Raw genomic sequence first — 72089 nt, forward strand, 5'->3', positions numbered from 1 at the left:
CTGGACGGAAATAACAATGACTGCTACTACTGGCTGGCAAGATCCCCGCTCTGTCAGAAACAGTCAAGATTCTGAGTTTAAGTTAGTGGACATATACTGCTGGCCCATGGGATGGTAAACACTTGCAGCTATATACGCAGAGAGGAAAATTGCTGGCTGGTGACATAAGAGAAAATACTTGCTGCCAGATCAGCTGTAAGGTCCTAGAGAAGGATGACTCCACTTTCGCACTGATTGTGGAGAGAAATCAGACCTCTGAGTCTTCAGGCAACGTCACCGCCACCGCCTTCTGCGTTCCCAGGGCGAGAGTGGCAAGATTGGGCCACCATTGCCATCGTCGATTTGGTAGGGATGTAGTGTCAGTTATCTCTCTCAGGAGCCAACTGCACAGTTTTACCTTCTCAAAGCCAGCTAGTTGCTTTCATTATGGACTTTGGCGAACTTAATGGTGTTCACATTATTTTTCTGTGTTCTTTCTTTAACCATTAACCGATCTTGCAGACGTTAGTCGTATCCGCGAATTATTCTAGCTCACCTAACTGTGTCAAGATTAGATTTTTACAGCTATAATCACTTGTCCAACTATTAAAAGTTCGTTCTGTTATATCAGTAAGTAATTCATAAGTCGATTTTTTATAACAATAAATCCTATTGTTGCATTAATAAACTGACGGAAAAAAAATCGCAGCACCAAAGAATAATTAATGTATTAGGCCTACAACTTTGCTACCGCCGTTTTGTAATAGACGGCAGTAGCAGCAAGTGGGGTTCGGGTGGTTGGTCATAGGTGTAATACAATAAGCTTAGGAATCTGTAAACATAATGCCATAAAAATATTAGTCGATTTGTGATTGTATCATAAGGTTATTCTAGATTAAGTATGTACGCATTTCTTGCCATTTTCGGGAAGTTTTAATTTTCTGCTTTAACATGAAGAAACCTGGGGCTGTGGCTCTTAAAATGCTGGGTAAGACCAATAGTGAGGGAACTATTAGTGGAACAACGAGCAGAGAATGTTTTCAACGCGTTAAGGAGAGTAATTTTGATTCCGAACACCGGCATGGCGGTGGAAGACATAACGTTTTCTTAGCTACTGAAACAGGCAAAGACAGTCATAGGATATCATTGTCGAAAGCAAATTATGCGGTCGAGCCCAGCACTGAAACACAAACGGCCACAATACAGCGATAGACACGTAAAGGTAATATTGCAGCAGGTCAGTGCTCGACCCCATGTCGCAAAACCCGTAAAATATACATGGAAACGCTGAAGTGAGAAGTCCTATCCCTCCCGCCATACTCTCTGTACGTTGCTCTCTGTGACCACCAATTTCTTCGATCAGTGGCATACAGTCTGGCTGATCAGCACTTCCGATCAGGTGAACAAGTGCAAAATTGAATCGATTCGTGGATCCCCACAGAAGGTGCCCAGTTCTTCAGCCACGGAATCCGTATGCTATCCGAAAGATGGGAGAATATAGTGGCCAGCGATGGCAATAAATGAATCATAATTTTTTTGTATGTTTTTCACAATAAATCCCCGAACTTCGAGAAAAAATGACGAAAGCAAAGTTGTAGACCTTGTATAATAATGAAATTTTGGGAATACATTTGTCTAGATGACGTATTTAAGTGATTAACATTGCAAGATCACAAGTTAAATGGAAGTGCGAGATAAGCCATTGCAAGTGTGGAATGCTGCTACATTAATAACCAGTGTCACCGCTAGAATGTTCAGTGCAAGCAAGCAGACATGTATGCATTATGTTGTGGAGGTGCCGGATGTCAGTTCGTGGGATGGAGTTCCACGCCTGTTGGACTTGGTCGGTCAGTACGGGGATGGTTAATGCTGGTTGTGGATGACGCTGGAGTTGTCATCCAATCATGTTCCATTGAGCTCGATTGGAGGTAGGTCTGGTGACAAAACACGCCAAAGCAACATGTCGACACTCTGTAGAGCATGTTGGTTTATAACAGCGGCGTGTGGGCGAGCGTTATCCTTCTGGAAAACATCTCTGGAGAGCTGTACATGAATGGCTGCACAACTGATCGAATCACCACATTGACGTAAAGATCTACAGTGAAGGGATATGTACGGGAGTGCTCCTGCTGTAATACGACGTCGCACTCCTGACCGTGAGTCCAGGTGTAGATCTACTGCGTTTGTCGCAGACCGTCAACTGGCCCCCTTCTAACAAATGCACAGCCGTCAGTGGCGTCTAAGCAGAATCAGCTTTCATCAGAAAACACAACAGATCTCAAACTTGCTCTCCAATGAGCTCTCACTTGACACCACTGCTGCCGAAAATGGCGGTGGTTTGGGGTCAGTGAAATGCACGCTATAGGGCATCTGATGGGTAGATCACATAACTGATGAGGAGGTATTGAATAGGATTGGGGAGAAGAGGAGTTTGTGGCACAACTTGACAAGAAGAAGGGACTGGTTGGTAGGACACGTTCTGAGTCATCAAGGGATCACCAATTTAGTATTGGAGGGCAGCGTGGAGGACAAAAATCGTAGAGGGAGACCAAGAGATGAATACACCAAGCAGATTCAGAAGGATGTAGGTTGCAGTAGGTACTGGGAGATGAAGAAGCTTGCACAGGATAGAGTAGCATGGAGAGCTGCATCAAACCAGTCTCAGGAGTGAAGACCACAACAACAACAGGGCATCTGGCTCGGAGCTGTCCCTGAAGTAACTGCTTTGTAACAGTTCGTTGTGTTACTGTGGTGCCAACTGCTGTTCAGATTGGTAACGCACATGCAGTTCGATGCGCCAGAGCCATACGCTGAACACGTCTTCGCTCTCTATAGTGCCACGTGGTCGTCCGGAGTCTGGTGTTGTTGCGACCGTATATTCTCATGACCACTGTTGCCAGCAGTCATGAACTGAGGCTACATTCCTGCCAAGTCTTTTTGCAGTATCGCAGAAGGAACATGCAGTTTCTAGTAGCTCTATTGCATGACCTCGTTCGAGCTCTGTGATGTTTGATAATGGCGTCTTTGTCGCCTTAAAGGCGTTGTTGACCAACATCAACTCACGATGTAACTAACCCTCGCAACATGCTGATCACATGCCCCACGATCATAGATCGCTTCTCATCCTACCTTGTATGTAGCAGTCGTCCAGTTCGAACAGGCTTAAGGTCAAATCCGTGAGTGGCTGTTTACGTTAACAGTCATTTGTTTCCCCGTATGTTTCTTCAGCTTTTCAACATTGTGTACCTGCTTCATTTTGAATATTTAGCAGCGCTGTACCCACTGGTGTTAAACTCGTTTTCAACCAATGATTCCCACAGCTACAGGAACACTACTTGTGATCCCTCCAGAAGTCAAGAATAGCTCCTCCAGAACTTATGCATTCCACAGTGCTGTGAGATAATGCATATGGCCAGATCTTCTGAGAGACAGACAGTTACAGATTTTCTTTTGCACTGCACGACGTTTTCAACTAACGGATAGCGCAATAGAGTGGCTCAAACGGAAAGGAACCCTTCCTCTTTAAATTTCTGCATCCTACACTGTTGGCAGTTCTGTGTAGATGGCAGTTACATGATTTTATTTCGGTGATTACAAAATAGGGTCGAATGTATGCACTGGGTAGCCGAGGCAGCTAGTTCATGGCGATTCGGTCAACCAAGTAAATGAATGTACTGAACATGCTGCAAACCACTGCAGGGAGCATGTGTGTCAGAATTCTCATCGAGTGTGCCGCATCGGTGTTATGAAAGAAAAATGAGTCATACATAAGACGAATTGGAGATCTATTGGATTGATGATAGGTTCCTATGATGATACTCTGGGTTCGATTCAAACTTCTGCACATGATTTTTAATAGGGAGAGACAGATTCTATTCTCTTCTGGCTACGCCAAGTGAAGAAGGTATAATGGCATTGTGGTCTGAAATTCACATTAAACATGATATTCCTTCCCAGAATGAGATTTTCACTCTCCAGCGGAGTGTGCGCTGATATGAAACTTCCTGGCAGATTAAAAATGTGTGCCCGACCGAGACTCGAACTCGGGACCTTTGCCTTCCGCGGGCAAGTGCTCTACCAACTGAGCTACCGAAGCACGACTCACGCCCGGTACTCACAGCTTTACTTCTGCCAGTACCTCGTCTCCTACCTTCCAAACTTTACAGAAGCTCTCCTGCGAACCTTGCAGAACTAGCACTCCCGAAAGAAAGGATATTGCGGAGACATGGCTTAGCCACAGCCTAGGGGATGTTTCCAGAATGAGATTTTCACTCTGCAGCGGAGTGTGCGCTGATATGAAACTTCCTGGCAGATTAAAACTGTGTGCCCGACCGAGACTCGAACTCGGGACCTTTGCCTTTCGCGGGCAAGTGCTCTGCCAACTGAGCTGCCGAAGCACGACTCACGCCCGGTACTCACAGCTTTACTTCTGCCAGTACCTCGTCTCCTACCTTCCAAACTGGCAGAAGTAAAGCTGTGAGTACCGGGCGTGAGTCGTGCTTCGGTAGCTCAGTTGGTAGAGCACTTGCCCGCGAAAGGCAAAGGTCCCGAGTTCGAGTCTCGGTCGGGCACACAGTTTTAATCTGCCAGGAAGTTTCATATCAGCGCACACTCCGCTGCAGAGTGAAAATCTCATTCTGGAAACATCCCCTAGGCTGTGGCTAAGCCATGTCTCCGCAATATCCTTTCTTTCGGGAGTGCTAGTTCTGCAAGGTTCGCAGGAGAGCTTCTGTAAAGTTTGGAAGGTAGGAGACGAGGTACTGGCAGAAGTAAAGCTGTGAGTACCGGGCGGGAGTCGTGCTTCGGTAGCTCAGTCGGTAGAGCACTTGCCCGCGAAAGGCAAAGGTCCCGAGTTCGAGTCTCGGTCGGGCACACAGTTTTAATCTGCCAGGAAGTTTCATATCAGCGCACACTCCGCTGCAGAGTGAAAATCTCATTCTGGAAACATCCCCTAGGCTGTGGCTAAGCCATGTCTCCGCAATATCCTTTCTTTCGGGAGTGCTAGTTCTGCAAGGTTCGCAGGAGAGCTTCTGTAAAGTTAGGAGACGAGGTACTGGCAGAAGTAAAGCTGTGAGTACCGGGCGTGAGTCGTGCTTCGGTAGCTCAGTTGGTAGAGCACTTGCCCGCGAAAGGCAAAGGTCCCGAGTTCGAGTCTCGGTCGGGCACACAGTTTTAATCTGCCAGGAAGTTTCATATCAGCGCACACTCCGCTGCAGAGTGAAAATCTCATTCTGGAAACATCCCCTAGGCTGTGGCTAAGCCATGTCTCCGCAATATCCTTTCTTTCGGGAGTGCTAGTTCTGCAAGGTTCGCAGGAGAGCTTCTGTAAAGTTTGGAAGGTAGGAGACGAGGTACTGGCAGAAGTAAAGCTGTGAGTACCGGGCGTGAGTCGTGCTTCGGTAGCTCAGTCGGTAGAGCACTTGCCCGCGAAAGGCAAAGGTCCCGAGTTCGAGTCTCGGTCGGGCACACAGTTTTAATCTGCCAGGAAGTTTCATATCAGCGCACACTCCGCTGCAGAGTGAAAATCTCATTCTGGAAACATCCCCTAGGCTGTGGCTAAGCCATGTCTCCGCAATATCCTTCCTTTCGGGAGTGCTAGTCTGCAAGGTTCGCAGGAGAGCTTCTGTAAAGTTTGGAAGGTAGGAGACGAGGTACTGGCAGAAGTAAAGCTGTGAGTACCGGGCGTGAGTCTCGGTCGGGCACACAGTTTTAATCTGCCAGGAAGTTTCATATCAGCGCACACTCCGCTGCAGAGTGAAAATCTCATTCTGGAAACATCCCCTAGGCTGTGGCTAAGCCATGTCTCCGCAATATCCTTTCTTTCGGGAGTGCTAGTTCTGCAAGGTTCGCAGGAGAGCTTCTGTAAAGTTTGGAAGGTAGGAGACGAGGTACTGGCAGAAGTAAAGCTGTGAGTACCGGGCGTGAGTCGTGCTTCGGTAGCTCAGTTGGTAGAGCACTTGCCCGCGAAAGGCAAAGGTCCCGAGTTCGAGTCTCGGTCGGGCACACAGTTTTAATCTGCCAGGAAGTTTCATATCAGCGCACACTCCGCTGCAGAGTGAAAATCTCATTCTGGAAACATCCCCTAGGCTGTGGCTAAGCCATGTCTCCGCAATATCCTTTCTTTCGGGAGTGCTAGTCTGCAAGGTTCGCAGGAGAGCTTCTGTAAAGTTTGGAAGGTAGGAGACGAGGTACTGGCAGAAGTAAAGCTGTGAGTACCGGGCGTGAGTCGTGCTTCGGTAACTCAGTTGGTAGAGCACTTGCCCGGGAAAGGCAAAGGTCCCGAGTTCGAGTCTCGGTCGGGCACACAGTTATAATCTGCCAGGAAGTTTCATATCAGCGCACACTCCGCTGCAGAGTGAAAATCTCATTCTGGAAACATCCCCTAAGCTGTGGCTAAGCCATGTCTCCGCAATATCCTTTCTTTCGGGAGTGCTAGTTCTGCAAGGTTCGCAGGAGAGCTTCTGTAAAGTTTGGAAGGTAGGAGACGAGGTACTGGCAGAAGTAAAGCTGTGAGTACCGGGCGTGAGTCGTGCTTCGGTAGCTCAGTTGGTAGAACACTTGCCCGCGAAAGGCAAAGGTCCCGAGTTCGAGCCTCGGTCGGGCACACGGTTTTAATCTGCCAGGAAGTTTTATATCAGCGCACACTCCGCTGCAGAGTGAAAATCTCATTCTGGAAACATCCCCTAGGCTGTGGCTAAGCCATGTCTCCGCAATATCCTTTCTTTCGGGAGTGCTAGTTCTGCAAGGTTCGCAGGAGAGCTTCTGTAAAGTTTGGAAGGTAGGAGACGAGGTACTGGCAGAAGTAAAGCTGTGAGTACCGGGCGTGAGTCGTGCTTCGGTAGCTCAGTTGGTAGAGCACTTGCCCGCGAAAGGCAAAGGTCCCGAGTTCGAGTCTCGGTCGGGCACACAGTTTTAATCTGCCAGGAAGTTTCATGATATTCCTTCTCTACCAAGTAGTCGTTAGGTTGCACCACAATAAAGTCAGGAGTGGCGAAATGTGGTAACTCTGTCACCAATAACCTTTCTTATACTAGTTATTTATTTATAGTGGCGAAACAAACGCTTATTCCATCTTTTATTTTGAGCTTCTGTATGTCGATAAATTGATTCTGAACTTGGAATGCAACTCAGACCGCCCTTAACGCGGAATTTGATCCCTTCGTGACAATACAGCTCGACTACAATATGTTGTTTGTTCAAAACTGCAGATTCCTCAACATCTCCACATATTGCGCGTGAATAGGTTCAAATGCTGGGCCGGCCGCGGTGGCCGCGCGGTTCTAGGCGCTTCAGTCCGGAACCCCGCGACTGCTACGGTCGCAGGTTCGAATCCTGCCTCGGGCGTGGATGTGTGTGATGTCCTTAGGTTAGTTAGGTTTAAGTAGTTCTAAGTTCTAGGGGACTGATGACCTCAGATGTTAAGTCCCATAGTGCTCAGAGCCATTTGAACCATTTTTTTCGAATGCTGGCCCGGCACTAAAGTTTTCATTATGTATTATCAAGCTTTAGCATGAGAACACCTATCTGCTGTTGTATAATAATTTTGATTTTTAATGCATTTTCATTCGTTCTCCTCACTAACGATATCTGACGTATTTGACTCCCAGTGAGACACAGAATTATTTGAGAGATTACTCTAAGTTCAAGGATGTTATTCCGTGCTGCTGGTGGAGAAAAATTCTGTAGCTGACGTCTCTTTGTGTGTAGTCAACAACGGTATGTGTGGGTTCGATTCCCAGTCAGCATTGAACTCTTTGTCATATTATTTCTAGTTCAAACATGCTCACATGTCGCTGCTGATGTAACAAACCCATATTTAACGTTCGTTTTCTCTCATATTTAACAGCGATAGGTTCCGTGTTGGAGTCCTGGGAAGGAAAAGATTAATGTTTCGTCTCGTCATTTCAGTTAATACATCTAGCTACTGCCGAGAAAATCCGATATGTCACTGTTGATTGTGCTTCGATAACAATCCGATTAGGTTCTGGGTTCGAATCCCTGTCCAACACAAAGCTTTACATCACGGCATTTCAAGTAAGTTACTTGTGAAGAAGCAATATTTAACATCTCTCGTAGTTCATTAACAGGGACAATAGATGCTGGGTAGGAATTCGCGTCCGTTAAAAATGTTTACGTTATGTAATTTAAAGTTATTTGCTAACTGATACTGTCTAAAATCGAGGTTTATCACTCTCTGTACGCCTAGTCAGGAATGACTGTTAGTTTCCGTCAGTTACGAAATCTTAGTCTTCATGACCTGGGTTTGAATCCATACGCAGAACGAGACGGTTCGTCGTGTCATTTGAAGTTCATACATATTCTCAACTAGCTGCTCGTGAATAACTTAAATTTTTAATGTCATTTTGTGTTAAATAACAAGTGCGGTATGTTACTTTGAAGAGGAAACCATGAATTCGACGAACTTACTACGTGCACTACCTAACTGACGTAATAATGAGAGTGGTAACATTTCAGGTATGTCATTTATTGCAATAAATGTGAGCTTACAAGCCTTAAGGACAGTCTTACCTGTGATAAGGTGTTCCCTGATATTTGTAGTATCGTGGTATTACTTTACATCTTGAATTATTGCGATACAGTGCAGTGTTTTCTAGTGGCGACTTGTTGGAGCCACTTTCAATAGTCAAACGACTGTACCTAGGAGCGATTAGAGAACCTGCTAGACAGCTGCGCTATGTGGGTTGCATGCGAATCAGGCGAAATGCAATTCAGGTCTTTTGGATACTTTTGAGCACAACTGTACATAAACCTATACCATTTTGTGATACATCAAAAGTTAGTTGGTTTCATGTTCCATATATCATCAATAAATCGTAACGTTATGTAAACATTTTATATTACCATCAACTTTTCTGTAAATATGCCTTCGTGTTGACCATTTATTAGTTCTTTTCTTTTTTAATTAAAGACTGGCAGATGTTATTAATTCCTACCCATCACCATTTATACCTTACAATAATAGATAGTCTTCTGCGGAATTGGAGAAGTTGTCAAAGAGAAACGTTTCCAGTTCAACTTCAAATTTTACTTTGCTGTCTGTCGGGTATTCCGTACCTCTGGGTAAGTGATCAAAACTTTTGGTTGCAACATAGTCAACCTCTGCATGTGCTACAGACAACCTTATCTGTGGCGCAATAAATGTATTTTTTTCTTGTGGTATTGTAATTATGTACATCATTGTTCCTGTTGAAGAGCAGTGGATTATTTACAACAATATTCACGAGCGAGTATCTACACTGCAAAGCGGGTAATTGCCATTCACATACCGAGCAACAGGCAGGCACGACGAAACAAGTGTCCACTATAGCTTTGGGCCAAAGCCTTCTTTAGAAAGGATGCAAAGCAACAGCTACGCACAACGAAACGACCGTTCCCCAGAAAGGAAGCAAACCACATACACAAAAACGCACACACACATGACCGCTGTCTCCGGCTGTTGTAGCCAGAAGTTTTGTTAAAGGGGTAAGAAATGTGAGCAATTGCTACATCCGTAAACAACGCAAGTTACAATTTTCGATAAAACAACTACACGGCAGGCGCTACTTGGGATAAAGCACAGGGGTCGATGGATATCTCCGCCAGTGTTGCCAATTTAGCGACTTTGTCGCTAGAAATGGCGACTTTTGCCTTCGTCTTAGCGACAAAAAAAACTTTTTAGCGACAAAAATTATTTAGCGACTTATCTGGCGACTTTTGGAGTACAGACGACTTTTGAAGCACAAATCAAAACTATTTTGGGCCAGTATTTTCATTAACAACACTAAGATTTTAACTATAGAATGGGTACTACACTGACTTTGTTCTAGATCACTAAGTTAAATTAAGTTCTTAGCAGATCATGTAGCATTGTTCAGCATTTAGTAAACCTGAATGTGGGAATTGCTTACAGAGTAAGAAAACCTTGACTATAGAACAATTCATTATTCATTACCCACTAGCCTGTTGTCGTCGATAGCGTATCGATCTATAATTCTTCAACTTTTGAACTCCCTTTATTTTTCGAATTGACTAAAAACATACGTAATATTAAGTATAATAAAATACATTTCTGTCCAGCAACCTCTAATTTTTCGAACTGTTAACTCGCAGTCAAATTATTACCACATGCACAGCGGTAACGCAAGAACAATTCCGTGGGGGTATCTCAAACATTAATACGTTTTAAACAATGAACAATAGGACTGATATCGAGTTATCAATTGAGTAGATTGTGTCATGACCTCTAGTTCGCCTGAGTTTTAATGTATTTTCAGGGATTATAAATTGGTGAAACTTATGTTGTGGTGGCTTACATAATGGATTTACTGCAGAAGAAGAAGCAGTACGATCAAAAATATTGGGATGCGTGGGAAGCAGAACCTGAATTCAATGGGTGGCTGAAACCAGACTTATCCAAGGCAAGATGTCAAGTATGTGCAACAGAGTTTTATGCTAAATTGTGTGATATTAGAAAGCATTCGAAAACTATTAAGCATAAACAAAAAATTGATTTAAAAAAACACAAACCACCTTACCTGAAAAAAATGTCAATGCTGAATGTTGAAGAAACACTAAAAGTGAATAAAAATAATGCTGTAGCGTGTGTAGCCAAAGAATTGGGTTTTAGTGGCGATTTCATAGACGGTGTGCTGCAAGAATGGCATAATATAAACTTCATTAGGTGGAATAACATTACTAACACTGTTCGATTTTGGAGTGAGGTTTTGCAGTATAAAAATGCCGCAGGGGAAAATCCTTTTTCTTTGATTTCACAGCTAGCAATGATTGTTCTATGCCTACCGCATTCAAATACAGATGTGGAAAGAATATTCAGTTCTATGAACATTATAAAAACTAAACAACGTAACAGATTATCGTTAAAGACAATTAATGCTTTGGTCATATTGAGAGACCAGCTGAAGAAACAAAATAAAGATTGTGCATCTTTTGACATACCGTCAGGCGTATTGGAGCTTTTTGGAACGAACAAAAGTTACTCTTTTGCGACAAAACCAGTCGAACTGCAACATCATCTTTCGAGCGTCGTTCAGCCCTCTACATCAACTACAGTTCTGTCAGAGCATGAAACAGAAGAGTATTTTATATGTATGTTGTTGCAAGCGATGCGCCATTTAATTAAGACACTATAGCAATTACGTATGAGACAATTTTTATTAATATTTTAGTAACCCCCCACTGGCTTATTGCACCATTCACAGCACGAAATTTTCAGTATACTACTAGTAAAATCAGTTCTAGCGACTTTCTAGCGACTTTGATATTGAATCTAGCGACTCGGGATTTTTAGAGTTGGCAACACTGATCTCTCATCGAAATTACATGCGTCACTGTTGCTCGGAATCAAGTAACTGCAGTGGTTGGGTTGCTGTGAGCTTCAGCGAGGCGATTCACTGTTGCGCGATCACCCCTTTCAAAAATTGTACGTATGGAGTCAGACGACTGACATTGTGTACCGTCATAAAACACGCTACTTGGTACATAATATTTCTTGCTACAAAGTATATTGGGTATGAAGTAAAGTTATCAGAAACAGTTGAAATAAATTGACGCTTTTTGAAATTTGTAAACAAACTACAGTAACAATTTCATTTGGGCAGTTTTGATATTCATAACTTCCAATATTTTCACGAAATACGTTTAATTGTAAAAATAAAGCAAATCGTTTTGTGTGCTGCTCACAAGCGGCGCGTTAAGTAACTAGCACACTCTTTCCAGTTTCGTTTCCACTTTCCAGTGTCGCCGAAAGATAGCAGTTCAATTTCCTGCTGTTAGCCGTAGAAAACGAAACGTTAGGACGTTGCCGTATCAGTTTGAGGTTGAAGGTAATGATTCATTACCTTAATGAATGTTCCATGATGCCTGGTGAAGGTACTTATTTTGGTTCTTGTATATAAACGCAGGAGATAGTGTTTTTCTTTTAATAGTTTTCCACAGAGTTAATTTCTGGTGTCGAAAACTTCAAAATGCAGTCTTGGGCTCTGCAGAATTGTAGCAGCAACTCTGTCAGAGATACCAGGCTATTCAGATTTCTTACGGGAACTAACCGGAGAATAAAAATGTGCACAAAACTTTGGGAATGATAGAAACCAAAGCCTGTATACATTTTAAGTTGTGCGTGGTACGTAATTTGATAACGTAAGTGCACATACGATACCGGTGTCTTATTTTTGTATAGGGTTGGTTTGAGATGACTCTGAGTTTCACAATTCGAGATGAATAAAGAGATAATCATTTATATATTTGAGTTTTCATGCATATGTGTTTAGAATAGAAAAGATAATCATTCAGAGTTGTGATGGTGTGTGTACCATATACTATTAACCGTTGCGTCGTATTATTAGTCACATCAGTAGTGTCAGGCATGCTTAGTCTGTGATGGCACCAAATTAACGATTACTGAGTCGAGCCCTGATTGAAATCTTGAATGCTCTATAATTTGTATACATTGTTTGTGTTTGAAAGTTCCAAATCTAATCTCTTGATTATCTCTGCTGGCTTTACAAACGCTGTCTGTCAACAACATAGCTAGCAGAGCTTTTTTACTGACTAATATTTTTTAATTGAGGCAATAGTATCTCTCAACCTTTACAATAATTAGGGTCCTTATTGTGATGTGAGTATGCCAATTATACTTATTGTATTGTGGAATGATGACAGCTACAACCTGTGTAGTAGCCAGACGATAAAATTGTCGTGTTAGGTTGAAACTGAGAGACGAATAGCTACATATATGTGCCAGGCAACACAATGTTTAAAACTACCACTGAAAAGCTACTTTATGCTCAACATCCATTTGAATTTTTTTTTAAATAAAATAGTATATTCCTTATGTATTTTCAGTCCCTGAAATGATGCTGATGAACCATGTGAACTGCAAAAGGATTCATGTAGCAGAACTGAAGAACCATGTGTAAAGTTGCAGTTTCTAAAAACTGAGAGAAGTAAGGATTTATACAAAAGCTACTTTTGGTTTTCAGACAATTTACAAGTTAGAAATGTTTTTAGTACACACACACACACACACACACACACACACACACACACACACACACACACGTGCGCGCTCTTGAATGGTGTGTAAGGCATTCGTACCTCTTCACAGATAAAAAAATTAAAACAGACGAGATTGCTGCCATGTAGACGAAGCTCAAAGCTCAGAACGTTTATGCATCCAGACCAGATAAAACACGTAGAAAACATCTCTGCATCATTTCCTCCACCACAAGGGATCTACTGAAACTAAAGATCTGCCCGTAAAGTGAAATATGTTGTTGGTACAAAGGGCTATGATTTGTTGAGACATACCAATTACCCAGTGCCATTTGCAAGAACACTGACATTGAAAATTGAACCCTGCAGGTTTACATCAGGCATTCAGTGTTAAATTATTGAGTACCGGTAGTTAAATGTGAAACTTTACTCTGAAGTTGTGCAACGAAAAATGTGTTTGCTTTCAGTAGATGAAATGACAATGAAGTCCTCTGTGGAATATGACAAAGATTTGAAGAAAGATATAGATTTTGTTAATGAAGAATTAGTAGGTCCTGGGAGCTGGAGCTTGCTAACCAAGCACTAGTTTTTGTGATGTGAGGTTTGATAGTGCATTGAAATAAAATTCTAGCATAAATTTTAACTAGTAACTCCACTAGCCCTACCCAGTTATGACAGCCCATCATGTGAAGGTAACTGAATGTTTATTCAGTCAGACTCTTGTAGTTAAGTACATATCAAGTTATGTAATTTTGTTGCTAGCAGTGTTAGTATGTGAAGAATTCTTGGAGTTATTCTATTCATCATTAGGTGAGTTGTATAACCGATTAGTCTTTTTTGCAGTGACAGAAATCCAATATGTCACCTGCTAATTTTTTTAAGAACAAATATTTTCATATTGGGACTAGTTGTCAAAGATTTTTTTAAGCTTAATTTTCTGCTCTTCCAAAAGACTGAGCACAGTTTTAAGTCCAAATAGGGGAGTTAGAAATATCAGTAGTTGAAACTACACCTTCTTCATTTTTCTGCCTAACTAGTCTTATTCTTTCTTGAATCTTCCTTCTTTTATCTTAAAGTTTTTGTTTTTACCCACTTTTTCCTTCACTGTCATTCTCCTAGCTTCCTCACACTCCTTTTCTTTTTCTGTTACCTCCACTTCAGTGGATCAAATTTCGACTTTTCCCAGTACTTTGCCATTTTGTTAGACTTACCAGATGTTGGAAGTTCCATTTTCGGAACATATGATGTAAAACACCTCGACAAAAATTGCATAATGAATAATTCTGTCATAAAAATTTCAATCAAAATGTAAACTACTTAAATTCTTATTTTCATGTAATTCATTGTAACACTTTTAGGTTATGCAATATTTCACCTGGAAAGCCATATAAACATTATAGTATAGCTCTCCTGCCCTCCGTCTAAACTGCAACACTTGACTGTCTGCCACTTCCACCATACTAACCCTCCCCGCCCCAGCCTCCTCCGTACCCCCACCCAGCCGCCACTCCCATCATGCACTGGTGCTGGCGGCCTTAATAGCCGAAAGCTATAATTGTGTGAATCTTTTTGTTGTGCCTATTGCGACTCTGCATTTCTACTATATGGTAAGTAGCAACTTTCCTTCTCTGGTATTGTTACATTCCATCCTGGATTTTCCATTGTTTGATTTTTATGGATTTGATGCAGATGCTGTTTTTACCATGTCGCACACTCAATATTGTCTGGTCCCTATCAACTGAATCTGTGCTGGTTCCCAGTTTGTCACCAGGGTAAATTAAGCTAGGTGCATTCGGAAGGAAATGAGTTTAAGCTGCTTGAGACAAATGCTTAAATGACTTGCAAATTGAGTGTGACAGGTAAGAAGCAGTGTAAGCCAATACAAACTTAGCTTCAGCAGTCAACAACTGCTCTAGTATTATTTGAGAAATTCTGTTCCACATTTTCACACATCGTGTCCTGCCGGGAGGCTTATGTAAGATTTAATCGTAGTTGGCACACAGTCAACTTTTAAGAGGTATTTCTAATTATGTAAACTATATAATGAAACAGTGACTGTGTCACATTTTCATATATCTTCAAAATTATATGATATGGATAATATGCCAAAAAGCATCAGAGACAAACTACTCCATATTGACCTCCTCTGACCCTTGAACAATCACATTTGTTACACACATTGTCATTAAAATGTTTACAGATTTAACATGAAATGAAATGTTTGCAGAGTTTTAAGTGTGTTTACAAATTCCACATAAACTAAGAAAACATTCTAAATAATCCTTTGTATTAGACATAAACTTTTTCTGTCACATATAAATTCATGAAAATTCCTGTATGAAAAGTGACTTTTGAAATATTCAAATTACAGGCAAAATATTTAAATATTTGAGTTGCCTTCATTTACAAGCATTCCAGTGATGAAACACCATTGACTCAGATATAGAGATGTCTTTAAAATAAAGTTGAAAGTTATGAATGTTCGAAATGTTTACATTTTGGATTATCAACCATCTTGAATGAAATTTTCACTCTGCAGCGGCGTCTGCGCTAATATGAAACTTCCTGGCAGATTAAAACTGTGTGCCGGATGGAGGCTCGAGCTCGAGACCATTGCCTTTCGTGGGCAAGTGCTCTACCATCTGAGCTACCCAAACATGACTCTCATCCCGGCAAGTACTGGCAGAAGTAAGCTGTGAGGCCGGGGTTGGAGTCGTGCTTGGGTAGCTCAGATGGTAGAGCACCTGCCCGCAAAAGGCAAAGGTCCTGAGTTCGAGTCTCGATTCAGCACACAGTTTTAATCTGCCAGGAAGTGTCATCAACAATCTTGTTTTACAGTGTTTCCTAAAAATTTCTCTAGCAGAAATAAACATATTTTATTCAAAATTGGGTTACATAAACAAATTTCTCTTCATGGATTTGAATATTTCAAAGCGACTCGACTAAAATGTGTAGACAGAAAGTTTTGATGGGTATAAATTCATTATTTAGCATGTGAAATGAGAGGATGAAGTTTGCCATCTACAAGTCATTAAATGATCTTAAACAATTATTAATATCTGTGTCAGTAAGAAACAATCACAAGAGTAGGTGACAATGATACACTGATTTTTTTTATCGGTTCCGACAGTTACCTCATATATCACGTAATTTATTTGAAAAGTGTATTGCCAACTCCTGTATGTGTCTGGTTTTGTGTATTTTATTGTGCAGCACTTCTGATACGGCAGTTGCATACAGGTGGGTATGATATTTCGAAACTATTTGCCTCCTATTTCTGTCATTGTAGATTCCCTCCCTCACCACAGGCTCCAATTCTGCCTTCTCCTTTCCTTTCAAGGTCTTCTTTCCATTGGTCCAGCCGTCTATTTCTTGGACATCCAACTGGTCTTTATTCTGGCACATTCCTTTCAAAGTGCTGATGTAGAATTCGATTAGGCTGTTTCGTTGTAGCCCACACCTCATAGACAGCAATGACAAAGATGAAACAAGGATGCAGATTACCAACAGAACAGCTTATTGTAGAGCAGACCTAACAAATTTTGTTTCTCAAGCTCATCATTCATTTACCTTTATTTTTGTTGCGACACGTGTCTTCAAACAATAGGACATGGTGGGCAGCTGGAAAGTTTTGAATGTGGTATGTTTAACTCTTAGGCAGACAAATCTGTTCAATATACTGAAGAATTTATAATGTTTGGCTACCCTGTCCAGAACCTCAAGATTAATAATGCCATTGCTTGCTATCAATGTGCAGCAACGCACTGCGTTCCATAGTTCCACTCATCTTATGGTGGATCTCTCTTTTTCAGATGCACACCTCCTTGAAGTTACTGAAATGCAGTTCTCAGCCAGAAAAAGCTGTAGAAAAAACAGCTGTATGCCTTGTAACCATCGGCTTAACTAAAAATTGTTTTGTCAGAAGGAGTAGGTAAATGAAAGTATTTGTGTGCGTAAAATTTCACTCTAATATGGTAAGCTTGCATACACCAGTTACTAACAAGCCTTACTCTCAGCTGTGCAAAGTCTGAAAAGTTCACACACATGCATAATTCAAAACCATAGCCAGTTTATGGTAATTATGAATTATCTGTCACACGAAGTTTGCTAGTGGATTGTTTCTTTTAGAATTCCTATGCTGTGATCAGTCTCACGTAACAAAATGTTCATATTTGCAAGTAAGTAATAAACCATGTGAAATTTAGTTATTTAAAATGTCACCAAAAGCTGTGAATTTCACATCGTGCATTAAATCAAACTCTCTTCTGCACTTAATGTCACTTCTCAAACTTTTTGGTATTAATAATTTTCAGTGGAGTACATGTTGTTGTTGTTGTTGTTGTTGTTGTGGTCTTCAGTCCTGAGACTGGTTTGATGCAGCTCTCCATGGAGTACATATTATTAAGTATTATCACTATCAGATCCAGGACCTGACACTCTTCTCTCCACACAAAAGAAGCTTCTAGTTCCCAAAACACACACAAATATGCTGATTTCTGATTCCCAGAGAAACATCACAGCCAATCAGAAAGTAGCATCAGATCTGCTAAATCCCGTGCATATACACTGAATCAATCAAAATTTGTCACTGCGTCAGATCAGTAAATTAACATAAATAAATTTTGAAAACCCACAAATATAAAGCTAACTCCCTCTTAACGAAACTACTTTCCCGAAATCATAATCTTATTTTCCCAGTACCATAAACTAACAAAATAGTTTATAACAAATTCCCCTGTACGAATAACTAGCACATACATCATTCTTGAACATTTTTCATGAGACCAGTTACTTCAATGTATGGTACAAAACCTTTATGTGAAACATTATTTCACATTTACACCTTCATTCACTCTCATAACGAAGTACAGTTGTAATAATAATTAATAAATGATTAGAAAAATTAAACAAACAGAACTGCAAATAAAAATGACACTATTTTGACTGCACTTCAGTGTCCATCAGCTAGTGATCTCTACCAGATCACATAGAATTTACGTACACACTGGCATCTGATGCCATTTGCGCATGACTCGTACTGCACATCTGTTCACAGCTATTGCAATTCCAGTAGGCACAATGTAAGGTGCTCTGTCTCACACTACATAGATCTGCTAAATTCATGCATTCTCATTGTTTTTCCTGTCCAAAAATGGTACTTGGAGTGGGTGTTATTTAATACAATATTCTGGCTGAAATTAACATTCTAGGGAATCTGTGATTTTTTTATTACAGTATTTAAGGGATAATGCTGAGCACATGAAAAGGGCGCTTTGTGTATGATGTTTGTGATGCAGATTATCATGTCAGTTACACTGAAAATTCATCATCATCATCATCATCATCATCATCATTTAAGACTGATTATGCCTTTCAGCGTTCAGTCTGGGGCATAGCCCCCCTTATACAGTTCCTCCATGATCCCCTATTCAGTGCTAACATTGGTGCCTCTTCTGATGTTAAACCTATTACTTCAAAATCATTCTTAACCGAATCCAGGTACCTTCTCCTCGGTCTGCCCCGACTCCTCCTACCCTCTACTGCTGAATTCATGAGTCTCTTGGGTAACCTTGCTTCTCCCATGCGTGTAACATGACCCCACCATCTAAGCCTGTTCACCCTGACTGCTACATTTATGGAGTTCATTCCCAGTTTTTCTTTGATTTCCTCATTGTGGACACCCTCCTGTCATTGTTCCCATCTACTAGTACCTGCAATCATCCTAGCTACTTTCATATCCGTAACCTCAACCTTGTTGATAAGGTAACCTGAATCCACCCAGCTTTCACTCCCATACAACAAAGTTGGTCGAAAGATTGAACGGTGCACAGATAACTTAGTCTTGGTACTGACTTCCTTCTTGCAGAAGAGAGTAGATCGTAGCTGAGCGCTCACTGCATTAGCTTTGCTACACCTCGGTTCCAGTTCTTTCACTATGTTGCCATCCTGTGAGAATATGCATCCTAAGTACTTGAAACCGTCCACCTGTTCTAACTTTGTTCCTCCTATTTGGCACTCAATCCGTTTATATTTCTTTCCCACTGACATTACTTTTATTTTGGAGATGCTAATCTTCCTACCATAGTCCTTACATTTCTGATCTAGCTCTGAAATAGTACTTTGCAAACTTTCAGTCGAATCTGCCATCACAACTAAGTCATCCGCATATGCAAGACTGCTTATTTTGTTTCCACATATCTTAATCTCACCCAGCCAGTCTATTGTTTTCAACATATGATCCATAAATAATATGAACAACAGTGGAGACAGGTTGCACCCTTGTCTTACCCCTGAAACTACTCTGAACCATGAACTCAATTTACCGTCAACTCTAACTGCTGCCTGAGTATCCATGTAAAGACCTTTAATTGCTTGCAAAAGTTTGCCTCCTATTCCATAATCTTGTAGAACAGACAATAACTTCCTCCTAGGAACCCGGTCATATGCCTTTTCTAGATCTATAAAGCATAGATACAATTCCCTGTTCCACTCATAACACTTCTCCATTATTTGCCGTAAGCTAAAGATCTGATCCTGACAACCTCTAAAGAGGCCTAAACCCACACTGATTTTCATCCAATTGGTCCTCAACGAATACTCGCACTTTCCTTTCAACAATACTTCAGAAGATTTTACCCACAACGCTGATTAAAGAGATACCTCTGTAGTTGTTACAAACTTTTCTGTTTCCATGTTTAAAGATTGGTGTGATTACTGCTTTTGTCCAGTCTGATGGAACCTGTCCTGACTCCCAGGCCATTTCAATTATCCTGTGTAGCCATTTAAGACCTGACATTCCACTGTATTTGATGAGTTCCGACTTAATTTCATCCATCCCAGCTGCTTTATTGCACTGCAATCTGTTGACCATTTTTTTTCCACTTCCTCAAATGTGATCCTATTTCCATCATCATTGCTATCCCATTCTACCTCGAAATCTGAAACATTACTGATCATATTTTCACCTACATTGAGCAACTCTTCAAAATATTCCCTCCATCTGCCCAAGGCATCCTCAGGATTCACCAGCAGTTTTCCTGACCTGTCCAAAATACTTGTCATTTCCTTCTTACCTCCCTTTTGAAGACTGCTAATTACACTCCAGAATGGTTTTCCATCAGCTTGACCCATAGTCTCCAACCTGTTTCCAAAGTCTTCCCACGATTTCTTCTTGGATGCTGCAATTATCTGTTTGGTTTCTTTCTTCAACATAACTTTCTCTGTCTACCTCGGTTCTGGTATGTAGCCATTTTTGATACGCCTTCTTTTTCCTTTTACAGGCTGCCTTGACTGTATCATGTCACCAAGCTGTTTGCTTCATCCTACTTTTACACACTACTGTTCCAAGACATTCTTTAGCAACTTCTAGTACTGTGTCCCTGTACCTTGTCCATTCCTTTTCCAATGACTGTAATTGACTACATTCAACTAACTGGTACCTTTCTGAGATCGCTGTTATGTACTTGTGCCTGATTTCCTTATCCTGAAGTTTCTCCACTCTTATCCTCCTACATATGGACCTGACCTAATGCACTTTCGGCCTCACAATCCCAATTTCACTGCAGATTAAATAATGATCAGTGTCATCAAAGAATCCCCTGAATACACGTGTGTCCCTCACAGCCTTCCTGAATTCCTGATCTGTTATTATATAGTCAGTGACAGATCTGGTTCCCCTGCCTTCCCAAGTATACCGGTGAATGTTCTTATGTTTAAAAAAGGAGTTTGTGATTACTAAGCCCATACTGGCACAGAATCCAAGAAGTTGTTTCCCGTTCCTGTTGGCCTCCATATCCTCTCCAAATTTACCCATAACCTTTTCATACCCTTCTGTTCGATTTCCAATCCTGGCGTTAAAATCACCCATGAGCAGAACACTGTCCTTGTCCTTTACTCTAACAACTACATCACTGAGTGCCTCATAAAAACTATCCATCTTATCTTGATCTGTCCCTTCACAATGCGAATATACTGACACAATCCTAATTTTCTTGCTAGACACTGTCAAATCTATCCACATCAGTCGTTCGTTTACATACCTTATTGCAACTACGCTGGGTTCCATTTCTTTCCTGATGTAAAGCCCTACACCCCGTTGTGCTATTCCTGCTTTGACTCCTGACAGGTAGACCTTGTATTCTCCCACTTCCTCTTCTTTCTCACCCGTTACCCGAATGTCACTAACAGCTAAAACGTCCAGCCCCATCTTACTTGCAGCCTCTGCCAGCTCTACCTTCTTCCCAGAGTAGCCCCCATTGACATTAATAGCTCCCCATCTCATTACCATTTGTTTGCCAAGTCGTATCTTAGGAGTCCCTGGTTTGTCAGTTAGAGGTGGGACTCTGTCTCCTCCAAAGGTCCGAGGAATTTTGCTCTGATTGTTGCCAGCATCATATTTAAAGTACCAGGGAAGCAGGTTGCTAGCCTTACTTGCCCCGAGTCCCATTGGGTTTTACCCCTAACGACTGAGGGACTAACCGGTGGATTTGATATGATGACACAAAATTCAGCATTTGATTCCATAGTTTCCATAAGTTCACCAAAATATAACATCAAGCCAAATATGAGAAATATTTACAGATTTTACATACTTTACCTCTTTTTACATGTTCGGATTTTTTTTAGCACTGTTCAGCTATCCATTTTGCTATGACAGAGTATGTTAGAAGCTCAGTGTTAGATTCACTCTAAAAGATTATATCATCTATAAATAAAAGAGCATTTCTGCGTTCTGTTTCCACTTCCTTGAGGTATTTCACTATGATTTCAATGCGTGTGATGAAGAATAATGGGGAAAGGGAAGCAATCTATGTTCTAAAGCACTTTCAGTTTCTGACTTCTTTTTGTACACTGCAACTGCAGAAATGGATAAAACTACCTTAGTGAGAATTGCATCAGTTACAGAAAGTATGAGATTATGACAAATAATATCCATTAAGTTACTAGTGCATAAAATCACATGGGTACTTGAGGCATGCCAAATATTGTGTCTGTGATGGTGACTCTCCTTCTAAAACAATATACTGTATTTTGCTTACAAAGAAATCTTCAGAACAAGTGTATACCTCTTTAGATATTCCATGCACACACATTAACTGGTAACAAATAAAAAGCTTTTCAAAAGTCCAGTAATACTGAATCCACCAAATTACCTCCATACATGACAGTTAAAATTATGCTTGTGAAGAGCACAGGCTGAGTTTCACGTGGCTGGTGCTTTTAGAATGCATGCTGGGTTCCATATAGAATGTCATTTTGTTTTGGGTAGAGTTAATGAATAAATACCCAATCCAGTTGCTGTCGAGAACTTTATTGAGACCACAACCTGTTTCAGCAAGGTTCATCTGGTTCTGAAACAGCCATAAATATGATTCGTTCTTCTTTCGTTTCACCCTACTTTGGGCTATGTTAAATAGATCAACTTTCAATGTTTTGTGGCCTTCTGTTAGCCAAGTATTGTTTCATTCTTTCTGATCTTGCTTTACTTCGCTCTTTAGAAGCTTGGATTGTCTGTTTAGTTTTTGTTTTGACTTGGAACCTCTCTTTCTTGTCCTTTTTTTCCCCCAAATCCTTCTCCATTCCAGTCAAACGTTTTTGGGGGTTCGTTCTGAGGACATGTCCATAAAAATCAATTCTTCTTTTCCTTATTGGTCTTAGAGCTTTTTTGTAATTTGGTAAAGGGTTACATTTTTTATATGAATTAGTTTGTTGTTGTGGACTTGGGGCCAAGGACTTTCCTAAATATCTGCCTTTCTTTCATCTCCAGCCTTTCAATTTAGCCATGGTTGAAGATGGACAATGTTTCAGCTTCATACAGGGATTCCGGTTTGATTACTTTATTGCAATGTCTTATTTTTGCATTCCATTCCATTTTGGTTGTGTGTTTCTGGTGAGTTGGAACACCAGTTCAGCTTTACTTCTTCTAGAGTCCATAGCCATTTTCTCAAGAGCATTCCAGCTGATCCTTTCTCCAAGATGTTTGAAGTCTTTGACAACCTCAGTTTTTTGTTCTCCCGTTTTAGAATGTTGTTGTGGTTTTTTTTTATGTTTGTCATTACTTTGGTCTTTTCAAAGGAGATTTTGAGACCGATGTTTTTCAACTTGTTTCTGTAGTTCTGTGGTCTGTTCCTTGGCTTCTTCCCAGTTCTCGGCTCATAGGGCCTTATCATCTGCAAAAGCTAGACAATTGACTTCAATGCCTTTGTTTTTTATTCCTCGTTGGAGTCCACTATGGATTTTCGTGTTCCATTCTCTAACTACTTTTTCTAGGGCACAGTTAAATAGCAGTGGAGGGTGTCCAGCTCCTTACCATCCCCCCTGCGGGTCCGGGGATTAGAATAGGCCCGAGGTATTCCTGCCTGTCGTAAGAGGCGACTAAAAGGAGTCCATCCCCCTCACGGGGGTAGTTAGCGCCTGTGTCCGGAGACGGACGGTTTCACGACCTATAATCATGGTATTTTTGGTTTTTCACTTCTCGTTTCTTCCTTCCTTTTGTTGGTCCCTTTCTTTGCTCTTCTCCACCTCACTGTCTTCCTTACTCTTTCCCTTGACTTCTCCTTGCCTTCTCATTGCCTTTTTCTCCTTGCCTTCTCATTGCCTTTTTCTCCTTGCCTTCTCATTGCCTTTTTCTCCTTGCCTTCTCATTGCCTTTTTCTCCTTGCCTTCTCATTGCCTTTTTCTCCTTGCCTTCTCATTGCCTTTTTCTCCTTGCCTTCTCATTGCCTTTTTCTCCTTGCCTTCTCATTGCCTTTTTCTCCTTGCCTTCTCATTGCCTTTTTCTCCTTGCCTTCTCATTGCCTTTTTCTCCTTGCCTTCTCATTGCCTTTTTCTCCTTGCCTTCTCATTGCCTTTTTCTCCTTGCCTTCTCATTGCCTTTTTCTCCTTGCCTTCTCATTGCCTTCTTCTCCTTGCCTTCTCTGGTCTCCGCCTCGGCGTTTGAGACAGTCTGTCCTCTTTCTCCCTCTCTCTCTTCTTTTTCCTCTTCTTCCTTCCTCCCTGTGCGTGTCTGAAGGCCGACCCACGCGTTCGCACGCGTAGCCGGTGACGGGGTAACGCGTAAGTCCCCGCCCTGGGTAGACATGTAAGGCACGCGCGTACCCCCTGGTAAAGGCCAGGCCCGGGGAGGGGTGATTGCCTGAGCTGATACCTTCTGTCCATGCCGATTGGTCCCTCCGTCTGTTTCTCGGGAGGTGTGACCTGAGGTGTAAATATTCACCTAAGGCGGGAGTGCCCTCTGAGAGGGTCCCCACAAGGAAGGAGCGCGCCATCGGAGACGCTGGCAATCATGGGGGATTCCTCCGCAATGGATTCTACTCCATCGCTTTCGACTTCGACCCAAAAACGGAAACGTGACCAGCCAACAGTGACAAAAGTACTACCGCCTGCCCCACAGTTCCTCGTAGTTTCTCGCACTGAGGACGGAAAGGATTTTTCCTCTGTCAACCCTTTTGTTATTCAGAAGGGCGTTGATGCCATAGCCGGATCTGTCAAATCTTGTACCAGGTTGCGTAACGGCACCTTATTACTCGAAACTGAGAGTGCCTTTCAGGCACAAAAACTGCTTCGGGCCACCCTCCTGTACACGTTCCCTGTCCGGGTGGAGGCCCACCGAACTTTGAATTCGTCTCGTGGTGTAGTGTATACTAGCTCCCTCGACGGATTGACTGACGAGGAGCTTCAATCTTTCCTCGCTGAGCAGGGCGTGACGGCTGTCCATCGGGTCATGAAAAAGGTCAACGACGACCTTGTACCGACCCGGACACTCTTCTTGACCTTCGATAGTGTTAAGCTGCCATCGCGCATCAAGGCGGGCTACGAGGTTATTTCTGTTCGCCCCTATGTCCCGACACCTACGCGCTGCTACCAGTGTCAGCGTTTCAATCACACTCGACAGTCTTGTTCCAATGCGGCTAAATGTGTCACTTGTGGCAGGGATGCCCATGAGGGTGACTGTCCACCTCCGTCGCCTCATTGTGTGAACTGTCAGGGTGACCATGCCGCATCCTCCCGCGACTGTCCTGTCTATAAGGACGAACGTTGCATCCAAGAAATTCGTGTCAAAGAGAAAGTGTCCACCTCGGCTGCTCGCAAGCTATTGGCTAGTAGGAAGCCCACGCTGCTCCCAGCGGGGAAATATAGTACTGTCCTCGCCTCTCCTCGGACTACCCGGGAGGTCGCAACCCAGACATGCGATCTGACCTTCAGCACCACGGTCGTCCGTTCGGCCAGTGCTAAGATCGCGCGGTCGACGTCTCCTCTTCCTCCCATCACACCACAGACACCAGCCACTTCCTCAGCTTCTGCTAAGTCGAAGACCCCGAAGTCAGATGCACGGTCCTTCAAGAAGGAACCATCCCGTGCAGACTTCCTCCGTCCTTCGACCGGTACTTCCACCAAACGTCCTTCCAAAAAGGCGCATAGGAAGCACAGTTCTCCTTCTCCGCCACGGCGCATCTCTTCTCCTGCGCCACCCAGCGGTTGCCGCCCCAGGCCGTCATCCGTTTCGCCTGGCCGCATCGCCGGTAGCCGTACATCTGGCCGTTCACCGGCGGAGGAAGCTCCCCCTCCCGGCCATCCTCCCGAGATGGCTGATGACCCTATAGACCCAATGGACGATGACTGTCCGCCTACTGATAGCGGCGGCAGTGCTCGCTCGAAGCCAGGCCCTAAGCGGCCTTCGAGGTGACCCCTTCTCTCATCTTCCTTTTCTTACGATGGCACTTATTCACTGGAATATTCGCAGCATTCGCTCCAACCGAGAGGACTTGAAGTTGCTGCTCCGCTTGCATCGTCCGCTCGTCGTAGCCCTCCAGGAAACGAAGCTACGCCCATGCGATCACATTGCCTTGGCACACTACACCTCTGTGCGTTTTGACCTACCCCCTATGGTAGGAATCCCAGCTCATGGAGGGGTTATGTTGCTGGTCCGGGATGATATTTACTACGATCCCATCACGTTGCACACCGGCCTGCAGGCAGTCGCCATCCGCATTACTCTCCCCACTTTTACGTTTTCCTTTTGTACCGTTTACACTCCCTCGTCATCTGCCGTTACCAGGGCAGACATGATGCAACTTATTGCTCAGCTACCTGCACCGTTTTTGTTAACTGGAGACTTCAATGCCCACCATCCCCTTTGGGGTTCTCCAGCCTCCTGCCCGAGGGGCTCCTTGTTAGCAGACCTTTTCAACCAGCTCAATCTTGTCTGCCTTAATACTGGCGCCCCTACTTTTCTTTCGGACACATCTCATACCTATTCCCATTTAGACCTCTCTATATGTACTCCCCAACTTGCACGCCGGTTTGAGTGGTATGCACTTGCTGATACTTATTCGAGCGACCACTTCCCGTGTGTTATCCATCTCCTGCAGCATACTCCCTCTCCGTGCTCCTCTAGTTGGACCATCTCCAAGGCAGACTGGGGGCTCTTTTCTTCCAGGGCGACCTTTCAGGATCAAACCTTCACAAGCTGCGATCGTCAGGTCGCACACCTCACGGAAGTCATTCTCGCTGCTGCTGAATATTCCATCCCTCACCCTACTTCTTCTCCACGTCGCGCACCGGTCCCCTGGTGGACCGCAGCATGTAGAGACGCTTTACGTGCTCGTCGACGTGCTTTACGCACCTTTAAACGCCACCCTACAGTGGCGAATTGTATTAATTATAAACGATTACGTGCTCAGTGTCGTCGTATTATTAACGAAAGCAAGAAAGCCAGCTGGGCTGCTTTCACAAGCACCTTCAACAGTTTTACTCCTTCTGTTGTCTGGGGTAGCCTGCGCCGGCTATCTGGCACTAAGGTCCACTCCCCAGTTTCTGGCTTGAAGGTCGCGAATGAAGTCCTTGTGGCCCCTGAGGCTGTCTCCAATGCCTTCGGCCGCTTTTTCGCCGAGGTTTCGAGCTCCGCTCATTACCACCCTGCCTTCCTCCCCCGCAAACAGGCAGAGGAGGCTAGGCCACCTGACTTTTGCTCCTCGAATTGTGAAAGTTATAATGCCCCATTCACCATGCGGGAACTCGAAACCGCACTTGGCCGATCACGGTCCTCCGCTCCAGGGCCTGATTCTATTCATATTCAGATGCTGAAGAACCTTTCTCCTGCGGGTAAAGGTTTTCTTCTTCGTACATACAATCGCATCTGGATTGAGGGACATGTTCCCGCATGCTGGCGCGAGTCTATTGTTGTCCCGATTCCTAAGCCGGGGAAGGACAAGCACTTGCCTTCCAGTTATCGACCTATCTCACTTACCAGCTGTGTCAGTAAAGTGATGGAGCGAATGGTTAACTCTCGATTGGTTTGGCTGCTTGAGTCTCGACGCCTACTTACCAATGTCCAATGTGGATTTCGTAGGCGCCGCTCTGCTGTTGACCATCTGGTTACCTTGTCGACCTTCATTATGAATAACTTCTTGCGGAAGCGCCCGACCGCGGCTGTGTTCTTCGATTTAGAGAAGGCTTACGACACCTGTTGGAGGGCGGGCATTCTCCGCACCATGCATACATGGGGCCTTCGCGGTCGCCTCCCTCTTTTTATTCGTTACTTTTTAATGGATCGACAGTTCAGGGTACGTGTGGGTTCTGTCCTGTCCGACACCTTTCGCCAGGAGAATGGGGTGCCACAGGGCTCAGTTTTGAGCGTCGCTCTGTTCGCCATCGCGATCAATCCAATAATGGATTGCCTCCCAGCTGATGTATCAGGCTCTCTTTTTGTGGACGATTTTACCATCTATTGCAGCGCGCAGCGTACACGTGTCCTGGAGCGCTGTCTTCAGCGTTCTCTTGACCGTCTTTACTCCTGGAGTGTCGCCAATGGCTTCCGTTTTTCTGCCGAGAAGACGGTCTGTATTAACTTCTGGCGCTACAAAGAGTTTCTCCCACCGTCCTTACGACTTGGTCCCGTTGCTCTCCCAATCGTGGAGACAACCAAATTTTTAGGCCTTACCTTTGACAGGAAACTTAGCTGGTCTCCACGTGTCATATTTGGCCGCCCGTTGTACCCGTTCTTTAAATGTCCTCCGTGTTCTCAGTGGTATGTCGTGGGGAGCGGATCGAACCGTCCTACTTCGTCTATATCGGTCGATCGTCCGCTCCAAGCTGGATTATGGGAGCTTCGTATACTCCTCTGCACGGCCATCCATCTTACGCCGCCTCAACTCCATACAACATCGGGGTTTACGACTTGCGATCGGAGCATTTTATACCAGTCCCGTAGAGAGTCTTCATGCTGACGCTGGCGAATTGCCACTCACTTACCGGCGCGATATACTGCTTTGTCGGTATGCCTGTCGGCTACTGTCAATGCCCGACCATCCGTCTTATCGTTCCTTTTTTGACGACTCTCTTGACCGTCAATATAGGTTGTATGTCTCTGCCCTGCTACCCCCTGGAGTTCGCTTTCGTCGCCTCCTTCAACACCTTAATTTTTCACTCCCTGCAACCTTTCGAGTGGGCGAGAGCCACACGCCACCTTGGCTCCAGGCTCAGGTCCGCGTTCACCTTGACCTCAGCTCGCTCCCAAAAGAGGTCACCCCCAGTTCGGTCTACCACTCCCGTTTTTTGGAACTTCGTTCGAAGTTCATCACCATGACTTTCATTTATACAGATGGCTCTAAGACCAATGACGGGGTCGGGTGTTCCTTTATAGTCGGGGCACAAAGTTTCCAATACCGGCTCCATGACCATTGTTCGGTCTTCACAGCTGAGCTCTTTGCCCTCTACCAAGCTGTTCTTTACATCTGCCGCCACCGACATTCTGCTTATGTCATCTGCTCAGATTCCCTGAGCGCCATCCAGAGCCTCAGTGATCCGTACCCGGTTCACCCTTTCGTACACCGGATCCAACGCTCTCTTCAGCGGCTGGTGGACGTCGGTCCGCCGGTTAGCTTTATGTGGGTTCCTGGCCATGTCGGTATCCCTGGGAACGAAGCTGCAGATGCCGCGGCCAAGGCTACGGTCCTCCAGCCTCGGACAGCTTCTTGTTGTGTCCCTTCGTCCGATTTTAGCAGGGTCATTTGTCGGCGCGTTGTGTCGCTGTGGCATGCCGATTGGGCTGCACTTACCGACAACAAGCTTCGGGCCTTAAAACCTCTTCCCGTGGCTTGGACGTCCTCCTCACGCCCTTCTCGGCGGGAGGAGGTCGTTTTAGCAAGGTTAAGGATTGGACACTGCCGGTTCAGCCATCGCCATCTGCTGACGGCTGCGCCGGCGCCGTTCTGACCATGTGGGCACTTGCAGACGGTTAGACACATTTTAATGTCCTGTCCCGATCTTAACCAACTGCGCCTCGATCTTAACCTGCCTAATACTTTCGATGACATTTTAGCGGATGACCCACGAGCAGCTGCTCGTGTTCTTTGTTTTATCAATTTGACACACCTCGCTAAGGACATTTGATGAAGTTTTTTAATCCTATGCCTGTCAGTCTGTCTTTTATTGTGTTTTTCCTTTTAGTTGTTGTTGTCAACTTGTGGCTCGCGGTGCATTTTTAGAGTAGTCAGGGCGCTAATGACCATTGAAGTTGTGCGCCCTAAAACCACAAAAAAAAAAAAAAAAAATCCTTACCATATACCAGTTTTTATCTCAAAATTGTCTGAAAGTTCTCCCATGAAATTGACTTTGGAGTAAGTGTTTGTATGGGTTTCTTTGATTAAGTTAGTGGTTTGGTTGTCTAGGTTTAATTCTTTTAGTGTAGAGATGAGGGATTCCTGGTCTACTGAGGTGAATGCTATGTAAAGTGATTACAGCTTATATTGCTCTTAATTTATGGTATGCCCAGAGGTTGTCAAGGTTCAGGATGTGTTCTGGGTAGGAACTCCATGTCCTGAAATCCACTTTGTATTCTCCAAGTTGATGGTCTAATTGGGGTTCTGCCATATTTAGTAGGACTTTACATAATATCATGTATGTTACATCTAAGCATGAGATCCCTAGTTGTTGGGATCTGTTTTGGATCCTTTCTTATGGGTGGATGAGATCTGTCTTCCATTCAGCTGGGAACACTTCATTTGTCTAGATTTTCTTAGAGGTGTTTCAGATAGTCTACCACATTTTTGTTAATATTGTTCCAAAGTTCAGCTGTGATTTCGTTTTCTCTCAAGGCCTTATAGTTTTTGAGATTTGAAATGAATGATTGCAGTTCCTCAGTGGAGGGTGGTTCGGAACTAGGGTTGGTTATTGTTGAGGTCTTAAAGTCCATTTTTTTTCTGTGGGTTCTCCACTGTTGAAATGTTTCCAAAATATTCTGCCAATATTTTGCAATAATTCGTATTACTGTGGATAATATTTTTGTTTTTGTCTGGGAGCTGGTGGGCTGTATTTGGTTATTCCCTGTTTCAAAGTTCTATAAAAGTTACTTTTGTTATTTTTGATAAAGTCTTCATTGATGTGGAGGAGTTGGTTTTCATGGGCTCCTTTTATTCTTATGATATTTTTACTCACTAATTTTCTTATGTTTTAGAAGTTTCGTCTGTGACATTCATTTTGTCTGCCACTGTTGGCATGCTTTTCTTCTTAGTTCAAGGAGTCTATCACATTCTTCTCTCCACCAGGCATGTTTTTTGGCTTTGGTTATGGGAGCTAATTGCTCGGCTTTACTTATTAGGCTTTATTTTATTTGTCCAAGTTTTGGTTTTGCATGTCTTCAGTTGTGAGGGAAAACTCGTTCTAGTTTATTGTCCTTTCTAGATCGTGCTTTCTTCTTTTGGGGTTGTAGGCTCCATTTTTACATGTTGGGATGATTTTGAGTTAGCTCCTGAGGATTTAGACATTTTGTGTTTATGTATGAAACTTTAATTTGATTCCCGTATGATGAAGCTAGAATTTACCTAAGTGTGGGTTTGGTGAGACCCATGTTCTCTGTTTTTTGAAGTAGCTTTTTAAATGCTGAAGTTAAGGATCATGTGTCCTTGGCACCTATTCTATCAATCTGGTGCCGTTTTGGTTAGTCCAGTTGTGTGCTAGGTAACTGCCAACAATTGTTTTTCTTTTTTCAGCTTCCTTATCTGGGCATTGAAGATCTCCAGAAGTAGGACATTGTGTTTTTCTGGAATGTTTTTCACGCCATCATGGAGTTGGTCCCAAAAACATTCCACCTTTTCTTTGTCCTTTATTTTGTCTTCATTTATTGGGGTACGTGCACTTACGATGATGTATACTTTGTTAGCAGATTTGAAGGTAAGTGTGGAGAGTCTTTCACACTGTGATTCAAAGTTGATAATGGAGTCTAAAATGTTTTATATTATTCTGAAGCCAGTTCCAAGGTTCAGTGTGTTTTTCACCCTTCCCCCTTCCTCTTTGTATATTCTGAAGCCTCCACAATCAAAATTGTTTTCACCTAAGAAACTTGTTTCTTGTAGGGATGTTATGAGAATTGCGTGGTTCTTGGAGAAAAGAATTTATGTTGAAAATAGCTATGTAATTTGGTTTTCAATACTTTATTTTGCTTGTGGTTCCAAGACGCTCAGACTTATCTCTGTGTAATGCTGCAGACGCCCCAGAATGTGATTGTCTGCTTGTGCACTTTTTTCCGGTGGATTGCCCACCTGTGACAATTTGTTTCTTATCACACTTTTCCGTGATTGATAATATTATGTATGTCGTGGCCCTTATGGTTAGAGCCACTGGGGCTACAGTCACGGTTGTTAGCCCTGGAGGTTTTTCTCAGCTGCTCCTAGCCTGGGGAGCACACCCTGACCAAAAGCTATTTTAGCAGTATTTTTCATTTCCTGTGACAGATTATTATACAGTTCTTCTGTGTGGAGGCACACAGCCTCAGCAAGTTTGAAGAAAATCATTATTCAGTCAGGCTGTGTTCAAAATATTGTTTTTTTTTTTACTAGTTTCAGGAGCCACCAATACTCAAGATTTGCACTCTTGGAGTGCAGCAGAGTCCACCCAGCACTCCAGTTTCCCCCATTACTGCACTATTCTGAGGAGGTGTGCGAGTGAAACAACTGTATGATGAAGGCTGCACATATGGGGAAATTAGGAAGATGTGTTTGCAACACAGTGTGATTACTTTTAAGAGGTGAATATTTCAGCATACTTATACAAGCAGGTGTTTAACACTTGTATTTATTCTCAGCTGTGCCAAAGCAATAGCTTTCATTACTTGGTTATGGTGAACAAACTACAGAAAGTTTATGTACAGGCATTTAGCAGGTAGTTATGATCATCATAAATTTATATATACATTTTGATTTTTGTATATGTAAGGTCTGGAAGTATGATTCATGATACTGTTAAACTGAACGCTGATAGAACTTTACCAATTTCATAACAGAAAAAAATATTTACGCACTGATATGTGGAACCAAACACTGAAATAACATTAGCATCTTGTCTGTGCAGGCAAGGATAGTGCTGTTGGGGTAACATTTTATAAAAGTCTTGTAAATTTCTGGATTTGACGAATAGGCCCTTAAGATTGGGTATTACACTGTACGCCTATCAATTCGGCTTGGAAGTAATGGAGTACATTAGCCAGCCAAAAGTGAGATTGTTCTGACAAGCAAATCGAAATCTGTATTCCATCATGCAGTGTCTTGGAATCTCTTGGAGAACTCATTATGAAACGTGTCACCTACTCAAATATAGTCAGTTTCTGGTCCACAAATGACTGCCTTGAGTTATGAGAAATGTTCCATGTTGTGAACTTGAAGCTGATTTTTTCCACTCGATTAACTTTTGTTTGATACTGTCAATCTTGTTTGCCATATCTGTTGCCGAATGATTCTGCCCTCACCTTAAACCCGTTAATGAATTCAAATAATTGATGATGGTGACCATAAAAAGTTTTATCCCCTCTGTACTTAGCCTTAACTCAGTTTTTTTTTCCTAATTGCCGCCTTTAGTGTAGTCATGATTCACTGTCATTCATCAGAAGACAAATGCATCATACTGTGTATGTGGTTTGATTTGCAGTGATGTTCCAGTAAGTGTTTTTCCATCTTACAATAGTACAATAACATCATAAGCACTTTGCGTGTCTTTCTTTTAAACAAGAGAGATGCAGTAATTCCCATTTGGTGGCTTCACCACTGTAGCCTTTTTTTAACAGGGGAGAGGGCGGCAAGTTTGCAGACAACATAGTATTTCTAATGCGGAACATATAGCTGACTTAATTCAGTAGTATTGCCAGCAAACTCCTTGGTGTCTGCTTTGCTCTAGTGGCATGCAGCTGAAACCGTCCTTTTCCTATTCCTCCTTGCCTTTCAGCCATACTCACCACTGTGCTCGGAGCAATATGCTGGAGTGCTGTTTTGCCAGGCCTGTTCCATAGTAACAGAAGGGGACACATCATTGTTGTTTCACAAAAAGATCATGTGCTGTGCATATTTGTGTACAGCAATGGTCATCATTTTGTAATGGTTTACCACAAATCACACTATATACACGTGTTCCTGTAACTGTCACATGTCCATGACTGCATGAGAAAATTTTTAAATTTTCCCATGCAGTTATGCACAAGTGACAGTTTCTGGAACAAGTGTGTACAGTGTGATTTGTGGTAAACATTACAGGATGATGACTGTTGATCATGCTGTGTACAGATATGCATGGCACATGATTTTTTAGGGAAATGACAATTTGTCCACATACGATGCTACGGATGTACCCAAGAGTGGGCAGCATCTGAAACTAGTAGGGCAAATAAAATGTTTGAATCACAGTGCATTGGAGTAAAGTCATCCTCCAAATTGGCTCTTATTCTGTAATTGTGTATAGAACTATTAGTGAAATACTTGGTAATGTTTACCCTGATATCCACCACAAAAAAATGGCTGTGAGCACTATGGGACTTAACTTCTGAGGTCATCAGTCCTCTAGAACGTAGAACCACTTAAACCTAACTAACCTAAGGACATCACACACATCCATGCCCGGGGCAGGATTCGAACCTGCGACCATTACGGTCGCGTGGTTCCAAAGTGTAGCGCCTAGAACTGCTCGGCCATTCTGGCCGGCGATATGCACCACAGATTGGTAGATATACTCAATTGGTGTAATAAAATACCGGGTTTTTTTAACAGCTCTTTACAATGAGCCCAGCTATTACTTTTAGCTATTATTCTTACAGCACTTCTATGCAATTTAAAAACTGTCACTGTTTTTGCCATTGATCTCAAGAAAAGGATCCCATAGCTAAGAACTGAGAGCATATAGGCATAGTATGTCATCCCCAGACAGCAGTTGTTACAAACTGATGCTAAACCCCTAAGAGCATAACATGTTGATGACATTTTTTCCCACTGTCTGTGTGTGCTTATTCCATATTAGGTAACAATGTCCATCCATAAAAACTTTGTGCTTGTTACAAAATCCATAGATTTATTGTCTATGCCTAATGTGACAAAGTTGTTTCCTCTCTTTATGCTGAAGTGTAATGGATTGTTTTTTTTATGTTCAACATTAATTTATTATATACTATGCAGTCTTAAACATCATTTAGGATTTTATTTGCTTTCTGTAATAAGAGTTCTGGTGTTTCATCAGTGACTTGTGTTGCTGTCATCTGCAAAGAGAACCTGTTCTCTTTGTCTGGAAAAATAGCAGAAGTGAGCCCAATACACTAACCTGAGAAACACCTATGCTTGTATCTTTCTTGTCTGACAGTTATTTTACTAAAAATATATCATCAGCACATATGTGAACTATTTAACCTTTTGCACCATCTTTTCCAGGTAAGACTGGAACCACTTGTTCACTGTTTCTCTTCTACTTAGCACTTGCTTAGTAGTATTTTATTATCAAGTGTCAAACTTTGCACAAGTCTAAGAACATGGCTGTGATACAGTCATCCTTACTAGCAGCTTAGTACAGTATTTTGAATAGAGTAATGGCTGATACTGTACTTCTCCCATTTCAGAAAAGAAACTGTGCTTCATTGAAAAGGATTCATGTAATTCATGCCTGGCAAAGTGTGGCTCACGAATCATTCCCTTCCAGCAAATGTTTTCCCCTCCAACTTGTCCTGTGCACTGCCATCGCGGCCTCACCACAGCCACACTCACGCTGGCCAATTGCAACGACAAGTCAGTAGTCCTGGGTTGTGAGTCATAACCACCACCTAGAAGCAAATGTAAATTCAAATTATTTACATGATCTGTAACACTTGTTAGAAAAGCTAATTCTGAAAAAGAAAGTGAACCTTTCAGTTTCTTTTCAAGTCCCGAAGCATTAGATTTTACCTATTAAACTTCTAATGGAAAAAAGAACTAAATGGTGTACTGCACTCAGACAAGAATTTACGGGATGAAGAAATTTATATCCATACACTGCATCATCTTCTACCAAAAATTGCTTAAACTTTCAATGAAACAGTCATGGACTGTCTTAGCATATTATCTCCATAATTTTTGTTACATTTTTCATTGCGGACAGCATTCTAACACATTTACCATGTAGTGTTTCCTGTTCGATAGTACAATGAAAAGCAATTTTTCCATTTTTTTCATAACTGGCCAACAACGCTATTTACACTACCGATCAAAGCTGGTATGTTACTAGTATAAACTACAGAGCATTTTTGAAAACAACCAAGTTTGTCAACTCACTTTCAACAGCATTAAAAATACCCAAAGCTATTGCTCCTAGCAACGAAAGTAAAGCAAGTAATTCTTTGTTCAGAAAAAAAGTAGTCTATTATTATGTGTATAAAAATTAATTGTTGGCTGAGATCTGTGTCATCAGTATTCCTGACAGACAGTCTGCAATTAAATTGTTTAGTTTCTGCTATGACCCATCTCAAGAAGAAGAGTCTTACAGCTTTAAATTACGAAGCAGCTATTCTTAAATAATAGTGACATCATCACAAACAAATGCCTTTTGACATATCTAGTGCACATTCTTTTAGGTATATGCTGTTACTGAAGTGTTTCTGATCTTTTTTGAATATTGAGCCTACCGCTTACATATAGTTAAACACTCTTCTCTAAGACCCGATAGTTTAGGTAACTTTTCTATTTCTATTTTTAGCTTATCCACTACAGCACATTGTTCATCATGAGAGTAACACCCATGTGTTCCTTTACGGAGTGAAGAGAAAAGTCAAGCAAGATTAATAATAAATGAAAAGCACCAGTTTGCTTTTGTTCTACAAGTACCAACAGAAGATTCTGTTAACAAGATTAATACCTTTGTTTGACTTCAGCGCTTTTTACATATTAAACGTTCGGATTTTTCATTGCAGTTGTGTACAAAAAAACTTAATCCCCCACTCATCATTGAAAATATAGTTTTCAGTGGTCTTTCTTTAAGACATTCTGAAAAGCCGTGACAGCTGTAGTAATAACCAAAGTAAGTCACAGTAGCAATAAAAAATTACTTGAGCAATAGATAGATATTGAGGAGAGTAAATCTGAATAAATAGCTGAGAGCAGCTGATGCATATCAAGGTGAGAGAGCATACCAGTACACTTAGAGGAAGCGGTTGAAGGAAGATGCTGCCTCTCTCGACTGTAGGGGGAAGCACTTACTGGAGGATAATAGCTCGTGAGCTATGCTTTGCCAGACCTGAAGTAATGCATTAGTCTCTCTTTCATTATTATTCAATTTTTTTTCTTTTTTTTAAGTGAAGACAGTAGTGTAACTGGCATGTACAGTTTTCAAAGATTTCTGCATTACCTTTCATCAATAAGAGTGCAACTCATTGGAGCTTGTATGCTGTCTGTGCATGCTTTCCAAATAATGGTAGGAATCTCATTATACTTGCTGACTTGTTGATGTAAGGTGGGTTTACAATGTCATGTGCCCAGTGATATTGTGTCAAGATATATAAACTATATAACCTGTGACTGTCCATCATAGTCAACGGTGGAATGCGGCCATGTATGATGGTAATTATAAATCAAATAGCCACTGGCTGTAAAGATTTTTTTTATAACTATTCTGTCCCATAATCAGTCATCTTTGGATCTACCTTAGTATGTATATAATCCATGCTAAGTAATAATATCCCAGACCACAGCTTGCTGTCAATTGAATGGCGAGTGTGCACAGCCCATTACCACAACTCTACAAAAATCAACATCTCTTCAGTGGCCAACGGGCTACTTAGTTGCCTTACATCAAGAATGTCTGTTTCATTTATAATTAGTACTATACAACTCATTATATAGTCATTGTTTAGGTTGTAGAGGATTTATATCTCAACATCTTCAAAAATTCCAACTTGCATGTTTTACAAATATAAAGGTAAAATGGTTTCCACGGGTCTGCGATTAAAAAACTGCATAGGATTTTTTTAACATTTTCTTATAGATTCTGACCTCCCAAAACAGGAAAAAGATTCAAAAAATTCTATCACATAGGTTTTTATGTATATTGCAGTATTTATGTTCATTAGTAATAAATGTATGTGTCTCTTTTAATTTAATAATTATTAAAAATTATATCAATTAAAATTGATAAAATAAACTTACATTTTAAAAAAATTAAAATGTTAATTATTCCTTGCTACCACTTGCAGGTTTTACCATGAACTCCTGGGCTCCAGAAGAAAATGCAAACAATCTTATTGTTCAGTTTTATTGTGTTGCAACAAGTCAAATGACGATTTGTATCTTGGATGAAATGAAGAGAAACTCTCAATAAACATATTGCTATTCAAGTGAACAGTGCTCGGGGGAAGATCAGTTTGGACTCCATAGAAATATTGGAACACGTGAGGCAATACTGCCCCTACAACTTATCTTAGAAGATAGATTAAGGAAAGGCAAACTTACATTTCTAGCATTTGTAGACTTAGAGAAAGCTTTTGACAGTGTTGACTGGAATACTCTCTTTCAAATTCTGTAGGTGGCAAAGGTAAAATACAGGGAACGAAAGGCTATTTACAATTTGTACAGAAACCAGATGGCAGCTATGAGTCGAGGGATATGAAAGGGAAGCAGTGGTTGGGAAGGGAGTGAGACAGGGTTGTAGCCTATCCCCGATGTTATTCAATCTGTATATTGAGCAAGCAGTAAAGGAAACAAAAGAAAAATTCGAAGTTCTAATTAAAATCCATGGAGAAGAAACAAAAACTTTGAGGTTCGCCGATGACATTGTAATTCTGTCAGAGACAGCAAAGGACCTGGAAGAGCAGCTGAACGGAATGGACAGTGTCTTGAAAGGAGGATATAATATGAACATCAACAAAAGCAAAATGACGACAATGGGATGTAGTCGAATTAAGTCGGGTGATGCTGCGGGAATTAGATTAGGAAATGAGACGCTTAAAGTAGTAAACGAGTTTTGCTTTTTGGGGAGCAAAATAACTGATGATGGTCGAAGTAGAGAGGATATAAAATGTAGACTGGCAATGGCAAGGAAAGCATTTCTGAAGAAGAGAGATTTGTTAACATTGAGTATAGATTTAAGTGTCAGGAAGTCGTTTCTGAAAGTATTTGTATGCAGTATAGCCATGTATAGAAGTGAAACATGGACGATAAATAGTTTGGACAAGAAGAGAATAGCTTTCGAAATGTGGTGCTACAGAAGAATGCTGAAGGTTAGATGCGTAGATCACATAACTATTGAGCAGGTGTTGAATAGAGTTGGGGAGAAGAGGAGTTTGTGGGACAACTTGACTAAAAGACTACCTCCCCTCCTTACTGAGTAAGTTCTCAGCAAAGAGATTAAAATCCAACATCTTTTGTTCTCAGTTTGTTTCGTTTGCGTGTGTTTGTGATACCGAAAGTTTTTCTCAAGTCATTTCTGTGCCGAAATGGAAGACTCAAAATTAGCCTTTGTCAACATTATGAAAGATTACCCCGCAATCATCAGTAAATCGCAAACTCTGGCCGCAAGAAGAGAGAAGGCGGATTGTATTAAAGAAATACAACACCGTTATATGGTTAGTTTCGGTAAAGAAATTACGGACGGGCAGATAATGAAGAAACTGCACAACATGAAATCCTGTATCAAGGCCAAGACGGATGTTAATAAGACGGGAAACATTAAGATTTCCCTGAAAAATTGGGAGCAGACATTTTTGAAGTTTTTGGATGGAGATGACTGCAACCCAACTATCCACAGAGTTCCTGGTAAGTCCCATACTTTCCGATATTTTTTATTATATGCTTAATGGTTTGAAATTGTGATTCAGAAAAATACATATTTTTAAGGTGTGAAAATGAAACAGTGTTTGGTAAATTTCGTCTAATGTATCACCACTTTTCTGTAAAAGTAACACAGTGTACTATGCATGAAATTGGAAGAAACCCTCCCACATTTCTGCGTAAACCTATTTGGTACATTTACTAACTAGAAACTGAATCCTGACACACTACTATTACTTTTTTTAAATTTTTACAGCTTGTGCAGTAGGTGGTGGTTCCACCTGTCATCTCTTCATCACGGAATTTGGAGGTAGCTGACACAGACTGCACGTTGTATGAACAAGAATCAATTTTGCAGCTACCACAAATTGTTGCAGCTGACCATATGGATCTCATGGGCCCTGAAGTCGTCGTACCTTCTCAATCGCCTGCTTCGGGGCATGAGAGAGTGCCTAAATGTCGGAGATTAAGTATGGAAACAGATGACACTAAATTTGTCTACTTCAGAGCTGCAAAGGCTGGTGCTATTATACCAATTGGACATATTGAAATGAAAGCAGCAGAAATTGATGCGTGATGAAGATAAACAATAAAACAAATTGTGTAGTGTCTTATTTACGTACCGAATTTTATTAATAAAAACATCTTTTTTAAGTGAATGGTCATTTACATTCCTCATTTACCAAATTCCATATCCTTTTACAAAAATTATTCAGTAAAAATTTCTTTTCAATGAAACAATAAGAGTAATGTAATCCAATTTGAAATGTTAAAAAAGTGTATGCACTTATATTGTTGTGTCCGGCCAGTATCTTCACCACAGCATTGAAACAATTTCTGGTAAAGTAAAGCAAAAAGAGTAACTTGTTTGTATTTTAAATGCTTCGGGTTAGACAGTTGTGCCCTTATTCACTGTAGCACCTGGCAGATACCTTCACCACATCCTTGGAACATTTTTGGTAAAGTGAAATAAAAACTTGTGCCATCAATCTGCTGAGGTTACAGTACAGAAATTACATTAAGGTTCCTGCAGTTCACGTTAACCTGTTGTGTCCAAAGCTAATTACTGTAGCATCTGAAAATTCTGTTCCAGTCTGAATAGTTACATGTTAAACAATTTTTGTTGAAAGTAAAATCGATGATAGAGAATGGAATACAAACACTAAACAGCATTTTATTATGTTACATCAGAGCACTGTGCTTTATTTTCATGAGGGAATAATTATTGTAATTACAAAAAATATACAAATTGGGTTTAATTATTCAATGTTTGGACAGACTCCCATACATTACAGTTGACGTATTACATTTACAGTACATTTCCCAGTACTGGAAGATTGTTGTCGTCATTACTAGGTGCCTCAAAATCCTCATCCTCTACATGTTTTGCTACGTTTTGCAAAACAAAACAGGCTATTATCACACTGGGGATTTTTGTTTGGGCAAGCCTTATTTTATTTTGCAGAATTGGATAACGCCTTTTCACCTGTCCAAAGCACCGTTCGATTATCACCCTTTCCTTAGAGTGAAGTCTGTTGTATGCCCTCTCATCAGGTGTTTTGGGATTTTGAAATGGTGTCATTAACCACGGTGCAATGCCATATCCTTCGTCTCCTAAAATTAGGGCATTGCACTTGTTCTCACGCAATATACGATACACGTCAGAGTTTCTCCATATCCTAGTGTCATGTACAGACCCAGGCCATGAAGCATCAACATTTGTAAACATTTCACTGTTGTCACACATCGTCTGCACATTTATAGATGGAAAGCCCTTCCGATTAATGTATTCGTCTCCATGTGAAGGAGGTTTCATTATAGGTATGTGAGTGCAGTCTAGGGCTCCTACCGCGCATGGAAACTTGTATCTCGATTGCCATTTAACTTTCGCTGTTTCTAGTTCGTTAATTTTTTCTCGGAAATCTGATCCACAACGGTTCTTTCCTGTTGACCTGTTGCAGAACATATGAAAATGTTAGTGATACTGTAGTCTGGTGTACTCCCAAATCTTTTCCTACACCTATCTGAAAGCCTGGATCCTCTAAATAGCGCAAAAATATTTTCATTTTGCATTCATTGGAAAGGGTGCCTCCGCTTTTTTTCGTGGTTTTCCGGAAGAAAGTGATCCAGCCAATTAATGTTTTGACTGTTAAATCTATGCAAACTTCTACAGTTCCTTTCTTCTGTGTTCCTGTGTACTACGTATATCTTTTTTTGCCTTTCAAGAAATATAAATTCCGCCATTTTTGCTGAAAACACTTGGTAACGCTTAACCACAACACAACTCACTCAGCTCGAAGTATGCTACAGAGCTCACTCATAAAAACAGAGAATGTTTTCCGCTTGTGAGAAACTTCTTTGGCTTTATTCATATGAAATCGGAGAATATTCTTTGCTTTGTGCAACTTCCCCCACACTGAGAACATACTCGGGTGAAGCATATTCTCAGACTCACTTTATTCATGCCAACCAGAGAACTTTCTCTGAACATCTGAGTATAAAGTATATTCTCCATTTTATTCATATGACTCAGTATTTCATTTACACCTGCTCACTTAACACACTGTACCAAACAAATTTGTATTTTGTGTTGACTTTCGCTGAGTTAGTACTCATTCATTTTCCTTCTATTACCAGCTAATTTGCTCCTTAAATAGCAAGAAGCTAATAAATAATACCACTTTTCACAGTATGATGTGGCGATATTTCGCTTTCATATGCTGGGTTATTTTCTCTGGCTGTTATTGTTCTGACATCTGTTATATGTCAGTACGTTAATTTTCTGTGAAGCTGTCAGCATTGATTTTGATGTAGTAATACTCTTACTAGTCGCATTTTCCTTGGATAGAATTCAAATTGTGTTACAATTTTTTTTCTCCATGACAATTATGTATTCAACTTGTGACAGTTCGCCTTCTTCATTTCTTGTCCTCGGTGTCAACGTACTGGCTGAAAAAATAGGGGTAGAAGTGCAGTACTGTCTACTGTAAATGATGTAGTCGACAGGTACACATTTGCGTTTTACGGTTATTTACTTTAACTTTTCACAAACCCCCATATACACATTTAATAAGGCCAGTGCACTATTGTTTAACTTTCGATAAGCCTCATTAATAGTTTTCAGGCGAACATTCACATTCTGCTTCAATAGTTTACTGTTGAATATCTCTGAGCAGTAAAAACGTAACCACATAATACACAGTTCTTTCAAAATAATCAGGTACATATGGAACACAGTGTCATTGTTTTAACATACGGCCTAATTGTGTTAAGCTTTTTTTCACAGTTGCTTTGATGCTCTGTTGTTGTTCTAACCAACACAGATTTCTCATCTGAAAATGCAATGGACTGACTGTCTCAGGACCAAAAATTGGGCCCTTATATATCCTCACAATAATAGGTACTGAAACTTCACGTTGTTCAATGTTTAATTAATAGAAATTACAATTAAAACTTAACTCATTTAATTGACTGTATACGTCGAAAAATTTGTTCCTTTTAACAGTTTCTTCTACTACAAGGTTTAGGCCGAATTCTTTGTTTAAATGATGAAATTAACATACATCATTACGCAAACAATACTTTCGACCAAACTGTCAACTACTTTGGAATTAATTAAGGAGTGGCATTGCTAACATGTTTTCAAATAGAGCCGAATAAATAATTTAAGAATACTATTAGTTGTTCCTCCAAATGTTTATAATTAGTACAGGATTTATATTTGTTTATACAGCAACAATAGAATTTAAGTTCCAAAACAATGACTGAGTTCATCCTATAAGAAAAGATACTAACTAGGAATAGTCAAAATAAATTACATACATAAAACTAAGCACAAAATTAGATCTGGTGTTATGCCTTTTAAAACTGAGGGCCCATCTTTCTTTTTTATGAAAATACATATTACACTCGTGTATGTTAATGGTAATTAATTCAAAAATGAATTTTAAGGAGTCAGATGGCAAAACAAGAGAGGAGGTAAAAATATCCCAGCTTGCTTCATCACAAACTGATGTAGCTCATTCACAGTTTGGTCATTATCACATTACATTAAAAAATCTAGTTTTCGTCCACTGCAACTAAACATTCAGCTCTCGAGCTCTATGTTGTGTAATTATTTTTCAGCTGTTAGTCTTTCCAGAATAAATGACAAATGGTGGATGGTAAAGAGTAAATTGCTGACAATGTGAAATGACGTAGAAGTTGCCTCTGTCATGACGGGTTGCTCACACTGGTGCTGTGCATGTTGCCATGCATTCCATATGAGAGTACTACAGGACCCAGGGCCTTGCTAACTTCCCTTCACTGAGGTCCTTTAGAGTCCCTGCAGCAGAAGGTTGAACATGTCTCATAAGAGTTCCACCTACCTTTTATCAACCACAAGACAAAGACAACAAAGAGTGGGTGAATGACAGTATGCAGTTAACAGTTGTGAAGACATCATAATAAAAATAGTTAATTAAATAAAAATAAATATTTTCTTGTTCTGTTGCCTTAAAAGATTGTATGGTACAGTGCTTTCTGCAAAGATTTAAATGTAAAACTGCATGCTGTGGTTAAAATTGTAATCAGCATAATTTTTGTTCATCAGTTCATGCTCTTGACGAAATCAGCTTCAAAACTCACATTAATCTACAAAAATTACTCTCAATACTGCTACCATAACATGGTGAACATAGAATTGTAATGTAATAATAAGTTTTGTAATGGACAGCAGTGTTATGAAATTTTATGCATAACTAAAATTGCTTATTGTTAAAGAATAGAAAGCTTTGTTGTAAAACTGGCTTAGCATTAGTTAATTGATGTTTGAAAATGGCCGCAAACCGAAAATGGACAGTGATGAAATAAAGTTCAGTTGTGTAAAATATTTTCTGGAAGCTCATGGTAGACATAAAAATTGGTTTCACTTCAAACACTTCTTTTTTTAATTTTCAAACACAGTCTCCGTTACCTTTACACTAGATCAGTTTTAATCTTCAGATACCATTGCGCACGACAACTAAAGTGACTAAGTGGCAATGCTTCGTCACCCTGCATAGCAACTGGATGTGAAACTGGCAATTTGAGGTAGATATCAATCCTCAGTACAGATAAAATTTGTTAATGTGTCAGAAAAAAAGTATTTTGCCAGCCAAGGATGTCTGCAAAAGATATACGAAAGTAATGTCATACTTTGTAAAATGGTTTTGACATTCAGCTATATGTGGTGTCCCAGTAGGACTGGTCAGAGATATGACAGGAACAATTATTTGAAGCAACAAATTACTGTAATCACAGATTCTAAAATGTGTATCTTGCAAGCTGTGGGCATGTATTCAGAAGAACAGATGTGTTCCATAGTATCAAACATGAAGAAATGCTCATAGCTCTTAAGATAAGCAATTTTGAACCACTGTTTACTAACTTTTTTACTGTGAATGACCATTCCTCCTGGGACACATTGTATAAATGACATTTTTTTCTAGAAAATACTGTTTGTTAATGTATTTCTAAAGAAACTGCGATGCTATGGTATGAACTGCAACATCTGTTGTATCTTTTACATTACGTTAATATTTCAAGGCATTTGTTAATAGCAAATGGAAGGATACAGCATGGTCAGGACCTTAGTCAAAATACAGTTTAGTAAAAATGAAAGCCTGTATTTTTCACACTGCATTCCAAATAAGTATCTAAATGAAAATAATTCTTTTTTGCATAAAAATGTTACATAAAATTCCCTCAAATGTTGAAAAGCTGATCTTTGATAACTGTGTGTGTTTATTGATTAGTACCATAAGCTTTTTACACATGAAATGAGCCAGGGCACAGTTACTTGTTTATGCCTTTCAGGTTGAAGTTAAGTGAATTCTATTGTGTGAACTGATAATGATTAAATGAGTACAACATAGAAGAATTATCAATGTCTTACGGAAAGGAAAACCTAGAACCTTGTCACAACACAAGTATTTGCAAGTTATGTTTATCATTATTCAATTTAGTAACAGTGCCCATACACTTGAGGTCATAGCATCAGCAGTGATAAGCAGTCACTCTTCAAAATTGCTGAGGGTCTCTCTAAGGCTTTTGCAGACTGAAATTATCCTCCCCACTCCACCAACTGGCTGCAAAGGAGCACCCCGCTCCTCCTCTCTCAATACAGTAGCACCCAGGACTGGAGCAGCTGAATCATGTTTTCTGCCACGGTTTCAGCTATCTTTCTGTGGGTTGTAAAATGAGAAATATTGTCCCCACTCCTCCAGAAGTAGTATTCCACCACCTACCCATCCAACCTTTTCAATATCCGAGATCCACCCACAATCCCAACCCCTTGCCCCCATAGCTAATATCTTAGACCCAGATGGAAGACCTGTCCTCCATACATCCGTGAACTACCACTTACTCCAGTCCTGTCACAGGCGTTTCCTACTCCGCAAGAGGCAGGCCTACATACAAAAGCAGTAGCTGCAAACATAATCATGAACATTATAACAAGCTGTCTGCATGAATTGCCACAGTCTGCTGTGGCTGAGAGGCAACTAGTCCACCCAGTTGCCAAGCATGCCATACAACATGCTGTACTAGGCTTCAATAACTTCTCCACAGCGTGTGCTATCTAATTCTTCGCACCGACACCAGCTTTTTCTCAACTGGAAAAGTGGGCATAGTGCTTATTTCTTCCATCCCCCCCCCCCCCCCCCACACACACACACACCTGGTACCTATAGCACATATATGTAAAATATCAAAATTTGTTGTCAAGCTTTAATTTTCCAATACTAATGTTCAGAGTATAATTTAAATAAAGCACTGAAGCAATAAGGGTCTAAAGCATGTCATTACCAATTTTGAGATTTGACATGCTCCTAACATCAGTTTATCATATGGTAACCAGCTTTATCTATATCTGTTATCTCACACTATATATGTGAACATTCATCGAAAGTTGTCTCAGCAATTTCTCTGATATTCATTTCCATACGGGCACAAAGCATAATTGTATTGTTCTGTACGGCACGAGTGTTACGTAGGGTTATTCAGTGCCTACGAGTATGTAGTGGCAGTACCTCGTGATTGAAGAAATATTAGTAGTTTCAAAGCCACAGGTTGTCTTTCATGAAAATTATGATAAGAGAATGATGTGTTGGTCACAACCGGGCATGTGCTACATTTAGTATTTGTTCTTTATGTTCTGATTAGAGTTCCAATTTAACTACAAACTTTACAACTGTCAAAAGACAGTATATCCCTAGTTTGTACATGGAAATTTTATGAATTAACATTAATAATAAATGTAATAACAAAATTTCTAATATTGCTGCTGACATTAGAAAAAGTTGCCTTAAATTCTATGGACACATACACAGACTCCCTGGGAACAAGCACAAAGAGACCTTACTGACGCTCAACTCGCCATCCAGTACACTGCAGACTTTAACATCTACAGAAGCAAAATAGACAAGTGGAAGTCCAGCCAGAGACAAGAGCCAAAAAGACCATTACAAAGTGGACAGATGAAAGAAAGAAAGCCATGAGCAAGAAAATGGTCTTGTGGAAAAACTGCAGGAAGAACTGTAGAAGCTTCATGTAATCCACAAAGGGTCTACTACGTGTATAATAAATAACAAATATTAATTAATATTTCATAACATAAAGTGGGTACTTCATTTTTTTCATAGTGAATAGGGTGTTGACACTTGGTCAGACTTAAGAGATTGAGGTGTTATCTTTGTACAAATGTGATTTTCTGAAACATCTATTTTTCTCAAAACATTGTCTCTGTGCTTTGGGCCCGTATGCTTCTCAGTGCCTCATATGCAGCTTATGACAGCAGTATAAAATTTCATATAAAAACATTTTCTTGAAGAAATTGCTCATAATTGAACACTCATAAAAAACACATTCACTTAAAAATCCAGTCCCTCACAACTACAGGTTTCTTTTAGTATTGATGTACCTCATTTAGAAGTCTGGTTTCTACAACAAATCTTGTCTTAATTCTAAATTTCATTATTCTGGAAATATTAATACTCAAAAGTGCTGTTGCAAAATCATTCAAATAGTAGAATCCAAATGTCTCAGAAATGTTGTTTTTCTGTCTCATGGGCTTAATTTTTCTATATCCAAAAGTGTACACTTATTACAAAATATCAGGTACTGAAATATTACAATTATATAATTTGGGTTTCTAGAAATTTCCTGGTAGACTATAATAACCAAAGGGTATAAAATAAGTCACCCAAAAATCTGCTCATAGAAACAGTACCAAGCATAAAAGCTATTTCAAGAATATACTGGTATTAAGAGAACCACTTGCATGAATATCAAGAGCTCAGATGGAAACCCAGTTCTAAACAAAGAAGGGAAAGCAGAAAGGTGGAAGGAGTATATAGAGGGTCTATACAGGGGCGATGTTCTTGAGGACAATATGAAATTGGAAGAGGAGGTAGATGAAGATGAAATGAGAGATATGATACTGCGTGAAGAATTTGACCGAGCACTGAAAGACCTAAGTCAAAACAAGGCCCCGGAAGTAGACAACATTCCATTAGAACTACTGACAGCCTAGAGAGAGCCAGTCCTGACAAAACTCTACCATCTGCTGGGAAAGATGTATGAGACAGGCGAAATTCCCTCAGATTTCAAGAAGAATATAATAATTCCAATCCCAAAGAAATCAGATGTTGACAGATGTGAAAATTACCAAACTATTAGTTTAATAAGTCACAGCTGCAAAATACTAACACAAATTCTTTACAGACGAATGGAAAAACTGGTAGAAGCCAACCTCGGGGAAGATCAGTTTGGATTCCATAGAAATATGGGAACACGTGAGGCAATACTGACCTTACGACTTATCTTAGAAGAAAGATTAAGGAAAGGCAAACCTATGTTTCTAACATTTGTAGACTTAGAGAAAGCTTTTGAAAGTGTTGACTGGAATACTCTCTTTCAAATTCTGATGGTGGCAGGGGTAAAATACAGGGAGCTAAAGGCTATTTACAATTTGTACAGAAACCAGATGGCAGTTATAAGAGTCGAGGGGCACGAAAGGAAAGCAGTGAATGGGAAGGGAGTGAGACAGGGTTGTAGCCTCTCCCTGATGTTATTCAATCTGTATATTGAGCAAGCAGTAAAGGAAACAAAAGAAAAATTTGGAGTAGGTATTAAAATCCATGTAAAAGAAATAAAAACTTCGAGGTTCGCCGATGACATTGTAATTCTGTCAGAGACAGCAAAGGACTTGGAAGAGCAATTGAATGGAATGGACAGAGTCTTGAGAGGAGTATATGAGACGAACATCAACAAAAGCAAAATGAGGATAATGGAATGTAGTCGAATGAAGTCGGGCGATGCTGAGGGGATTAGATTAGGAAATGAGACACTTAAAGTAGTAAAGGAGTTTTGTTATTTGGGGAGCAAAATAAATGATGATGGTCAAAGTAGAGAGGATATAAAATGTAGACTGGCAATGGCAAGGAAAGCGTTTCTGAAGAAGAAAAATTTGTTAACATCGAGTATAGATTTAAGTGTGAGGAAGTCGTTTCTGAAAGTATTTGTACGGAGTGTAGCCATGTATGGAAGTGAAACATGGACGATAAATAGTTTAGACAAGAAGAGAATTGAAGCTTTCGAAATGTGGTGCTACAGAAGAATGCTGAAGATTAGATGGGCAGATCACACAACTAGTGAGGACGTATTGAATAGAATTGGGGAGAAGAGGAGTTTGTGGCACTACTTGACCAGTAGAAGGGATCGGTTAGTAGGACATGTTCTGAGGCATCAAGGGATCACCAATTTAGTACTGGAGGGCAGTGTGGAGGGTAAAATCATAGAGGGAGATCAAGAGATAAATACACTAAGCAGATTCAGAAGGATGTAGGCTGCAGTAGGTACTGGGAGATGAAGAAGCTTGCAAGGATAGAGTAGCATGGAGAGCTGCATCAAACCAGTCTCAGGAGTGAAGACCACAACAACAACAACAACTGGTATTAGTTAATCTAAATAACTTCATGACCTGATGGGTAACACTATATATAGCTTAAAAATACTGTCATTTATGTTGTTATTGAACATATAACACCTCTGTAGTTTAAGATTTTGTAAAAATCTTCCTACACAAGTCTTTCAGTGAGTGCCGTGGAGTATGCCAGAGTTAATTCTGGTTGATAATTTATTGAGAAAAGTTCCTTGAAGTCAGAACTGAGCCACAATTGTATACAGTACATTGTACAAAGTCTGTGTTGAGTAATGCATGTGTAAGTGCAATGAAGTCAGTGGCTTGCATTCAGCAAAATTGCTATGGCTTGTATTCAGCAAAATTGCTATTCGTTTTTTCTAATTTGGCTCCCTGAAGTATTTGTAGTTTGATTGACCTACTGTGTAAAAATAGTAATGGAAATTCCTTTTGGCAAACATCATTGTTAAAGTCATTTAACTAAAATTCAGTTTCAACAGTGCTGATTTAACTATTTAAATTTATTAAGTACCCAACAGTTCACCTATTGAAAGTCTTCTGTGTGAAATTTGAAGGGGGTCTAAATTACTGTTAGGCACTCAAGAAATTGTGGAACAGCCAGTAAAATTAACAGGATCATGTGGAAGGTGTTATATATGTGGAAGAGCATGAAATAAAACAACTCGTAGATTGTGCACTATATGCGACAACTGGACATGTGTAGATCATCCGAAAGATATATGTGTAAACTATGTTGTCAAATAACATGTTCTTTTTTTTTCAATTTTGTTTGCACTTTGTCACTAAATTACTGTTTGTATATGCTTATTAGTTAGTTCGTTGTTTTGAAATAAACATTTCCATGTTCTTTTGATAAGTAGTTGCATTGTTACACACTCCTCAATGCTTACATGGAAAACAGATGTAAATTTGTTATTTTGAGATGTAACCTTATTAAATTATTGCAAAAACTGTTTCAAACATTAGCACATATTATACTGTGTATGGATATTAAATGTATTATATTAAGATTTAATAAAAATCATAAAGTCACTCATAAAGACAGTTTAAAATATACAAATATACCACTTGCTTTGTGGCTGACACCTGTCATCCGCGTGAGTGACATCACGAATTTTCACGCGAGTAATGGAGGGTTAACTTTATCCACATTCTGGTACCACCTCAGTCTGCTGTCCACCTGGCTGTCTAGCAACAGTTCACATGGAGCCTGTTCTAGTGTATGCCCATTAACTGTGTAACAGGAATTCGTGTCTCCAAATTCTGTGCGCTTGGTATTGCGAAGTTGAGTGGAGTATACTATACAGAAGTGCCATTAACACAATGAAATATGCATTGAAAACAGAAAGTTATAAAAAGTGTCAATGCTTAAACCTCGTGATTAATATTTGATTACTGTTCAGAGTTATAAATAACAATAATTTGTATCTAAGCAATGGAATAATGACAATATTATGAAAAGGATAGATTACTACTCACCATATAGTCGAAATGTTGATCCACACACCGAGTGATGTAGTGCAGTGGTTAGCATTCAGGAGGACAACAGTTCAAACCCACATTCGGCCATCCTGATGTAGGTTTTCTGTGATTTCCCTAAATCACTCCAGGCAAATGCCGGGATGGTTCCTTTGAAAGGGCATGGCTCACTTCCTTCACCATCCTTGGCTAATCTTATAGGACCAATGACCTGTCTGTTTGGTTCCCTTCCCGTCAATCAACCAACCAACCAATCCTTCCACATCCGTGAAATATTCCCATTATGTGCTTCGTCTCTTATGACATTGATATTGAGCCACAGATGGGCACAACTAAATGTTGCTGAACAAATAAGCTTTACCATCAAATTGCCCATCTCTGCCTGCAATTCCTTCTTCCACAATGACATTCGTCTTACCAGATTCTACTAGTTCTTAACCCTCACCAACATACTCCTACAAAACCATGTCAATCAGGCCCAAGCCTCCTTGCAATACCTCCTCTCCATCCATAATTCTACTGCTGTGCAATCCCAAATTCCTGAATCCCATCTCATACATTGAAACTCTTGCCCTCCAGGAACTAGAGCAGCATGCACAATACCACCTCAAAAAAACTATCCAACCTGTTCACTTCCTACTACCGCCTTGGACTATCACTGTCCACCATCTCTGAAACAGCCTGCAACCATCTCCTACATCCCCTCACAGCTGACGAACCCTGGCTTGCAGACCTACCACATTTACCACATCCTCAAAAACTCCCTCCCAATACAATACAGAATCTGGAATGTAAACAGGCCCTAAACATAGTCAAGAACCTTTCCTACGAAAGCCTTAGATCCACAAAATGATCAGTCCTTTCCAAAGCCTTACCTTTTTCCCTATTCCCAAATTAAATCATCCTGGACCCGTTAAGTCCTCTCCTTCTCCCAGTCCCTACACTGGGACTCAACCAAGGGCTAATGCAGAATCCTGTCATGACTTAGTTCACTCATCCATCCAACTGTGATCCATCCCCACTGCCCCAAAATCAACCCCTGTTCACAATCCATAATTCCTTAATGTCTAACCTTGCCTCATCATCATTCCCCAAATCCCTCAATGTGCAAGCTAACCTTCCATCCACAGAGACAACAACAATCCACCAACTAAATACTGATCTCAACCTCATGATACTACCTGCTGACAGACTCTACTGCTGTCGTTCTGAACCACAAGGATTACCTGGTGAAAGGACTCTGCCAATTGTCAGATTCATCCACCTACAAACCCTGCAACACTTACCCCATTCCAGAAATCCAGTGGGATCTCCAGTCTCTTCTCAAATCCTTAGGCCCTTCCCAGAACCTCTCTCCTTACCTGTACCACTCCCCGTTCTCCTACCTTCTGCACACTTCCATAAGTCCATAAACCCAGCCACTCAGGATCCCCCATTGTGGCCAGTTACTGTGCCGACCCTGAGAGAATCTCTCCTCCCATAGACCAACACCTTCACTCTATTACCTGCAATGTATTCTCCTATATGAAAGATACCAACAATTTCCTACACCGACTCTCCACAGTTCCTGTTCCTTTACCACATGGTGCCCTGCTTGTCACTATTGATGCAGCCTCCCTTTTTACTAACATCTCTAATGCCCATGGCCTTGCCATTATTGAACATTAGCTTTCCCAATACCCAACAGATACCTAACCCACAATCTCCTTCCTTGTTACCATGACTAACTATATCCTCACACCCAGTTACTCCCCATTCAAAGGCATCACTTACAAACAAATTCAGGGTACAGATATGGGCACCTGCATGGCACTATCCTATGCCAACCTACTCATGGGCCATCTAGAGTAATCCTTCCTAACCACCAATAAATCCAAACCTCTCATATGGTTCAGATTCACATCTCTGTGATCTGGATTGAGGGTGAGGACAGCCTATCCACATTCCTCCAGAACATAAACTTCTTTGCCCCCATTCACTTCACTTGGTGCTCCTCAACCAACCAAGCCATCTTCCTTGATGTTGGCAACCTCAAAGATGAGTACATTAGTACCTTAATCCATATCAAACCTACCATATTTTACAGACTACAAGACACACCTTAATTTTTAAGAAATTTTCTTTAAATAACATTTTTACTATTTTTATTATTAGATATCAAAGCCAGGCTGAAAAAAATCTTAGTTTATAAAACTGAACTGACATTTAAAATCCCTGAAAACTGTTATATGATCTTTTTTATTCTTCTTCGTCCTCTTCATCATCATCATTGTACTCTTCATATATAAGATAGTCTTTACTGCCATTGAGAGCATTACTTATGCTGCACTTCCTGAAAGATTTAACTATAATCTCTTCTTTCACTATAGACTATGACTGTTTTAATGCACTGACACACTTGCTTCATTGTAGGTTGTTTTAAAGCTCCTGTCAATGTGAATTCATGTTGGGTTTCATCCATCATCCATTTGTTCCATTCCTTACTCATACGCACTTTAAATGGTTTGTGTATTGAGACGTCAAGAGGTTGCAATTGTGATGTAAGTCCTCCTAGAATAACGGCAAGCTCTGTATTTCCCTGTCTCAATTTCTCTTCCACAGAATTTTTCAAATAACTACTAAACTGATCTAGCACAAGAAGAGAACTCTTCAACAAAGCACCTTTCCTTCTCCCCCACACTCTATTAATCCATAATTTCATACCAGCCATGTCCATCCAACCCTTGTAATGTACATGAACAACACCACTTGGCGGTTTTTCAGAAGGTTTTGCACTGTTTTTTTAATTCAAAATGATCACTGGATTAAGTTTAGTACCATTGGGACAACATGAAATGACAATAGTGTGCATTTTTTCGTGTCCACTGGACTTATACTTACAGTTTTAGCGCCCTTCATGGCAATATTTCTGTTACTTAGCACATCAAATGTCAGAGGAGTTTCATCCCTATTCGCTATTTGGCTTAGTTCCACACTGCTATTCTCTCTCTCTCTCTCTCTCTCTCTCTCTATCTATCTATCTTTCTTCCCATGTTGAATATTAAATTAATGGAAAGATAATATTTTATCTTCATAGTCTTGTGGCGTTTTATGAGATCTTTTGGTTTTGGTTCCCTTGCTAAGTCCATGACACTTCATAAACCTGTAGCAGCAACCAACTCCACCCTTAAAGTAAGCTAAGTTCAACTGTAGTGCTGGCTTATGAGCATGTATTTGAATCATTTTTGTATTAGTTGCAATGCCATTTTGACGGTGTCCTTGAATCACCTTAATTACTTCTGGCCATTTTATATTCAGCCTTCTGTTTGCACAATGAGTCTGATTCTTTTCTTTTACCTTCAGTACATCTTTACTAGCCTGTCATTGCTATTATGTCCTGCATTATATGAATACCTTACTTTTTTTCCATTATGAAACTAGCTACTAACAAAAATATTGTACTGTTTCGGATAACACAAATCACATTCAAGTTCACTGACACCATAGACTGCAATGGCACATCACAGGCTAGATGATGTTCTGGGTTCATGGTGGTGGGTGGAAGGGAGACAGTGTTAGCAAGTTTGTGAATCCCCGCAACTCATGTTCGTCACATCAGTGCATTGCTGCTGCCTGTTGAAGGCCGTGTTGCCAGACGAGTTAGGTTTCCCACAGCATCATATATATATATGGCCATTTTTAAGACTGTCAGGAATTTTAGCACTGGACATTTTTATATTAATTTCAAGTATAAGATGCATCAGTATTTTGGAGGCAAATTTTTGAAGAAGAAAAGTGCACCTTATGGTATATAAAATATGGTACCAACCAACAGCAATACCTCCACTTCAACAGCTACCACCCATTCCATACTGAGAAGTTCCTTCCATACAGGCTAGCCACCCATGGCCGCCACATCTGTAGCAATGAGCAGTCCCCATCAAAATACACCAAGGGTCTCACTGAGGCCATCACAGACCATAATTACTTTCTCAGGCTTGTGCAGCAACAGACCTCCCATGCCTTATCTCTCCAGTCACTCACCACCTCTCAAATTCCCACCGCACAGCTACAGAGGAGCATTTCTCTCATGACTCACAACTAGCCAGGACTGGAGCAACTGACCTTCGTCATGCCCTGATATGAGGAATGTCCTATACACTATCCTTTGCATCCCTCCCACAGTGGCATTTTGCCACCCACAGAATCCTCTCAAGTTGCTATCCCCACACAACGCCTGCTTCAAACACCTTGGCACATTACTCATATCCCTGTAATAGATATACAGGGTGGTCCATTGATAGTGACTGGGCCAAATATCTCATGAAATAAGCATCAAACGAAAAAAAACTACAAAGAACAAAACTCGTCTAGCTTGAAGGGGGAAACCAGATGGTGCTGCGGTTGGCTCATCAGATGGCGCTGCCATAGGTCAAACAGATATCAACTGCATTTTTTAAAATAGGAACCCCCATTTTTTATTACATATTCGTGTGGTACGGAAAGAAATATGAATGTTTTAGTTGGACCACTTTTTTTGCTTTGTGATAGATGTCACTGTAATAGTCACAAACGTACAAGTATGTGGTATCACGTAACATTCTGCTAGTGCAGATGGTATTGCTTCATGATACATTACCCATGTTAAAATGGACCATTTACCAATTGCGGCAAAGTTCGATATGGTGTTAATGTATGGCTATGGTAATCAAAATTTTCATTGAGCATATTGCAGTTTCTAATTCTTCCAAGAGAAAGGTTATGCTCTTCAATAATTCTCTGTATCTTTGTGGTTGCAGATTTTTTATCAATTGTGCCATTCAGCAATAGCTGCTGCACAATCTGGTCAGGTGTTATACCGGGAATGAGTGAGGGAGTACCTGTTAGATCGTTTCCAAGGTTCTCCAGCAGTTGCCATGCCTTTCTACTGTTTTGTTTCACATGTAGCATTGTCAAAGTCACACCATTTTTGTTTCCTTGTATCTGATATGGCTAGCATTAGGTCCTCACAAGCTTGTATTGTTTCTTCAGAAAACAGATCATCTTCAAAGAGGTACATGGAAGGGGCCTCACCGAAGATCGCAACACAGAGAAATGGGCACGGCACAAGATGACATGTCATTATTAGCGATTGGGCATACCTTGGACAACACTGGGATTAATTCCAATGGCAGATCCTTCCACCACCAGAACTTTACATCTGATTATAAATTTATGTAATATATTAACTGGAAGAGCTGCTACCGTAACTCTTCATCACTGTCAATTTTCCATCCATTCAGGCTGTCACTCAGTAATATGACTTTGAACAATGCAATATACAAGGTGACTTCAAAAAGTAAGATACCCATTATTTTATACCAGGTGAAGCAACTTTTACTGAATGCTTCACTGTATTCAAAGAGACACAGATACAAGATATTATTTTTCAACAGAGTTAGCAATTCTTGGTAAACAACAGTCATGCCATTCTACCAATCGAATTTCTCATCTATGAATGTCCTCATTATTGCAAAATATTTCCCTGAGTCATTCTTTCAGATTGCTAAAAAGTTGGAAATCACATAGTGCAAGATTTGGACTGTATGGATGATGCTTCAAAACCTCCCACTGAAAACAATGACGCAAAGTTTGTGTTGTGTGCACTGTATAAGGTGTTGGATTGAACAAAATGGTAGACTTGACCTTCACTACTGATGGTGCAGCTTTGCATTTCTTCCTCAGAGAAAGGTGTCTCTCCATTCCACAGGCATCCTCTTTGTAGCAGGTGTGGAATGATGGACCCATCTCTCATTGCATGTAATGGTGCAACTTAGGAAGTCCATGGAGTAGCATTCAAGGAAATCCAGAAACACCGTAAACCTTGCAGCTTTGGTGTATGGGACAGTGATCACAGAACCCAGCATGAACACAATTTCCAAAACTTTAGATGATCTTGGACAGTGGAATGATCACTGCCTATTCAGATATACATCTGCTGGACAATGTCTTCTGTGACTGCCATGGGTTCTTCGATTGCCTGGACGTAGTAATCTGTGGTTGATGTCCATGGCCTCCTTCACAATTAGTATCAACTGTGTCTGGGCTGTCTCGGTCAAAATGTTGGTACCATTTCAACATGGCTGGACAGGACAGTACATTTGGTTCATATATTGCCAGTGTTGTACTGTTAATCTGTGTGCAGTTTAGACTTTTTATTCTCAAGAAACGTACTCTTCTGCACTTCAACAGTGGAGAAAGTTTCCAGTAGTCATGTCATTTCATTTTCACACTGTTATTCATACTGCAGCAAAAATGTGTCTGTAGGGAACCACTCTCTTCTGAAAATGTGCCACTCCTCTTGCAGAATGAACTCGGTGTTGGACAATGTGCGTAACTTCCAGAATGAGATTTTCTCTCTGCAGCGGAGTGTGTGCTGATATGAAACTTCCTGGCAGATTAAAACTGTGTGTCCGACCGAGACTCTAACTCGGGACCTTTGCCTTTCGTGGGCAAGTGCTCTACCATCTGAGCTACCGAAGCACGATTCACGCCCGGTACTCACAGCTTTACTTCTGCCAGTATCTCGTCTCCTACCTTCCAAACTTTACAGAAGCTCTCCTGGGAACCTAGCAGAACTAGCACTCCTGAAAGAAAGGATATTGCGGAGACATGGCTTAGCCACAGCCTGGGGGATGTTTCCAGAATGAGATTTTCACTCTGCAGTGGAGTGTGCACTGATATGAAACTTCCTGGCAGATTAAAACTGTGTGCCCGACCGAGACTCGAACTTGGGACCTTTGCCTTTTGCGGGCAAGTGCAGGAGAGCTTCTGTAAAGTTTGGAAGGTAGGAGACGAGATACTGACAATGTGTGTAACTTGTTTTGTGAAGTCCCTACATACAGTACATTTATTGTTATATCGGCATTTTTAGGAGATGAACAAGCAGTGGCAGGAATTGTTCTGGCCCTTATCGACTTCTACCAGTTCAGAACCTGGGAGTGCAGGGCTCAAGGAAGTTCTTGAGGGAGTTCACTTCCCTGAAGCAATTTAGTACCCTTGGATCTGTGTATACACAACTCAACAATGATAACTATGTAATTTTTGGAAACACTATTTGAAAGTCAACACCTTGCCAGCATAATTTTATATTAATTACACGATTTCTTTGTGTGTTTGTCTCCATGAACATTGTTTCTTTAAGTGAGAATGGCGAGAAATTTGCAACTCTGATAACACAAAATTAGGTGTGATTTAACGTTGCGAACACAGAATATTTGGAAGGACCAATAGAAAGTCAGGAAAATACAAATTCTAGGAATGCAAAAGGTGGGGTTGCAGTGTATATATGTAATTATTAAGAAGTGATGTGCTGCATTTTGTTGCAAGAGGTAGAAAATTTATTACTGTAATCATACCTCGCAAACCCCACTAAATGAGAGGTGGTGGTATGACGAAAATTACAGCTGAGAGTTGCAGGATTCAAACGAACAGTTGTTAAAATTTCCCACACCAGAATCCAATTTTTGGGCAGAAAATTGTATTGTTTTAGTTTTGTTTATGAAGTCATATTAGTTATCTAAATGGTTGAAAATGGAGACTGCTGAAGCAACAATGATAACTTACAAGGTAAACATTATGAGAGCTGAAAATGATGCAGACAAAATGGTGATGGAACAGAAGAGACATAATGATATGCTTTAAGAGTGGAGTATTTGGAAGATTCAATTGAGTAAAAAGTAGGTAACGAAGGAAAGGAACATATCTGATGAGGAACATATCGTAAATGCAAAGCAGGTCAAAAAAATTATGAGGGAGAAATGACAAGAATTGAGATAGAGAATAAAGGAATATACTAAAAATGCAAAGCATTTAAAAAAAATTATGCGAGAGAAATTACAAGAGCTGAGATAGATAATAAATGAGGATATGAGGTTACAACACTGGATTATAAGTGGGAAACAGAATGGAGATTCCGTTGGAACAAATGTTACCAGCACATGAAAATAGGTGTTTAAAAGCATGAAGGGATGATGTAGAGAAGAAACACATGGTAAGTTGCGGAAATTTAGAGTAGAGTTTACTCAGGAATTACATATGCAAGTGAACGAAATGGATCCTAAAGCAAAAGTGAGTGCTGGATGTTTGGAAAAGGAAATGAGATGAGGTAGTGAACTGGAGGGCAACTCTGTATGTTAAGTGAATGAGATGAAAGAGAACTTACTCAAACATGCTAATAAGTGTTCAGAAAGGGAAACTCAGAGGAGTTGAAAGAAGTTAGGCAAGAAAATGGATGAACAAGAAAAATGAATTGGAGGAACTCGGTTAGAAGACAGGAGATATACATAGAGTAGAAAAGGCTATAATAGATTTGGGAGAGGAAAGAGCTCAGTACGAGTAGAATCAGAAAGTGCAATGTGGCATTCTAACATTAACCAGAACTTTAAATGAGGAAAAATCTGCATTCGTAACATTCATTACAATTATTAAGGGTCATTTCCCAAGCAAATGATTATAAAAAATAAAAATTCATTTTTTTATGCATCCTTTGGAAGATGATACTTGCCAGACTAAAAAAACAAAAACAAAAAAACCATGCCATTTTGGGGGCGTTTCAAAATTTATTTTTGACAGAATCTGAAGCAGAAGAATGGTATGCAAAGGCCAAGAATAAGTTTAGCAAGACACTTGTTTATATTTGGGGATATAATTCAATCACACAACACTTTGAAGAAGTGTTAAAGAAATTGGAACACCTAGACAATCCCTTAAATATGAGGAAATAACCGAAATTTTGTACAGAAAGTTATTCCTGAGTATTAAGAAAAATCATGAGGTTCCAAGTGCTGAAGGTTTCTTAGTCGAATAGAAATGGTGGGCAGTCATGATCTGAGAATAACTGATCATCACTGTAGTACACAGAGACTAATTACATTAACATGATGTGTGGCCACCTCTATGACTATGGCATGAGAGGTAGAAGGCAATATAGAGGCAGTAGCTATAAAACTTGGGGCTGTTGTATAAATAAGGAAATCAGTGGAAGAAAGAAGACATGGGAATAAGAATTCATTATTGTATGGGTAATAGCAATGTCAGTGAAGGTCTGGGCTGAGATCAGTCACTGTCAAGGGGCAAGAATGATGGGGTGCAAAGGGAGAAGACTGAATAAAACTTGGCATGTATAATGTAACAGGGCATTTTATCACATACCTTGGTCCACTATTGTTATTCATAACAGCTAAAGAGGATTGTGATAGTGGACATACATTAAGCAGTGTATAAGAAAGAAAGAGATACTGAGCATCCTGGTCTGTGTTTGAACAGAGGGTGCGGGTGCCGTAACAACAAGGGCAGCAGCGAGCAGTCATGTGACGTGCAGCATTAATTTGCTGTACGAGGATAAACGTATGGTTGTGGCACTCAAAATTTGCAGTGTCATGAACAGTTTGTAGTAAGAGGGCTGCCAACAATGTCAAAGGGGATGCAAAAAAAATGAATCAGTTTTATGCTAAAGAGAACTTTGATGTAAAGTAGGTGTTAATGTTTGATTAAAATACTTTGAGTTCTAATTATTGGGACCTGTCACCGTAAGACTTGAAGACTTTAAATGCTGAGAAGTGTGAATGAGGGTTCAAAGCTTATTTAGTGGTTTGAAGTATTTGTCGTGATCTAACATTTCGGTATCACCCAGCAAGGATCGAAGTACAGAAGAATAGAAGGTTTGCACACTCCAATGGGACAAAGTAGCTGGACCACCATAACAACTGTCAAAGGTTGCTGTTCATCAGCAAGATTTATAAGAGGTAATTGCCAGATCTGACATGGTTTAAAATATACCGGGCACAGACAGCAGAAGAAGTATGCCACTAAGAAAAACCAACACTTTTTCACCATATGTGCTACAATAGAAATGAATTGTTTTAATAAATGTCAGGTTCCTAAACAAAGAAATGGTAGGTGTAATTTGGAGAGTGACAGGATTGCAGAAAGGGAGGTGATAAAAGAACAAATATGAAAGAGAGTATTATGTTTGCATTTGAATGAAAACATTTTGGGTATTAGATCACATCATAATGAAACACTAAAAGAAACTAATGATGTGGCCTAAATCCCAAAATTATTATTATTATTGACCCTGTCCATGGAAGCCTATGCACTTAATCTGAGTCTTGGTTGCATAGGAAAGTAAATATGCAAAACATAGTGTTTTGGAAATCAAAGAATAGAGATATGGGAGGACAGTAAAATGAAAATAGAGAAGATGAACTAAAGACTATTTATAGAAAGCACTGAGAGATTTAATGGTGAGAGAAAAGTTGAGAACTTGTGGAATCTGGATCAATTGAGTAAACTTTGAAAAATGTACTGTTGATGAAATTATGTTAAGTGAGAAACAGCTTCAAAATGAAGACTCCATCCAAAATGATAGGGACCTAACAAGGAAAGTTCTAAGATGTGATCATAAAAAGGTAGTAATAATGAAGGTAAGCTAGTGAGAGTAGAGGATGGTGTTGACAGGGAAGTAGTGGAAGAATCGAGTGATGAAGGTAGTAGTGAGGGTGACAGTAAAGTGAAAAGGTATTAGAAGTAATTGAAGATAATGGAGTAAACTAAGAACAATAATCCGGGTGCACACAGCTGAAGTTCATGTATGATTAGTAACTAGCATTATGAATATGGAGCACTGTACAGTAACCAAGTGGCCTAAGCTACTGTTCAGTGAACTGTAATGATGCTGGGTTGCCATGACACCTAATGCTTTAAAAAGATGTATAATGTTGTGGTTACCATGGCTATTATCAAAAAGTGTTGTTGTGGAACACTGAGTAGGTAGCTGTAGGGTATGATGGGACAATACTGAAGAAATTGATGCAAAAGTTTAATGACCGAACATGTTAGGGATCTCTTGGATGGAAGGGATGGAATATGTAAAATCACTGGGTGCTATGAAACCATAAGTTGAAATATTTGTGTCATTTAACCATGCGGCGGGCGCGTGGCGGCATACAGTGCCGCCAATTTTGTTTTCGTTCAATAATTACGTCAGCATGCCAAGCACACAACAATGGTGCTAGATATGCTTCGATTGTTTAGTCACACTCCAAACTGGATTACTGCACCGTCATTATACCCACCACAACAGCTGCGACTTACCTGTGAAGTGGACAACTGCACCGAGACGGCACTGCGTACCGCACGCGCCCGGTAATGTAAGTACATGTAGCCGTACCACTGTTGAATGTTTTGATGGTTAGAAGCTTTGTTTTACAACTCTGTGGGTGAATGATGATTTAGTTATTAACATTGCTTTGGTACTAGAATTATTTTATTGTCTCCCAGGTCAGCACAAAGGAAAGGACTAACACCAGAAGAAATTGAGCATCTTCTTCTGCAATCATCTGATGAAGAAGATTACACAGATTTCTCTGACAGTGATGAGGAAGCAGAAATAATTGAAACTGCAGATCATTCTAGCGAATCTGAGCAATCATGCACTGAAGGAAATGAAGTGAAAGGAATGCCACATGATGACTGCCATTTTTATATTGGTAAAGACCAAGAAACTTTGTGGCTAAATAATCTGTTAGCACTACCAGGGAAACCAAAACGTAAGAATATAATCAAAGTCCTACATGGCCCAAAATGCAATGGTAGAGAAGCTAAAACTGAAATTGAAAGTTTTCTCAAATTGTTTGATCCTGAGATAATTGATTATGACATTGCAAATACAAACAAGTACATAAATAACAAGAGATCATCTGTGAATTACCCAAGGGCTAGAGATTGCAAAACTACTTCTGCTTCTGAAATAATGGCTCTTTTAGGAGCACTGTTTCTCATTGCTGTACAAAAAGGAGGACGCACAAATGTATTAGAACTGTGGGCATCAAATGGAACAGGAATGATTATTCTAAGGGCAGCATTTAGCTACAAGCACTTTCTGTTCTTGCTCCGGTCGCTCATGTTTGACGATACTTCTACAAGAAAAGAACGACTAGCAACTGATAAACTTGCTGCGATCTGCAATCTCCACTCAGCATTTCTGAACAACTGCAGAAATAACTACAGTCTAGGGGAGTTCACAACCATAGACGAAATGCTTGTCCCATTTCGTGGACGTTGTGGTTTTGTTCAGTACATGCCCAGTAAGCCCGCTAAGTATGGATTGAAGTTGTATGCATTGTGCGATAGCATGACATTTTATACTTTTAATTTTGAAGTATACTATGGCAGACAGAATCCTGGACCATATGTTGCATCTAACCAGCCAATAGATATTGTGAAGAGATTGGTTGAGCCAATCAAGGGAACTCACAGGAATGTAACTAGGGACAACTACTACAGTAGTTACCCTGTAGCCCAGCATCTTTTAGAAAATGGGCTAACATTCATTGGAACATTGAAAAAGAACAAGAAGGAAATTCCTCCAGAATTTTTGCCCAACAGATCGCGAGAAATTGGAAATGTCTTTTCGGATTTCAAGACGACTTCTGTCTTGTTTCGTGCCAAACAAAAAGGAACAAGGCTGTGCTTTTCCTGTCGTCAATGCATGAAACTGCTGAAATCGACACCACTACAGGCAAGATGTTGTAAATTTGGACTACAATGCAACAAAAGGTGGAGTCGATACTTTGGATTATATGTGTACATCCTACTCTACACAAAGGACCACAAGAAGATGGCCCTTAGCATTGTTTTTTCGTTATCTGGATATTGCTGGGATAAATTCCCAGGTTTTGTTTTTTGCAAACAATCCAGAAAAAAGATTCAGAAGAAGAACCTACTTAACAAACCTGGCCTTGGCTCTGATGGACTGCCACTTGAAAGGAAGGGCTCAGCTCTCTACTCTACCATGAGATATTCAAGGATTTCTGTCACCTCATCAATCAATTCCCGCTGATCACGATGAGACTGTAAGAAGGTGTGGGAGGTGCCATCTTTGTGGTGGTAAAAAAAAATAATAAAACTCCTGTCACTTGCAATAGCTGCAAAAGATTCGTTTGCAAGCAACATTGCCACAATGTTGACACATGTAATGATTGCAGAGCTTCTCCGGAGGAAGAAAATGTGTGATACTTGATATGTATTTACTGACTGCCTTATTCTTTATTATTACTACAAAGTTTTTATACATATTACACGTTTCTGTAAAACTTGCTTTAACAATGGTAAACAATCGAATCATACCTGTGGCTATAATTTATTTAGAATTTGTTATTAAAGGCACACTTACGAAATATCGTGGAAACGTATGTCAGATATTCTGTAATAATTTTAATTTTCTCATGCACCTTGGATATATGTATACAGACCATATTAAAAGTTGCTGTTAAGAATGACGTTATAAACAATAAATAATTAATTCCACCAAAAAATTAAAAAAAACTGCTTTCTTATGTATTTAAATGCAGGCGGCACTGAGTGCCGCACACGCCCGCTGATGCAACAATCTTAAGCGCGCCTGCCGCAGGGTTAAAATATTGAAGATAGGTGTAGTTAACAGTGCACTTTTGTGGTGCAGATTCACAAAGTACATACACATACAACACTGTTTCCAGTTAATATTTGCAGAATACTTAAAATAAACCTCTGTCTTGATGATGACCTCCTTATTCCAGCAGAATTTCTTATCTGTAAACCATATTTAGATTTGGGAACCACAAGATATTTATAGAAACCAGGTCAGGTGGATGTGGGGACAGCAACTCACAGCCTAAAACCCCATACTCTGCTGTGGGGAGTGACGTTAACCAATGTTCCATCCTATACAGCAACAAGCATCCTGTGCCACTTCTCTCAGCAGAAAGTAAAATATCAAAAGCATAACATTTTCTACAAAATGTATTTGATTTTAGACTGTAATCTCAACCTCACTGACATTGGAGTGCCATAGGGCATTAAATCAGGATCTTGTGCTGACTGACTATAATAATTCTTCCTAATAACTTTACCTCTTACCTGGTAGTTGCTGTTGTAGTAATGATTCCAAATGATGACTTGATTCAATTCTCCATGCTAGTCTATCAGTTGCAAGCATAGCTTCTTCGTCTCTGCATAATTACTGCAAACTACATTACCTTGAAACTGGTTACTGTATTGAGTCCTTGGTCTCCCTCTATAATTTTTACACCAGACTGACTAGTCCTCGATGATCTAGGATATATCCAATCAGCTCAGCCCATGTCTTAGTCAAGTTGTATCACAAAGATCTTTTCTCCACAGTTCAATTCATTACTTCCAATACTTTTGGAAAAGACTTCCTATCACTTAAGTTTACACTGCCGGATAAATAAATTAGTACACTCTTTTAGAGGTTTCCATTTCACTCAAGATTTATTGTTGCAACTATGCATATGGAATACATGAAATGATTACAATTACAGATCAATAGCACAACAGGTACCAAGAATCAACGCATGCTGAAACACTCATATTAGTACATGATGTAGCCTCCATGGGTGGCAATCCAGGTGCTACCTCTGGCATCTAGTCGACTGTACAGATGGCAAATATTGTCATGGGATATGTAATGCCATGCCTACTTGACCTGTTCATGTAGTTCTGTAAGAGTTGGATGACAATTTGCACAAATCACTACTCATCCCACCACATCCCAGATGTGTTTGACTGGAAATAAAATCGGGACATTGTGCTGAGCAGGGAAGTTGCTGCACACGTTGCAGAGCATGTTGGGTTTCACAGGCAGGGTGTGGGTGAGCATTATCCTATTCGTATCAAATCGCCTTCCTATTGCAGGAATGGCAAAAGAATGGGTCTAACCACACATAATGAGCACTGGTTAGTATCCCCTACAGCAGGGCTTCCCAACCTTTTCAGCTGGCGGACCCCTTGTTCAGTCGAAAATCCATGGCGGACCCCTAGTCAGTCAAGAGCACAGTAACTTTAAATTTCAGAGCGAAACCCATGTGAACTGAAAGCTTCTTAATGCAAGTACTATGTTCCCAATGACCCCCCCCCTGCCCCCCCCCCCCCCCACCCGAAGAATCAATAGTCTTTGGTTTAGAGATGAATGAAAACAACTTGAAATTAATGATCCAATTTGAATTCCCACTGTATCCAGACACTTCCTAGTGGATTTACTCCCTTTGTTCAACACATTATAGCCTGATTAAAATTACTTGGTAATTGACATTTTACATGTTGGAGCTGCTTTCCTCCAAGATCAATCAACGTCACATCCAAACTGTTCACTGTTGAGAAGCTGCCGCTTGTGGTCTGTTCACTTCCACTGTTTAGTTACTGTTGTGTAAGGAGCATGCATATTTTGTAACAGTCGTGTGTGTGTGTGTGTGTGTGTGTGTGTGTGTGTGTGTGTGTGTGTGTGTGTGTGGTTTTTGTGGTTTTTCGTGAAATCCAAAGAAAAATGTTCAAATGTATGTAAAGTCTATGGGAGTCAAAAATCGACTTATTAGGTAGTGCACTGACAAGGCAAGTGTAACATTTAATGACGCCTGGGCCCGCATATGTGCCAGTGAGCACTGTGATTGGTCGACAAAGCTCGTTTCGCGCATGCGTAAAAGATTTCAGTGCATCTAGTGTCGTGAGCTGGTGCACAAACGACCCCCGTATTGTTGTGAAACAGTTGATCAGAGAAGCCGCATTCTCCGGCACTAAACTGGTTAAGCATTCTCACTTAGGAACTGCAAAGGCTGCTTCAGAATACGACCTGAAGTAAAAGTACACATGTTTTTCAGGCAAAAAAAAAGTTATAAATTTGATTTTCACATTTTTATTCAATAATTTTACTCATTATTTTACACAATTTGGTGAAAGGTGGCCGCGGACCCCCTAGAAAGAGCTGGCGGACCGCTAAGGGGTCCGCGGACCACACGTTGGGAAGCCCTGCCTTACAGGAACACCAAAGGGGAATGAGAGTTGTAGCTTATTGCAGACTATACCATAAGGCCTGGGGTAGCACCAGTGTGTCTTGGATGAATGCACTGTATGAGACAGCCATCACCAGATCCACATCATATGCACAAATGGCCGTCACTTGTGTGCAGGCATAATCTGCTTTCATCACTGAAGATAATAGTGTGCACACACATTCCACCTTCCAAGTGATCGTCTGAGAGCACTAGACCACCAGATGCTGTGGTTGAGTAGAAGTCAGGCTAGAGGTGTGCCTGTCCATAGTCCCACTGCTAATCACTGTTTCACAACAGTTTGTGTTGTAACAACTGTTTCACAATCCCTCTTATTTATGCTGCGGTAGCTGTACAATCTGCCGCTGCTGCCATTGCAGTATAATGATCCTGGGTGCATCTATGCTTTGTGGAAGTCCAGAAACTCATTTTTGGGAGTGACAATGTTCACACAGCCACTGATGCCAGCATCGTTGCACAACTGATGCAACATGCCCAACATATGGGGCAATTCTCCAAAAGGACCATCACGTCTCTCAGAAGCTCGCAATTTGACCCCTTTCAAACTCATTCAGTAGGCTGGAGAGAGCACGGTGCATCTCCATGGCATGATTGCCTACTTGTTTCACACTTTGCACCACATTGAGCCTTCTGTCTGTGAGCATTTCTTATTAAAGGGTAGAAACATGTGGCATTCAGGTCATTATACCACAACACTATCTGTTGGTGGACAATGTTGAAACCATTATCAGTACAACTAATAACCCTCACATGGCCTATGCCATCATCGGATAAAAATCAATGTCATCTTTCCAAGCATACAATTTTTTTTCCAGCAATATATACTCAGTGTTAGTGTACTTCTCTTTTCCAGAATAGTTTTTCTTGGTACTGACAGTCTGCCTTCTATAACCTCTGTATTCCTGCTATTACTGGTTATTTTGCTACCCAAATACCAAAACTCATCTGTTCCTTTCAGTGTCTCATTTCCTAAAATAATTCGTTCAGTGTCATTTCACTTAATTTGACTATACGCCATTACCCTTGTTTTACTGTTACTTACGTTCATCGAATAACTTATTTTCAAATCGTTGTCCATTTCATTCAACTGATCTTCCAAATCCTGTGCTGTATGTGACAGAAATACAATTTTACCCACACATCATGTGTGGGTGCTCAGTGTTGGTCAAAATGTAGTCTGTTGGGCTCCATATTTCTTAATACTGAAAACAATGACTCACATCCGTTTTCATTCCCAGCAAAAACAGCAGTAGAAGTTGCAAGGCATCTGTCTGGCACAGTCATTGCCCACATGACACACATGACAAGAGGTAATGAAGTTCACAGATGTAGACAAATAGTTTAATATGATGTTTTTAAATAAAATCAAACAATGGAAACTACAGGTTGGAATATCAACAGTATTAGGAAAAGGATACATTGCTACTCATCATAAAGATGACATGTTAAGTTGCAAACAATCACAATGAAAAGATTGTTATACATTTAGCTTTCAGCCAAAGTCTTCTTCAGAAAAGAAAAGAAAACAAACAAACATTCGCACAAGCAAGCATGCCTCACACAAACATGACTGCCATCTCCGGTAAATGATTGCTAAAAGTCTATGTGTGACTATAAGAGAATACTTTCTCTCTTGGCCCAAGAATATCTATTTGAAAAAATGACCAATATATGACAAAAGTAAGAATGTTTCATTATTTCATCAAATTCTGAGAAGTTTACAAGAGTCTCATTTAAGAAAGTTTTGACATGTGATGAAGCCCTCCATGCAGAAGAGCAAATTTCTTCTTTTACTTGACTTGTGGGGAAGACAAACAAATCCACAGTTCTACAGTGAGATTTTTCAAGATGGAGGAGGATTGCATCTTGCAGTATTCAGATGTTTTCTCCCAAATGCACTCCTCTAGTGTAACCCTGTGATGCTGTCATCAGGTACAGAATTCAAGCAAACAGGTTCAAAAGAGACAGAAAGAAAGGAATCTCATCCCAAGAACACTGCATCTGAATACATTCCAATTGTACATAACCAGTAACTGCCTTTCTGTTTCATCCCTTTTATGAAATTATTAATAAATACAATATACTGACCATTATTTCAGTTTATTTGCAGTATAAGTAATGTAAAAACTGAAAATAATAAAGAAGTTTCAACATATGGGCTCAATCCCACAACCCTCTGATTACCTTTCTGTATCATTCTGCTGTGCCAGGGGCTGCCTGAAAACTACATTAACATAAATGTCTCATGCCTCACATGGCCCATTTAAAACATGCTATTTCCTCTAAAAGCTTGACCATCTGGAGCTCTCACTGCCATAAGTTCAATTTCTGGCAAAGCCCTGCATTTAATGGAAATGTGGATGATGAGTAGGTGTGGTCCCCTTGTCAGTTCAGACCTATGTGTCCTGCAGAAACTCAGCTACATAAAAGACACAAAGCTTATGAAAATAATGTACTATGCACAAATTCATTCTATATGAAGTTGTGGTATAATTTTGTGGGGAGGCATCTCATAAACAAATAATGAAAAAAGAGCAGTAAGAATGATGCCAACTTTATAAGGACAGAATCATGTAGGCCAGCATTTAAAGTACTTCAGATACTAACACTACCAAACATATACCTACATACATGAATATTTTTGGCTGAAAGGGTGGGAGAGTGGTAGGAAGGGAATAATGACTTTCAGCCACAGAGGATATTTGTGCAATGCAATTTTGTTTTTGCGTCAAGATGTTGAGGGAAACTAAGTTATATACAAGGTGGAAGAGTTTTAAAAATACAGTTTCCTTCTTTATATTCGAGTTTGTTTATGAAACTGTTCCTTGCAGAATTTTTATATCTGTATATCCTGGTATACATTTAAAACTTATTAATGTCTCTCATTTTTGCTTATATATTTTCTTATGTTTCACTGACATATCTTTTTAATCAGTACAGTAACAGAATAAGGGTATATCACTTCATTTGTGCACCCAAGCTCTCTCTTTTAATTCTTTACATTGAAAAGGCAATCAACAGTGAAATATAACTCATACATTGAGAAAAATAATTGATAACTGTTTTCAGCACTCATTTAATTACAATTCTGACCTACAGTTCATCCACAAATATTTCAGGAACCATTTTTCATGGGATACACATTGCTTTTATTTACCAATTCCCTGTAGTGCTGAATGTGGATGACATGTGTAAGTGGCATTTTCATTTCATTCTTTGCCAATGAGTTAAGTTAGTTAGGAAACCCTTCTTTGCATGTAAGATTGCTAGCAGATATGTGAGCATTTCAGCAAAGTATCAAGTTGAGATTAAACTGTCTACATCCCCCCCCCCCCCCCCCCCTGCCAGGACTTAATATTCGTCAAATTTGACATTTTTTGCAATGGAGTTGTCTTTACGTGAAGATAAGAGCTACTAATTGCAATTACAAACGTCATTTACACTTAATAATAGGGGCAAAGAGTTACAGTGCACAAGATGAGGTCTCTACTGTTTCCCTGCACAAAGTTATGATTTTTTCTAAAACTCACAAATTTAAACCACAGCATGGAAAAAGTGTGTTTTTAAACATTTTTCATAAAAAACATGAATGATGTAAGGTACCTTGTATACATTATGTCAACTAAGTGGCCTACACATCAGACACACAAAAGATTTAGGACTGTAAGTCAACTCATTACTGAGTAGCAGGTCTCTGAAAATAGGGAAATTGCTGCCTGACCAACGACTGGCTACTCACCCCTGAGTCTTCAAAGCTGAACTTATTAAAAGTGGTTACAGTTAGGACAGTGCCATTTAGTAGTTTTACTATTAGCACATGTAGGTATCCACATCTACAAAGTAACAATTGAAAATTTTGCAAGGTTACATTTATTACCACAAAACAGCAAAAAAAAAAAACAGGTTATAGTACAGTATAAACAATGTAAAGAATACAGAACATAAGCAACTGCATCATGCATAATGGCAGACAAAAATTTTCTTCGTTTTTTTTTCCAGCTTAACACATTTGCACACACATTCTGACAACTGGTTAATGTGCTCAGTATTGGGTGTGACCACCTCTAGCACCAATACAGGCCTGACAATGCTGGGACATCCTGTGAATGTTGTCATCAATCTCATGTTGAGGCAATAATGCTCATTCTTCCTGCAGAGCTGCTCACCAATCTTGTAGAGTGGTTGGTGGATGCTGACATTCAGTGATGCAACCTGTCTCCCTAATCCATCCCAGACATGCTCTATGGGATTCAAATCGGGAGAGCGAGCAGGTCATGCCATGGGTCAATATGTTCCATTTCCAAAAAGAAATCAACCTCACCTGTGCTCTATGAGGTCAGGCACTATCATCCATCTCCACAAATTCCGGGCCCACAGCACCTCACAACAACTGTGCATGAAATCCCAAGATCTCGTCATGGTACCTGACAGCAGTTAAATCTTGCTGATTCACCTGCATAATTTCATGAAGAGGTTTTCAGGTGGTCAACATAATCCCTACCCACACTATTAGGGATCCTCCTTGATATCGGTATCTTTCCACATTCTTTGGGGACTCGTGATCCCTATGTGAGCGATACGCGATGTACCAAATACAACTAAATTCTAAAATGGTCACCTTAGGAGCCACCAAAATATGTGCGATTTTATATGAAATGACCCTAGCTGAAACGTACTGCAAAACTCAGTTAGTCTTTCTCCTCTCTCACTCCTAGTACCAAGCCCAAGTTATCCCGTAACCCTTTCTTCTTCTCCTTCCCGTACAACTGAATTCCAATCACCCATGATTATTAGACTTTCATCTCCTTTACATACTGAATTACATGTTTAATATCTTCATGTACTTTCTCTACCTCTTCATTTTCAGCTTTCAACATCATCATGTATGCCTGAACTACCGTATCGGTATTGGTTTCCTATCAATTTGATGAGAAAAAAAACCTATCACGGAACTGTTCACAGTCACTCACTCTTTGCCCTACCTTCCTTTTCATGACAAATCCTAATAGTGTTATACAATTTTCTGCTGCTGCCGATATTACCCTATACTTATCTGAGCAGAACTCCTCGTCTTCTTTCGATTTCACTTGACTGACACCCACCATATCTGGATTGAGCCTTAGCATTTCCCTTTTCAGATTTTCTAGCTTCCCTACCATGTTCAGGCTTCTGACATTCCACACTTCAATTTGTGGAACATTATCCATTCATTGGTTATTCAGTCTTTTTCTCATGGTCATCTCCTCTTTGTCAGTCCTCTCATCCAAATGGGGGACTAGTGCGGAATTTTATGTCAATAGGGAGATCATCATGACAGTTACAGGCCACATGCCCTGTGTATACGCATTATGCTTGTTTAATACAGTGGTTTCAACTGCCTTCTGCATCTCATACCATTGATCATTGCTGATTCTTCTGCCTTTAAGGGCAGTTACCCACCCCAAGGGCAAAAGACTGCCCTAAACCTCTATCTGCTCCTCTCCACCATCTTTGACAAGGCAGTTGGCTAGATAACAGTGTCTTGTAATGCCTGAAATCTTCAGCCACCATTGCTCATGAGTTTTGTTCAAAATCTAAGTGGTGGCAGGATTCAAACCCGGAACTAAGGATGTTTTGATTACTAATCTAAGATGCTACCTCTAGGCCATTAGTGCATACCAGGGGAATAGTTTTGTCATGGTATGTTCTCCCAAAAATCTCAGTATTTCTGAGGGAATGACATCTAACTGTGGGACCTAGCTTTCAGATAGA

The 72089-nt window shown here is 40.4% G+C and overlaps 1 long non-coding RNA gene and 1 other non-coding gene across 3 annotated transcripts; one reads left to right on the forward strand and one right to left on the reverse strand.

The window, feature by feature from the left end:
* Positions 1-4001: 4001 nt before the first annotated feature.
* Trnap-cgg (transfer RNA proline (anticodon CGG)) lies at positions 4002-4076 on the reverse strand. Its single transcript has one exon. It is a non-coding gene; the product is annotated as a tRNA-Pro (tRNA).
* Positions 4077-14494: 10418 nt separating this feature from the next.
* Positions 14495-39688, forward strand: LOC126106672 (uncharacterized). Of its 2 annotated transcripts, XR_007523384.1 has the most exons (4): positions 14495-14849; positions 31827-32014; positions 37457-39014; positions 39286-39688. It is a non-coding gene; the product is annotated as an uncharacterized LOC126106672 (long non-coding RNA). The 2 variants fall into 2 exon arrangements; XR_007523383.1 differs by lacking the exon at positions 14495-14849 and having other exon boundaries at positions 31379-32014.
* Positions 39689-72089: the final 32401 nt, after the last annotated feature.

The sequence above is a fragment of the Schistocerca cancellata genome, chromosome 10 (assembly GCF_023864275.1).
Source record: "Schistocerca cancellata isolate TAMUIC-IGC-003103 chromosome 10, iqSchCanc2.1, whole genome shotgun sequence".
In the NCBI taxonomy this organism is placed as follows: domain Eukaryota; kingdom Metazoa; phylum Arthropoda; class Insecta; order Orthoptera; family Acrididae; genus Schistocerca; species Schistocerca cancellata.